We start from the raw sequence: 71806 nt of genomic DNA, 5'->3' as shown, positions 1-71806 counted from the left end.
ATCTCAAGTTCAATTTGATTTCTGTCATGCTGTCATTGGTTTAACACTGACCAGTCCTTTGGGGGAGAGCAATGAAGTTAGTAATACATCTCAGAAAAGGGCAGTGTCAGACCCAGCCAATCGCTAAATATAATGTGCCGCCAGCGATTCATGGGATCTGGAAACCAGGCTCACCTTCGACCCTTGGCCTTTTTGAAATGGCTAACCTTTGCAGAGTGACCCGTTTAAATCCCCACACCTGCTGGGAAATGTGTCTAGGGTACGTGAGTCGGGAAAACATTAGTTCCCACCGTCATGATGCCCTTCAGAAAGCAACTGCTTTAGTGTAAGAACCTGTACAATTAGCTCCATATGTAATATTTCAGTGGCTATATGCTTAGATATTCAATGAAGGGGTCAGATAATCTTTTACTTTGGACTTTATTTTAAGAAAGCATAGATGGATGAATGAAGCTGGTGTAAGCATGGTATCAAGGAATATGGTCGGTGTGCCAGATTAAACTTGCCTCTTGGTCAAAACAACTGCTGTAAAGCCACATGACCCCAGGGGTAGAGGGGGGAGACGGTGTTGGGGCTGGAGGTGGGGGGCTTGATTATGATGATTGGCACCTGTGAAAGAGGTCTTGGGCAAGTGCAGGGACCATATCAAAGAGGATCAGCCGGGGCACAGTGTGACCTGACTTTTATTAGGTGCCAAAATGAAATGGCCGCTCTATAGCCCTTCAAGAAATCATTTAACGAGTCACAGCTGAGAGGAATACACGCTTGCATGCACACACTCGTAAAGTCGCACACACACACACACACACACACATGTTGTACAGTAAAGACCAAAGGTTGCGGGTATACATTAACCATGGGTTGAAAGTGGGGAGCATGTTGACAAATCAGTTGTTGGGAACATGTAAGCATGGAGAAGTTGTGTCGTTGTGATTCACAGTAGGTGTAAGGTGTACAAATGTGGAAAGTGACAGTGAAATAAAATGTCAAAGCCACTATTTAATACAAAGGCTGTGAGATTGACAGTGACCTTTTGTGGTTTCGCAATTTTTTTATATTTAAGTATACGCACAAGTTGTGTTTTCTGTTTCAGGATTGCTTGAACTCTGAATACTGAAGATATTCAAAACATATACATTTGTAAATCTTTTAGGCTTTGGATTCCATAAAAACAGCCAAATGTACGATGCAGGGATGGGAGGGTTACTTTACAAATGTAATCAGTTACAATTACTAGTAAAGAAATTATTACTTTATATAAGTATCACAATATAAAAGTAATGTAACCTGAGTACTCTGTTACCTTTGGATAGAAAATAAGATGTTTTTTACTCAATAATAAAGTTACTTTTTTTTTGCATACTGATTACGTAATCCCGTTACATTTAATATGTTACTCCCCAAGCCTGGTAAAACGTTATTGTAAATCAAATAATTAAACAATATTTGACAAAATCATCCCAATCCATGTCGTTAAAAAAATTATTTTACAACAACAAAAAGCCAAATCATTTTCAATCAACAAGGATATGGATAAATAATGGACAGCACCAAAGAGGTTGAGCATATGACCAAATAATGTGGATTTTCTGTGAATTTCCCATCACCTTCGACAGTGAATGCATGCACATATTTGCGGAAGAACAATCAAATGTGCAAAATATGAGGAAGAAAAGGATTTGCCTTCATTTTGGAATGGTTAGGAAGTTTCAAGTTTTATTTGAAAGAGTCAGATATGTTGTGCAACTGATTCTGAGAGGAAAAAAAATGTTTTCACAGTCTGTGGTTGGTAAGTTATTGACCAAAATGTCCCACATTGGGTCAGTGATCTGTTTATAGCTTTCTGCCTGAGTAGTAAAGGGGAACAGTGTGAAGCAGTGGAAGGATAGCAGAAGGAAAAGCATCTAAAAACTATAGTTTTAGTGCTGCGAGCTTGAACACTTCACCATGTATATTTTTAAACTCAAAAGCATAAAAATACTTTTAGTTGCAGCACTTGTATTGCCAAAAGGAAGTTTGGCATCCTTCTACATCAACTTCTTTGGTGCATCTCAGTTGTCTGTCCTCTAAACCTGCAGTCTGTTCAGAAAGTAAAATCAGTTGTCAGAGAACAGTTAAGAAAGGGTCAGATCTTTTAGAAAATAAGCAATAGGGATGCAACATTTTAAGGATCAGCCATAATTAGATAATATTTTCCAAATAAGCAAAGCTTAATGGAAGCATTGGAACAACTTCCCATGTTCACTTCCTCTCTTTGAATAGAACTGGACCATCTTCCTCTTGTCCATGCCAACATGTTTCTTTGGATTTTGCCTATTCTCAGTGTGGTAACTGTGAGACTGGATTTGTGTTCAAATGGCCTTCAGTTTGTTCATAACAAATATTTCCTGTCACTGAGCAGCACCCCGCGCTCCCAGCGCACCCCCTGCTCATCAGCCATTTCTCTGTTACCATTTCCTCATTTGTTGTGCCTCCACATTGGCCGAGCCGGCCGTCCCCTTGAGGGACTGCTTCACTCATGGCTTCCACTGTTGTGTCTCGGCAGTCCTCTGCCTTTCGCACAAACATATCGATCACTTCCACCTCTCCTCCTTTGTCACCTTTGCCGTCCTGGGCTAAAAATACACTTTCAGAAGCAATGCGTGTCGCTGACGTCCACCTCCAATCCTCTCTCTTTCATCCTTTGACCCCTCTCCTTCAGCTTTATTCCTTTTCATATTTCTGTCTGGAATGTATGTTTCATCAGAATCCGTCTCACAATCTCCTCCACACCGTGTGACCGTAAGGTAATATCGCTGTCCTGTGCATTTGGAGTGGATTCCTTTGTGAAAGCCCTGAAATGTGCCGTCTTCGAATGAATGCTGATTGCTGTGTTATTTGGTTCCTTTAGCTCATAAAAACATGACAACCCCTAGGTGTTTACAGAGCCAGGGACTTTACAAGTGGTCAATAAAAGGAAATTGCTGCTCAAAGGAGCAGTGGGTGTGTGACTCAAGACAACTCTATGGCCTGGTCCAAAGAGAAATAAATAACAAATACACGCCTTCAAGGCCCTTCGTCTTTCTAATGACAGAGAAAGTCCATATTTGGTGTTTCATTGTTTAGTTGAGTCTTGTTCCCAAAAAGTGTGTCTTAACTCTGCCCTCGTTTACCCCTCATTGATGAAATCTCACCTGTGATCCTCTTATCTCTTTGACAAGACTGACAATAACAAGCGCGAAGGTCAGTGCAAAGACACTGCTTTACTCTTGAAATAACAAGTTTGGGTTCCATAAGGCTGAAGTGCTGGCAATAATGTCCAGATCAGTGGACCACACTCATACCCTTGACAATACAAGAAACGTCTATTTGCCGGAGGCTTCCAGAAGGTCACGAAGGCAAGGCCTCAACTGAAGTGTCTCAATCAAGGCAGAGCAGAGGCGGGGTCACCTGATGGCCAATGCCATGTGTTCCTGAGGGTACTTAACCCTGGATGAGTAGCTAATGGAGGGAGTCATCCAGAGCGGATTCACCTAGCCGATTTAAATAGGAATCCACTCACAAATGCACGGAGAAGCGTGGAACTGCTGAGTGCTACGAAGCCAAAGGTGCCATTAAGGGGACAAAATAACACTCAACAATATACACAGATGCTGTTTTGGTGTGCACTCAGCAGATAGTTAAGTATCGTGACATAAAGAAAAGATTTTCTTAAATATTAAGATTATTCATTATTTCAATTAACCCTGCGACCTTTAATGGTCTTTAATTTTATCTTTGCAGGATAAAGCAAACATACTTAATGTGTAGTGCGAAGCATCACATTTTTTGCTAGAATTCGAAGAATAGCAAGACACGGACTATCACACTGACAGAAGTCAAAGTGAAAATCAAGGAAAAACATGCAGTAAAAACTCAACAACATATTAAATCTGATCGCGGCATAACGAAAAAGCGAGCAGTGATAATAATAAGCTCTGATGGGGCACTCTTATGGCCCATCGATTTCCAATAGCCGAGATCATAGAAAGCTGGGGCGGTAATTACACTGTGCAAGCAGAGGTCGTCCTGAGCAAATATCATTATCATCAGATTAGAATGAAAGGCTGGCGAGGGTCGAGCACGCGGGGGTGAAGGAGACCCAGAGGAGAAGCTTCTCTGCACACAAGTGTGACCCTTCATCTGTCTCAATGTCCCCACCCCGCTCCCAACTCCACGGGTCAGCCCTACATCACACTGACACAAACAAGGGGAAGGGGGGGCAGGTCACTGAGGCGCAACCATTCATCAGCGAGAGACAAGGTATATGATGAGAATGATACCTCAGAGTAGCAAACACATAAACAAGGGGACAACACAGACTGAGAGGTGTGCTTGGTGCAGAGCTGATACGGTGCAGATACACCCGGAGCTACGGTGTTGTTGGTTTTTTTCCGTATAATGCCATGCCGAATAATGTCGGTTTTATTTTTGGTTAAATAGTGCCTTTTAATAGTCATGAATGAAGGAAGATCAAAACATATTTCCTCCTCTACTCAAATGAGCATGTCATTCATATCAAGAAACATCAATGTCTATCAAAGAGGCCCTATTATGCTTTTTGGTTATATGTTAAATAGGTTTTTGTGCATGTAAATGGTTTGCAAAGGCTAAAATATCAAAGTTCCCTCCAGACTAACATTCTCTCCCACTCTCTTTTTATTAATGTAAAAAAATAGTACGGAGTTCCTAGAATCCAAATTGGCCTCTCTAAAGGGTTCACAAAGTCTAACCAACAGTCCACAACCCAAGGACAGTCCATTTAAAATATCAAATGAAAACAGAACATGTCATTTGAAAAAAAGTATTAGACATGTGTATAATAAATTATTATAACTGTTGTAAATGAACAGAAATGTTTGATTAACTTATATGACTTTATTAACTAATATGACTGTTCCAGTGCTACTTTAATCGAAATATTTGTTGATTAATAGTCACAGCCCAACATGAGATTATATTACAAAATAGTATTATATTTAAAAATAAGTAATTTTCATATTTATTTTTACTATTAAAAGGGAATAACAGTTTTACCCCACACTCCCTTGACGTTTCCTGTAAATTGTTTACATCAGTTAGGCAATTGTTATGAATAACACAACACGTGCATAGGAAATAAATGCAAAACCTGCAGTGCATAGCAAGTTTTAACTGTAACTGTCAGTATCTGACCCTATTAAAATAAAACTGAATAGAGAAAGAGTCAGTAGAAAATGTTCAAAGACGCATACATTAAAAGCAGAACCCTTCCCTCTTTCCTTTTCTCTCCAAGGTGTCATTTGCGGTTCAAACGAAGTGTGGGGAAGTAGATGAACCATCCACAGATGATTAGGTGGGAGGGAGTCCCAGCAGGCCCGCCTCACCTCACCTCACCCATGTCCCTCACCCTAGGTACTTCTTCACAGCCTTCATGTGAAGGCAGAGATCCCGGGTAGCCAAGTGAGAGGCTGCGAGTGGCACTCTGACGATCCTCTGACGTCTCTATCTGCTGCTCAGTGTGGGAGCTGGCCCGGGCCACCTACATTAACATAAACAAGGCGTGCTGCTGGGGTCTGCCTGTCAGGGGCTGTCACCGCCGAGGACAGAGGAGAGACGCCTCTGCATTAACCTCCAGGCTTATCTCACTCTCTGTGCGTCCCACAAAAAAGTGCGGATTAGTGCACAGTCAGGAATTGCTTTTGGGTCCTTGTCACTCCTGCCAGTTATTGAACTCCCTCTTCTATGCTGAGACTATTATTCTCATCCTTCTCTGCCGCTTTCCCAGAGGGAATCCCTGGGGTTTGAAAATGGCAACAGGCAAGATCTTTGATTGTGGTGACACCTTTGGTGATAAGTTGTGTTTACATGAGGCGGTGAAATGTATTTGTGACAGTCTCGAGTCGTTACATAATGAGTTGCTCATTTAAGGTGTTATTTGTACATTCTTTCCTTGTTTTCAAGCAGATAAACAAATTAGGTACTTCACAACAAGTATAGAAAGAAAGTGCATTAGTTTTACCAACAATTATTTGATTTAATTGTATTTAAAATAACATTTCCAAATAAATTAATCCTTCGAATATGCCTGTTTCTGTTGGAATGTGAAGGGTTACATGAAAGAAGCTCGTCTGGCCGTCTCTGCGATTCACAGAGGGCCCGCAATAGCAACTCAATGAGAGAGTAATGTTAAATGACAGTATGATTCAGAGGGTGTAGGTATAAAAGTCACAGCTCGCCACTGATCAAAGGGGATATTCAAACATATTGGCACCAGATTGGCACAGTGACACGAGACCCAGCACCCAACAATGGGCTCCACCCAAGCCTCCAGGAAGTGCGCCAGACATTGAAGCAAATGTTTGGTAAATTGTAGTACCACCATCTGGTAGTGGCCAAATGGTGGTACTACAACTTACGTGTCAGTCTGTGACATCATTGGGCCCATTGAATTACATTGGGAAAGAGAGGTCTGTAAATCAGCTGTGTTTTTTTTTGCTTATCAACTACCAAGTACGAACACTTTTATAGCCCTTTTAAAAATCATTAGGGCCTGCTGGCAATAAAGTAATATAATGCGCTGAAAGCTAGAGTAATTCGCTCTCCATTCATTTGACTGGGCAAAGATTGGACGTGACGCTGTGGATTGGAGGCGGGGCTTAAGCTAAATGTTCATGCTTTATGGGCTGAGATAGAGGTTCTTTCTCTGCATTCAGTTTGGCTTCATGTGCCATTGGGCAACATTAAAAAAGGACTGAAGGGGGTCCTGCCTCCAACACTGTATCCAGTTCTCTTTATACATCCATGGTCCATCCTGCCCCAACTCGCCATGGCAACTATGCCCACTTCATATAAACTGCTCTGTACTATTATGCATGTAGACTACTGTTCCTTTTACTGAAGAAAGTTTTATTTCTGTTGCAGTTAAAAGTCTGCCAACATGGAATATATCCCAAAAAATAAATGTCAAGTTCACAAAAAACTTAGAACATAACTTGACACAACAGCAGAAGTGATACAAACAAAGTATTCTGAAAGGTAATTTCCTTGACAAATATTCACATCTTGAAAGGACAGGGAAAGGTTAAATAAAACTTTAAAATAAAAATATAAAAAAATAAAAATTATAATTAAGGTGTTCAGCTAAAGCTTCTCAAAATTCTCAGAGAGCGCTTATTCAACAGTCAAATAAAAGGCGTTATGGAACCACATATTATGTGGACTGTACTGCTGAACAAATTTTAAAAAGAAAATGATAACTCAAGGTCTACTTATTAGCTTCTTACACAAATAAAGTGAACCTTGAGAACGGCTTTGTTAAAGCGCTGTTTCCAAGGTCAAGAATGAACTTTTGGACCTGACAGAGGTTTCACACAATATAAAGTCTATCACTGCCATATTTCCAGGAAACCTTTTCACAGAGAGACCCAAGAACATGACGCATAACAGAACAAAAAAGTGATTTATTTGTTCCATGCCGTTTCCTTGAACAACTTTTTTTTTTCTCCATCCCTTCGGGGCCAAAACAACACCACCACCGCCTAAGTATTCCTTCAGCAGATGCTTGACATCCCTGCATTTCCGGGGGAAGGTGCACACTCTCGTGTCACGGACGACGATGTGGCGTGAAAGGCAAAGGTGTTCCAGGAAGCTTCACTGACAGAAAAAGTAAACAGAAGTTCCATTTCTCCACCCTCCTCTTCCTCAGTCTTCATCTGTACGTGGCTCCCGGCCAACAAAAGACGGCAGTGCTGTTCAGCTGCAACATTGTGAGAGCCTAATCCATATCTCCAGACCTCAGGCCTAATCAAACAGGCTGAATGTAGGGAAGGAGTCAATAGCTGCTTAATTACTAACGAGAGTAATGACAATAACAATCACGTTCCTTTCCGGCTGACGCAATTAAGGGAGGCATTAAAGGCATACCGAGGGAGAGCCGCCTCCAAGCAAGGCAGCAATTAGGGCAGGAGCCGAGGAGGCAGCTTGTAGCAAAGGCATGAGAAGAGCTGCAAACATTGTCTCAGCCCTGTCTTTCGTCTTACACCTTATCCTCCTTTCAGGCATCAGTATCATCAGTTGGTGCCATACACTGACAGCGCCGGGCTTCATTATATCTGTCCTGCCCATCGGTGGTGTGAACACCGTGTTGTTCAACCGGCTTCCACCAGCACGTCGCTGGCGGCTGCCATGTTTAATGACCCTCCTCCTCCTCCTCCTGTATCCAGCACTCAGTAACCACAGCGTGAGACGTGGGGAAACACTCAATTTCTGTAATGGCTTGAAATGGAGTAAATATCACTCGCCCTCCTGCATTTGTTACTCATTCAAGCCCCTTTATCACTTGCTGCCTAATTTCCTGGTGCACTGACAAAGGCAGAGGGCGTTTCCATGGAGAGGGAACCCTTGCGGTTTTCATGCTTCTCTCAACTTGGCACTCTGTTCATTTCACAGCAATTATACTGAGTCATTCCACACATTCTGCCACAGAACTCAAGGGAAGGACCTTTCAGCTAATTGCTTTCAAATGGAAATAAAAAATAATCACACGGCTACTTTGTCAAAATGACTCCTGTTATGCAGCATTTGGTATGGGAAATTGATGTGGGATTCCATTTAATGTCCCATTTACAATACCCCCCGCTCTACTTCCAGATGAAAATCTTTCTTTAAATGCATTTAGGATAAGGTCCTGACATCGCATGCACCATGATTCTTCAGTTTCTCAGAAGCCAACATTTGTGTGGACAACTTTTTATTATAGTCGAGGTATTTTTCAATGTCTTTTACCTGCAATGTGTGGGTCTGTTTTTGCTGGAGCAGCGCCTCTGTAGTGTGAAATTCACTAGTCAACACCTATAAATGCTGCTATTTATTATGACATTAATATTTAATGGTGTGTTTCATAGTTATTGACTGAGTCTTTATGTCCTTACAACACACTAGATTTTCTTTTTTGTTTAACTAACTTCTCCAAGCCTGGAAAGTAAAGGAGATAACTCTAGATTTTTCCTTTTGCTAACATACAGTACTCTTTTTAGAAAATGCAGGTACAAAATCAAGACTTGACGTTGCGCTGTGTGTAAAATATAAATTACTAGCCCAGCCACAAAGTGACTGTAAACACATCAATCATGAATGAGCTGCCAACGTTTGTTTAATATTCTTGTAAAACTGTAAAGAAACAAACTCTAAACAATTACTGGAATGCTGCTGCTAAATAACAAACTGCTGTAAGTCTGAAATGCAACCACATCCCTAGCATCCAGGGTTAAACTCTCTTTGTCCAACAACACGGAATCAACTCTTGAAGAAGACATATTTCATGTATGTTCATTTTCAGCTTTATATTTCTATTTTGTTCCTCTACTGTGAAGTGTCTCCATGCTGTAATGTTCAAAAAGCTCTTTATTTTTCTCATAATGCCTGTGTTGCAGCACCTCTTTTCACCCTCTGTCTGAAACCAGAGCCCAGTCTGCTCTGATTGGTTAGCTGGCTGCCTCTGTTGTGATTGGCCCCTTAGCTTGTCACGTAAAATGTGTTAGAGCGCTAGCAATTAGAAGCATGAGTGTTGGTATTATGTCCAATGAATGTCAAAAAACAAAAACAGCTATGTAAACAGCAGTGTTGGGAGCTAAATGCTAATATAGAGTATATATAACATCAGTAGGCTCACAATAACGATGTTAAAATGATTATCTTTAATGTTTAGCATGTTCACAGCCATAGTTTGACATACAAGTTAACATTTGCTAAATAAAAGACAGCTGAAGCGCATAGTAATGTCATTCGTTTTGCAGATCTTTGGTCAGGAACCAAAGGTTTGAGGTTATATTTTAAAAAATCATGGCAATTCATCCAATAGTATTATGGTCGAGATACTTCACTCAAGGCAAAACGAATGTGAGCCTTATAGCGATGCTGAGAAAAGGTCAGTACATTGCTAAAGTCAATAAGATTTGTCAACTGGGAACAAAGAGCATCCGTAAAAAGTCACTTTTCACTAGATAAGTGAGAACACTGAATTGATTGTGGCATTAGATTAAGAGTTAGGGGATCAATGTCATTATGTTTATCTTCTGGGGACATCCTCGTGGGACCATGAATGTCTGTTCAAAATCTAACAGCAGTGCATCAAAAAGTTGTTCAGATGTTTCCGTCCGTACAAAATCGGTGGACTAATCTGCCACGCTCACCAGCAAGCTCAGTCTAGCTGTAACCAAGCTTTTCGACAGCAAAATGATTTGTGTCAATACATGTCGACCATCCTAATATGAGCTGCAGCGGCTTTCCGGTTTAGCGAGCCTCATATTTTGGGGCATATGGTGGGAGGCAGGAAGAGGCAGCTGCTGTTCACCTCCATGAGAGGAAGGCCACTTTGAGAGGATGAGTGGAGAGGGGCCTTTGAGAAGATCTCTGAGTCAGAGCGAGTGGGGAGGCATCAGGATATTATTAGGGAGGTGTGCATGCTGCCCTGCTATTATGACTGAAAAAAAATGCTTCTGCTGCTTGAGGCCCAAGATACACCTGCCCACTGTTTCATCAGGTAGTACAAGTGAGATGTGAGATATAATACTTTTAAACCTATCATTTCTATCCGATTATAGGGCTTTTGACATTTTAGATTGTTGTGGAAGAGACAAAGGCCATCAGGAGGAAACCTGTTCACCGCAGACACCAGAAAGGTTTAGAAAAGTGAAGGAATATAAAACTGAATAATTATTTGACATTCACTGCAGTTAATTCTATTGTATCCTTGTCTTCAGGTATAGTTTAGTAACCTGAAACAGTTACAATATATAACAGGGCCTCCAATAAAAGACACCCAACGGGAGGCCTGCTTTTTTATTCCCTTGAATTCCTCAGCTGATTGAGGCTTTACAGACTCTGTACTATCTCATGTGAAACAGCCACACTGCACTTAATCTCTACTTTAAATGCACTTAAATAAATGATTGAATGTATAGCTCAGGAACCGAAATGTCACTGATGAGCTCCCTTTTGAAGCTTTGTGTAAAACATAAAGGCAGAAACGAAAATGTTAATGAATTGTCTGAGGAGTAGAAGATCAGAGGAGCCAAACAAATTTCATATCACACCTAAAGACCTGGCATTTAATTAAAGTGGCCTGAAAAATGGCTGCCTGGTTGGCTGACAACAGTTTCTCTTGAAGCAAATTAAAGAAATCAATTACTGCCGTGTGAAAGTGTAATGCCAGCACACTGGAGCCCAACAGAGTCACAATGAGACACCAGGCCAAAGGGAGAGGAGCGAGGAGGAGGAGGAGGAGGAGGAGGAGGGCGCCTCCACCACGCCACATCTGACTGGCTCGGCTACAGAGTTTATCACGTCAACCTGTTACAGGCAACAGAGCCTGAAAGGGCCCACGCGCTGGAATGAAGCCGCAAATCAGCCGAGCTGCCTCCACAAGCCGAGCCTCCTCCACTCTGCTCCCAGCTCTTACTCATTCTCTCACCCATATTCTCCCTCTCACACAGTACACACATATGGTACGCATGCTTTGTTACTTTAAGGTTAATATTGGCTATTTATGATTTAATGCATATTGATGCAAATATGTTCCCTTACAGGCTACAAATGTATGTTAATTAAAGCAATACAATACAAATGTGTTGCATTTTCCATGTAATTGTCTGCGTTGCTGGGGGAGGCTGATTTTAGACTACCCATGACCATGATGTGATGCAGTAATGAGTCCTAGAACCTGGAAAAATGCTAGCATTTTACCACTTCTGGTTGACTCTCAAAGTCAATGTTTTTTTGAAAGTGTTTGTGGTTGAAATAAGGACACATGCTCACGAGATTTCTGTGTTTTGTTCTATGACATCAAATATGTCAGTAAATACCCACTCGTGAATGCCTGAAGCTTCTAAGTTTCATAATAATATTGGTTCCTAACAAGTGACTAAATAAACTACTCAACGACATCACAGTGACACAAGTCCGCCTTTAGCTTAGCGGTTGTGATGTGCAGCCGTGCGACTGTGGTGTAGTTCTCATTCGTAACACTCCGTTCGATGTCTCACTATGGGATGCGCCTCATCGCGGAGCAAACAGAAGCATCAATCTCATTACGCCAATCCTGATGTGCTGGTGATCTTGACGTCAGCGTCAGGGAATCTAGCCCCTATAAGTAGCTTGCGCTAAGCCGCATGCATCATTCAAACACCTCTTCTCGCTTCAGAGCACATCTCTATTGGTAGCCGGGCTAGCTCACACAGTCCACAGACGGAACCAAGCTATTCAAGCTAACTTCGGTCGACGGGCGCTCGCCGGCTACTTTTATACTTCTGCAAGAAGACTGTTAATACTAACACACCAGTTAGTGTTGCAATCTACCTCGCCGTTTCTTTCTTCGGAATTAAAGGTAAGGTTTAGATTTTTCAAGCTGGTAACACACCTGTTACTAGCTTGCCTTTCCTCACTACCGACACCACGGCAGCGGGGACGGTTTTTTATTTTTCTCTCTAGCACCAGAGGAGGGGAAGATAAAAAGGGTATTAACAAACCAGTTAATATTCTTTGAGAATAAAATTCTACACTACACTTTTTCGAGCGGGTCCTCTCCACGCCGTCACCACGGCGAACGAGATGGACGCTTCTCTCCCTCACACTAGAGGAGTCAGGGACTCGGAAGCTCGGCTCTGCGTCTGCGGGTTGAAGATATCAGGCACAGACTCACACCAGGTCTGCTCTCGACAACCCCGGCTCGTGCGGGCATTGTGCCCGCTTCACCATCAAGAGCCTCCGCCGACGGCTAGCATGCCAAGCTAGCTTGTCAGGACAGGACCCCCTCATGTCCGCTGTTTCGCCAGCCGGCAATCAAGACATGGGGGCATCCGCTGCGGAGATTGAGCCCCGCGCTGTGTCAGGCTGGGGCTCAATAACAGCGGCAGCTGCTGAACCGGAGCCCCGCGCCGTGTCAGGCTGGGGCCCGGTGGCGGCAACAGCCGCGAGAGCGGAGCCCCGCGCTGTGTCAAGCTGGGGCTCCCAACTGGACCTCACCATGGTCTCGCCCGTGGATGATGTCCTGGAGTTGGACTACATGGAGGACGAAGAGGATGCCTCTGAGTTCCTCCTGTCCGACTCGGATGAGCAAGACAATGATGTCTTCGTGTCATCAGCTCAGATTGCAAAGCCGGGAGCGATGGCTGCTCTCCCGGGTGATAGTGCACCAGCTTCGCCCTGTCTGAGCATGGACCTGCAGGCCGTGTGTCAACGTGCCGCGTCCAGGCTGGACATCCCATGGCCTGAAATGGCCAAGGAGACCTCCAGGTCTCGCTACGAGGGGAAGACTTTGCCCCAAACAGCGAGGACAAAGAGGCAGCTCCTTCCAGTCTTCCTGGAGATGCTGGACGAGGTGTCGGTCTCGTGGAGAGACCGCCCCTTCAGTAATAAGGCCCCAATCCGGGGTGCCTCCTCCCTGGACTGTGACGGTATGGAGAGGCTCGGCCTGCTCCGCATGCCGCCCATGGAACCGCTGGTGGCAGCCCACCTCCAACCGAGGCTGGCTCTGACACCAAGCAGGAACCCCACGCTACCGGTGAAGGCAGAGCGGTTCCAGTCAGCGATGACGGAACGGGCCTATAAAGCCGCAGCGTTGTCCGCCAGGGCACTCAATGTCTCCTCACTGCTGACCGCCTACCAGGCGGAGCTCTGCGAGGACCTATCGAGCAAACCTGCGCCGGCCGTATGGGACGAGATCGCAGCAATCACGGACATTTTTCTCCGTGTGCAGCGCTGTGCAGTCCAGGCCACGGGCAAAGTCATGGGCATAATAGTGGTACAGTAGAGAGCCAGGTGGCTCAACCTGACCAACCTTCCAGACCGGGAAAAGGAGGATGTTCTTGACATGCCTATCGTTCCCGAGGGTATTTTCAGCTCCGCTTTAGTCTCGATGCAGCGGAGATGTGAGTCGAAAAAGAAGGAAGACAAGGCCCTCCACCTCTGTCTCCCCCGAAGGGTCCAGCCGCTACCTGCGACGGTCTCGTGGCAGTCCTTCGCCCAAGTTGCCTCACGTCCTGCCCGGTTCAAGGTACCGAGGCAGCAGAGGCCACAGCCCGCCCCGAGTCCCCAGCTCAGGCAGGAGACGAGGACGAGCTGGCCGAGGAAATCTCCAGTTTCGGCAGCTGCTGTTCAGGCACAGCCGACTCAGATTTTCGGTCACCAGTCGACGAAGAACAAGCCGGCGGCCTGACAGCCTCCTCTCCTCTCCTCGGTGACAGAGCTGGAAGTTCCCTGTTCCCCAGCTCCAGATGTGTTTTCGGGGTGCCACCAGGCCTCCATCTTCCCGCCGCCTCGAGTGATGCCGCAACGCCATCCTCAAGTTCGCACCAGAAGGGAAACAGACTTAATACCAGAGACAGCGAGTTCTGCTATCTGCCTAAGTGACAAAAACACATGTCCAAATTGTTGTTGTTTTCAAATAAACCATATTCACTGTCGCATCCAGGCTTCAAGCCGAGGGCGCAGTCCAAAAAAATGAAAAGAAAGACAATAAAAACAATAAACAGTCTGTCGTCTGTCCCTCTTTTGAGAGCAGCTACGGCCTCTCTCAAAAGGCGGATAATAGACGGGTCTGTGAAGGCACCACCGCCATGCGCATGCGCAGTCACGACTGGGGTTATAGAGCCGCTACCGTCACGCGCATGCGCAGTGCCGGCTGGGGTTGTGAAGGCACCACCGTCACGCGCATGCGCAGTCTCGGTGGGGATTGTCGAAATGGGGTACCATCGTGTTCAGACACTAGAGGGCCCCATAACACAACAAATAGAGACTCAGAGGGTAAGAGACGTGACATCTCCGCTGGCTCTAAGGAGCGAACAGTGGGAGATGCTCACAACGTCTGCTTGGGTTTTCAAGACAGTAACACGGGGCTACAGACTCCAATTCGCTGTCACCCCCCCTCGCTTCTCGGGCATTCTGTATTCACAAGCCCGAGGAGAGTCAGCCCATATTCTGGAGAGACAGATTCTCTCACTTCTAGAAAAGAAGGCTATATCTATAATACCCGCCGAGCAGAGTCAGAGCGGCTTTTATTCCAAGTATTTCCTCGTTCCCAAACAGGGAGGGAACGGAATTCGGCCAATACTAGATTTGAGGGCTCTGAACAAATATCTAAAAAGATACAAATTCAGAATGCTCACTCACACATCTCTGCTGCGTCTCGTGCGACAAAACGACTGGTTTACATCAGTCGACCTGAAGGATGCGTATTTCCACATCCCAGCATATTACCCACACAGGAAATATCTGAGGTTCGCATTTCAGGGGATCTATTACGAATACAGAGTACTTCCCTTCGGTCTGTCTCTCAGTCCAAGAGTGTTTGTACGATGTCCCGTTAAGACAACAGGGTATTCGCCTGGCAACCTACCTCTACGACTGGCTGCTTCTCGCACAGTCGGAACAGGAGGCAATTACGCAGACAAATGTCCTCGTAAAGCACCTGCTCAACCTGGGTTTCATAATAAACACAGAAAAGAGCATGTTGTGCCCAGCACAGACTGTACTCTTCCTGGGTTTACACCTGAACTCGGTGCCCTTTACAACCCGCCTGTCAGCAGAAAGAGTGAAAGCTTTCATAGCTTGCCTCGCTCATTTCCAGCCGCGCAAACATGTTCTTTTCAGATCATGCCTGCGGTTACTGGGGCTCATGGCGTCAGCCATCCTGGTTGTACGACTGGGACGGTTACACATGAGGGAGTTTCAGCGCTGGGTAGCCGCTCTAAAACTAAACCCCGCACGTCATGGCGCGCGGAGAGTGATGGTTACTGTGAAATGCTTAATGGCACTGCGCCACTGGCTGCACCCGACTTTTCTGGTACGGGGCGTGCCTATGGGTGCTGTCCTTTCACGGAAGGTGGTCACCACAGACGCATGTCTGACAGGCTGGGGAGGTATTTACGAAGGTCGTCCGGTGAGGGGTCTCTGGAGCAGAGACCTCCAGCGGTCGCACATAAATTACCTGGAGCTTTTAGCAGTGTTCCTCACCCTAAAATGCTTTCTGCCTTTTCTCAGAGGACACCATGTCCTCGTGAGGACGGACAATACGACCACAATATCGTATATAAACCGACAAGGGGGTTTGCGCTCTCTCCAGTTACACATGCTGGCACGCAAACTGATCTTGTGGAGCTGCGGCCGTCTCCTCTCTCTGAGAGCGACGCACGTACCAGGAGTGATGAACCTCGGGGCAGACCTGCTGTCCAGAGGTGCACCACTATATGCAGACTGGACTCTACATCCAATGGTTGTGAGCCAGCTGTGGGTGCGTTACGGCCGAGCCGCGGTAGATCTGTTCGCATCAAAAGAAAATGCTCACTGTCAGCTTTTCTTTTCAATGTGCGATCAAAACGCACCGTTAGGCGTGGACGCGCTCGCGCACATTTGGCCTCCGGTCCTCCTGTACGCGTTTCCACCCCTGGCGCTGATACCCCCAACTCTGGCCAGAGTGAGGGAACGGCGACACACAATGATCCTGATAGCTCTGCACTGGCCTGCAATGTACTGGTTGGCGGAGATATATCAACTGCTGTGCGGTCAGCCGTGGCAGCTCCCCCTACGCAGAGACATACTGTCTCAGGCGGGGGGGACGATCTTTCACCCACACCCGGAGCGCATGGCCCTATGGGCCTGGCCCGTGAGTGGTATAATCTGAATGCAGTGGGTCTCCCGCAGAAGGTGATAAACACTATTCAGAGTGCGAGAGCTTCCTCCACTAGGTCTCTTTATGACTGTAAGTGGAGGGTGTTTGAGGAGTGGTGCCTACAAAAAGGACAAATCTCTTTTCAATGCCCTTTTGGGGGTGATTTTATCATTTCTACAGGACCTAATTGATAAACAGAAGGCTTTCTCCATGATCAAAGTCTACCTGGCTGCTATTGCTGCATGCCATGTGGATTTGAGGGTAAGACGGCCGGCCAGCATCCTCTGGTCTGCTGTTTTATGAAGGGAGCTCGCAGGCTCCTTCCTGTTTCCAGGTCACTGGTGCCCTTATGGGACTTGACAGTGGTTTTAGATGGGCTCACTCGAGCCCCATTTGAACCCCTGGAAAAGCTGACATGAAGCACCTGTCACTCAAGACAGTGCTATTACTGGCCCTGGCATCCGCCAAGCGAGTCAGTGACATTCATGTGCATCTGTACATGCACTCAGTTCGCCCGAGGGTTAACAAGAGTGTTGCTGAAGCCCAACCCTGCCTTTATACCTAAGGTGGTTGGTTCATGTACCCCCATTGACATTGAGGCATTTCCTCCGCCGCTGTGTCCCTCCGGGGAACAGCAGCCGAATTTGCTATGTCCAGTCCGTGCTTTACGCGCTTATATGGACAGATCAAAAGACTTTCGTCATAATGACCAACTCTTTGTGTCTTGGAATAACCCTCAGAAGGGCAAGCCTGTTACTAAGCAACGGCTCTCTCACTGGATTGTGGAGGCAATTGCTTTGGCTTACACGAGTCAGGGTCTGCAGGCACCTTCGGGTTTGCGTGCTCATTCGACTCGTGGTCTGGCTACATCCTGGGCTTTGTTCAAGGGTGTTTCCATCCAAGACATTTGTGCAGCAGCGAGCTGGTCCTCGCCGCTCACTTTTGTCCGCTTTTACAGATTAGACGTCTCTGCTCCCAGTGTGGCCCATGCAGTGCTGGGCCCCCTGCTGAGTTAGAGCTCTAACTGTTCAATTCTGGTTGGGTTTGGTGATTTTCGAGATAAGCTCGTCTGGCAATACAGGAGCTACAATATCCCATAGTGAGACATCGAACGGAGTGTTACGAATGAGAACTATAGGTTACTTACGTAACCCCAGTTCTCAGAGTAACATGAAGTGAGATGTCTCACCATATGGCCCTCCTTGCTATGGTGAAGCGAGAAGAGGTGCTTATTTTTGAATGATGCATGCGGCGTAGCACAAGCTACTTATAGGGGGTAGATTCCCTGACGCTGACATCAAGATCACCAGCCAATCAGGATTGGCGTAATGAGATTGATGCTTCTGTTTGCTCCGCGATGAGGCGCATCCCATTGTGAGACATCGCACTTCATGTTACTCTGAGAACTGGGGTTACGTAAGTAACCTATAGTTTGTTTATAGCATTAGGTTAGCTTTGTTTTTCCGCCGATTGCATTTATGCTTCAAGAATCACAAAGTGGTACTAATATGTGAAGATTATCCTGCTGAACAACTGTGATAAGTATCATACATTTGTGTTGGCCACAAAGCTAGTTTTCTACAATATACCCAAAAACATTTTTTGTATCGAGGGGAGCTCTACTTGACTATGATTTTCACATGAACATTCACGAGAAAAATCAATATTTTAAATAAATGTTGAGATGGAATTCAACAAGAATGTAAATACTCAACAGGATGAACCCTCGGCTCTTTTGACATTGGAGTGCTATCCTATACAAATATTTGTTGTATTCATCACATATGCCATTTCTGTAAATATTATTGTAAATAGACGTCATTATTTATTTCGTTTTCTAGCTTGTTGTGTGTTATAATTAGGTCATGTTGTATACCTGATAATCGTGCTTTTATCATGGTAAATTGAAGGTCAGGTTTAAGGGGAAAGTACAAATCAACAATTTTCTAAAGGTTAAGTTTAAGACAGATTTGATGGTGTAGCTGTAGCCTTTAGCTGATCATTAACTAGATTTGATATTTTGTCTAGGTTCTGATGTACCACTAAATAACAGCTGTTGACACTGCCTCTGCAATAACAAACAACAAAGAAAGCGTCATGTGACTCTTTTGGCTGCTCAAGAGAGCAAATAGGGAATTAATGAAGAGGAAAGCTGATACACTGTAGGTTAGCAACTGGAAGAGAACATGATTACATGCTAGTGACCTGCTGGAGGAAGAGCTACTTTATTATAGGAATATCTGCTGTCATATTCCTGCTGCTCAATTCTAATACAGTAAGTTGCGTACACTGTGCCGTTCAGGCGGAACTGACTGCCACCCTCTCTAAATGTTAATCTCATTGTTATCAAATCAACGTCAACATGCATAAAAGGAGCGGAAATCACATATAGACTTTATCCAAGGATAGACAGACACTCAAGGTCAGTTTGAGTGTTTAGTTTGATTCAGTGCTGACATGAACACTAAAGAGTTGATGCTACCCCAATAGATTCAATATATATATTTTAAAACATCAGCTCCTTGTATGTCACTTTATTGTGGATGTATGGCCCTGGGTGATGCTGATACACTGCTTAAAATATGTGCATAGTATCTGTGTCGTCACCCATAGGAATCTGAAGAGCCATTGTGAAGCTCAGTGGGGGGGCTGTGGCTGTGGCCATTGTGCCATTGTGTCGAATTCTCCACCACAGATTGATCCAATAACGGGCCAAAACGTAGATCGTCTGTGGACCTGAAGCTGTGACGGCACCAATCTGTCACTCAAGGAGTTCTCACCCTTAATGGTGCACTACTTTGAACTTCAGGTGAGTAATATAACGAATTACATCCTGCAAGGATTGTAGCTATAGAGACCAAAACTCTTTTTCGTACTATGATGTTAACATTTGATTTCTGCTGTAGAGTACGGCATTTAACAATGTGCTCAATGGGGTTTGCCAGGGAACTTGTTGAGCATATCACACTTCCGAGGTTGCTCCATAGTGCTGCACTACAGTCATGTTTCTGCTGCACCAGGAGTCCAGGACCTTTGCTGATATCTGGTCGGTTTCCCTGATAAGACTGCTCCATAAAGGGGCCGGTTGGAGACGAATGGATCAGCATGCATCACAACATGCCAAATATAGACGGGTGGGGATAAGGACTGAGGAATGTTCATTTCCTGACAATAACTTTGAGCCATTTATATTCAATCATCAACATTTGGGATGAAATAGTTTCTATACTTCCCACATTCGATACATATGCAAAAAAAACATTAGCATTGTGGGGAAAACAACTGGCTCAATTTGAAGTTTAAGTCAATGTAATCAAATATGAAACGCAAATTCAGTGTTCAAATATTTAAAAAGATCTATCCTGTACAAGGTTATCAAAAATCGAAAAAAATGAAGATAGCCAAAACTATACATACAGTATATATATATATATATACACAAATATACTATATAAATATATACAAAGATCCAAGTGAAAAACATTTACCTGACTGACAATTAACCGTTTTTCCAAACATATCTAAAGGAAGACGGTTAATAATGAGCCATGCTTTAAGGTTTTTGCAAAAGTCTCCTTGTTTCCAAATATTCTAATATGAGATTGATATTATTTCAAATTCAGCCTTGTTTAGATTCCTCCGTTGCTTGCTACCATAACTAATAAAACAACATTTTTATCCAGCGTGACGACTATGTTTGACATTTTAAAATGATGTGGTATCAATGAAACACTTTTTATCAGAGTGAGAGTATGGTGCACCTCCAGAGGAGTTTTCTTGTTTGAATTTTTACGCTTGAACTTACTTGCATGTAACCTGATAATAAGCCATTCATGCATTCAGAGAGTTTGTTTGCTCACAAATCAAAACACATCGATATTGGCACGCTGGCATGAACCTGATGGTCTACTTCCAGTCACAGCAGGGAGAGAAGCAGCTTGCCATTCAAACTGCCAAGTGAGCAGAATACAGATGCAGTTAAGATTGAATGGATAGCCGTGTCACTTTCATCTGCAAGTCAGATTTAAGAGTAAACATTTTATGGGTATTGTTGAAATTCAAAAAAATGTGTTGTTTGAAGTATACTCATAAATACTGCATCTGAGAATGTTTTGTTTTAATAAAACTCCAAATGTTTAACTGAAATACCGCATTTAGAAGATAAAAAATTGCATCATTTTATACAACTCGAGTGACATTTAGGTCTATTGTATAAAGATTAGAATACATCCTTACATCCAGGCATACAGCCCTAAACACCTACTTACATTTTCTCTGGCTCGAACCCAGCAGCTTTACTCTTCATGTTTATTCAAAGGCACTTTATGTAAAAGTAAATATGCTAACAGCATCCTCAAAAAATATGTATTTGGTGTTCGTGTTGTTATCCAAATCTCATGTGACTAATCTTTAAAGACCTGAAAATATGTTGTCAAATAACTGAAAAATATCTATGCAAACCTGAGTGTAGGTGTACCACTATGGATTAATGTTGGTTTATTTTTGATTACATCCACCTTCATCGGGTATATGAACATGCATTACAACCATGCTAAATATAGTTATAATATACAAGTTGAATTACCAAAGTATCACTCAATAAAGTCAACTAGTCATGTCATTTCCCAAATTGTAAATATATGTGATCAATATTTGTATTAAATAATGGTGCTTGATATACCTGATATTACCATTTTCTAATTATTTGACTTTGGAACATCAGGTGTTTTTGGTATGAATGTTGTTAAAATGTTCTTTCTTGAATAGGGTAATCATTTTTGCATTATTTAGTTTTGCATTTCTTAAAGATTTTTTATTGTGGGATGCTTTAAGATGCTGTCTGTACAGAATAACCCTCAATGTGTGCTTTTTTCACCTATCAACACAATTTAGCCTTTCTCTGATTGGATGATTTAAATTTCATAAATGTACTGTATGTTCGATATATGGAAATGATCTGATGGTTGTTGTTATGTTGTAAAAGATGAAGGTTGACAACCCTAGAAAAACAAAAACTCTAAGAATTCTTCCGGGAAGACAAGTTTACTCAAAAGTTATTTGGCTTGTAGAGACAGATTCAAAGGTTTGTAGTACACGTATTATATATATATGGACACTTATGTCCAAAGTTTCTAAGCAACTTAAGGTATCATGAACATGCAGCATACTGTAAGTCTGCATGAACAGAAACGTTGCTAAAAGATAACAAATAATGTACCTTCAGCTTGGGAAATACCATGTTATTTATTTGTGAATTAGTAATGTTCTCTGGCTCAAACTAATGCTACTGTTTTGGCTTTCTATCTTGGTCAGGTGTACTGCAGTGGTTGTGGATGGGCAGCAGGGAGTGCTAAAGGCAGAGACTTCACCTTTTTCTTCAAGAAAATGTGAGGATCCCGAGGGGAACTCTGTGCTGGGTTGAGAGGGTCAGATCAAGTTTGCTTGCCCCTCAAGTTCAGCCTGTGTGTGTTTGATAAAGTTATCCGTGCAAAGATCTGACACTTGCACGAGTCTTGGCAGTCCAAAACACTCCTCCAAATCTTGCTGACAGAGGAGACGAGCGGATAGAGTTAATATGAGAAAGCTAATGAATATGAATGAGGTAAATGAAAGCTGATGAATGTTATCCCTTATCTCCATAAAGATTGGACAATTCCCTTGAACCTCTGCCAAGGACACACACACAATAAAGAACAAATTTGAAGAGTTAGCTTGTGTAGCAATTTGATGGACGTTGATAAGGTTACATCACAAATGTGGTGATATATATAATGTCTGTAAGAGAACAGCGAGTATTATCCGAAAGGAGAAACACTGAGGAGGCTGCAGTTCATAATTTAATAGGTTGTCCACTGTCAAAAATCAATGTAGATTTTAACAATATCCTGGGGCGGTAAAGTTAGTAGAGTTATTAAAATGAATATGACTATTAGGGTCTTCTATTCCAGAGAGACCACTACTCTGATGAAGAGATATATACTCTCATTTTCCTCTTCATTTTCCTGGTGTCAGATCAATCATGCACCATCCCAAGTCAAGGTGAAACGCATCAAAGTGTCGTTTCCCCATTGTCAATGATTCAGAGGAAACTCCGACACACAGACAGGCGGGCAGACAAACAGAAAGACAGCATCAACAAGCGAGTTAGGGGGAAACAAACAGCCATGATACCCGGAGAGATTAATCTGCTTTACTGCCAGTCCTCAAGAGCAAAACAGGAGGTGGGGGGGAATTCACTGTGAACAAAACTCTTAGTCATAACAATTAATCATTAACACCATCAGGCCCAATGTAGGGTAAAAAGGTCCTATGATAAAGTCTGTCCAATCTACGAGATAAGATACGTTAGTGAAACTTTGTTCACAAACGGTTGGCTCCAGAGCTCTCAGGTGAGATGACAAAGAGGTGGATCTTTTTGTAGGTGAGAGTGTCAGCTGCGGGATATAGTCAGTGTAGATATTGGAAGTGTTTGCCATGCTGTGGATTGCAAGTCTCTGCCTCCTCTTGGCGCCGTCCATTCTTGGAGCCCCGACAAACAAACAGAGACAGAAGGTGTTGCTGATCTCCTTCGATGGATTCCGGTGGGATTACGACCGCGATGTGGACACCCCACACCTTGACAAAATGGCCAAGGACGGAGTCAAAGCCCTGTATGTCACACCTCCTTACCTCACTATCACCAGTCCAGCACACTTCAGCCTCTTGACAGGTAAAGTGTTTCATTTTCTACCACAGTGCTTCCTGTTGGCAGGGGATCTGCATATCATGGCGGAATAGGAAACTGCTCTGAATTTACTTTGCTAGGATTGAAAAAAAGCCACGGGAAAAGGGAATTAGTTGTAATTGAATGTCCCAGGGTCCAACAGCTTTTATAGCTGAGTAAGATAATTATACTTGGATGACTGAGGGAAGAATTCCCTCCTTCTTTTCTTATTTTGACTCTCAAATCATCAGAGCCAGCTAAAAGAAATGTAACTTCCTTGAAATTAAATTCCTCTAATCTCCGAAGTTGGTCATAAGACCTTGTCCAAAAGCTTCATGCCACTCAGCCCGTTAAGTTGATAGAATTTCTAATGTGAATGTGTCACGCTGTGAATAATGAGTGCAAGCAGACTGACAGTGATTCTCTTTTGTAGGCCGCTACATTGAGAATCACGGGGTAATCCACAACATGTGGTTCAACACAACCAGCACTGAGAAGAAGCCTTACTATCAGACTCAGTTTGTGAACGAGTGGTGGGACAATGGCACTCTGCCTATCTGGATCACAGCGCAGCGACAGGTCTGTGCAGAACAATTCCCATCTTATCTCTCTGAGACATTGTTTTGCAGTTTGCAGCACTAGAAACCATTTCTCTTGACAAAACACCTATACAAGCCTGCTGAAAAAAATCAGTTTCTGTAAAATTGAATTAAAAGTTAAGAGGTAGGTTAAAGAAGTTAATATAAATCCAGAACCAACTGATTTGGTTTCTATGTATGTTAACCCACAGTATACAGATCAACCCTTGGCATGCTTTCAAACATGTCAAGTACAGTACATGTGTTATATTTATATGTGGGCGGTAATGTGTATTTTTCCTACCCTCCCAGGGCCTTAAATCTGGCTCTCTACACTTTCCTGGAACAGCATCCAGTTACCAGGGAGAGGTTGCTATGGTGCAGGAAGTGGAGCCAATATTTTACAACTACAAGAATGAGACTGCTTGGCGAGAAAACGCAGACAAGGTGATGGACTGGTTCAGCAACCAAGATCTGGACTTCATATCCCTTTACTTTGGGGAGCCAGACGGCATCGGTCACAGGTACGGCCCCGACTCCCCGGAGCGACAGGAGATGGTGAAGCAAGTGGACCGGACGGTGGGCTACATTCGACATTCGGCCGAACAACACGGGCTGAACGACAGACTGAACATCATCATCACAGCAGACCACGGCATGAGCGCGGTGTACCGAAATGGTCTAGTCGAAGAGATCACGCTGTCCAAAATCCCGGGGTTCTCGTTCAGCGACATTGCCTTTCACCTGGTGGACTTTGGGCCTTCTGGGATGCTGTTGCCTAAGCCGGGCAAGCTACAGAAGGTCTATGACGCTTTGAAGGGGTCACATCCACACCTCCATGTGTTCAAGAAGGAGGAGATGCCAGAGCGCCTCCACTTCGCCAAAAATGATCGAATCCTCCCCATCATTTTATGGTCCGACCCTGGATATGTAATCAACGGGGTAGGTTGAAATATAGGAGTAAAGTCTCCTTTGTTAAATCTTTCTTGGTCATAAATTGGTTGTTTGACGCCTGGAAATATAAACTGTTTACACAATCAGTTAGAAATGATCAATCGTTATCAAACAAATGCTTTCTCTGACATCACTGAATTGGGTTTAGCCAAAAAAGCAACATGTTGGAAAGTTAAAACCATAGAAAGATGTGCAGCAGGAGTTTTCTGCCCGCTGCAAATACTATTGATTTACCCTTTAAAGTGAACAGTCACCTCAGGTTGCCATTTGTGCCCACCACCGTGCCAAGCTACAGAGTGCAGTTTCAAAGCCTGCAGCAACATTTGGAAACAGTACTACAACTGAGATTATGAATATGACTAACTGATTATAGGCAAGGCAAGGCAAGTTTATTTATATAGCACCTTTCAACACAAGGCAATTCAAGGTGCTTTACAAAAATGAAAGACATTCAGACAAAGGCATTTAAAAACAGTCATTAAAAAGAAAAGATAATAAAAGAAACATTAAAAGAAAAAATACATTAATAAAAAGTACATGAATAAAAAGTACATGAATAAAAAGTTACAGTGCAGTTTAAGATATGAATAGTTCACAACGAAGTTCCATTTTACTGATGCCTTTCTTTAAGGTTTCTCCGAACATGAGCTGTGTGCGCTTGTATGGCACATACGTCCCGAGCAGCATACACAGAGAAAACCAGCCAGGACAGAGTCCCCAAACACTGATTCCCTGGGGTTACTAGCCCCAAATGTTCATTAACCAAAAACGAAACACAACCGCTCAGTTTCATTTAAAAGCAGCAGCAAAAAGAAAAGTCTTCAGCCTGGATTTAAAAGTAGTAAGAGTTGCAGCGGACCTGCAGGTTTCTGGGAGTTTGTTCCAGTTACTTGTTACTTGTTAGATGCTTTTATCCAAAGCGACTTACATACTCAATACTGTGAACAATCCCCACAGGAGCAATTTGTTTCTTGCCCAGGGACACAACGACATACTGACTGCAGTGGGGTTTGAACCTGTGGCCAACTGATCCCAGACCAAGGCTCTATCCACTGCGCCAAAGCTGGGGAACAATAGTCTTGCAAGGGGGGGGGGAGAAAGGAGAATAAGGGGGAAGAAGGGGGAAGAAGAAAAAAGAGGGAGAAAGAGAGGAAAAAGAGAAAAAGAAGAAAAAAACGATTGTCTTGCTCCCTGTTCCCCTTCTGTAGCATGTACAAGTCTTTATATACAGAAGTACTTTAATAAAGACCAACAACGTATGCGTTTGTTGACTAATAACACTTGTGTTATGCAGTTAACTATTAACACATTTCTATTAAATATTATATATTTCTAATAAATATTAAGTAAAACGTATCTACTTCTTTCAAGTTTATTACATACAATTATTATTATTTTCTTTATCAGGGATAGTTTTGAAGTACCCAATATGGACCTGCTCATGGTTTGTGTGCTGTGGATAAATAATTAAGTGTAACCATTACATTTAATATGAACTAAGAAGGTATTGGTGTTATGATGTATTTCTTTTAACAAACAAAGAGAAAACCTATAGACATTCTAAACATAGCACTCCACTCAATTATTGGACAGTCACATACTTGATAGAACCAAACCTTTATTTTAAAGTAGTTCAACTTAATAAAATGTAAAACAACCAAGTAAGAAAGGTGAAGTATAACAAAATAACACTCTAAATGAGTTTTAACATAAAATAAACATGATCATAAACATAATAAAATATATATATATCATGTATATATAAATAAATATCAAACTATACACCGAACTTTATACATAAATAAGTGTCCAGTGTCCATGCCTCTGGTGGGGGGGATATACATTTTGTTATGTCCTCCAACCATTGCTCCTTTGGCACAATGTAGTTCACTACTCCCTGTACTGGCAGTGTCCAGTGTCCGCTGTCCCAAACCTCCCACACCTTCACACGTGTTGGGCAGTACTTTGCGGGTCAGTGTTTGGCTGTATGGAGCAGGAGCAGGACTAGGAGCAGGAAAAGCAGAGAGAGGCTGCCATTCAGAGCCTGTGGAGCAGCGACCAGGACAGAAAACTGTGAGCTCACTGGTGTATATATCATGGAGCCCAAAGGTGGAGCAGGGAAGAGCTGCAACACCACATGAGGACCTGAGGGTGGATCAGGGAAGAGCTGCATCTCCACCTGAGGACCTGAGGGTGGAGCAGGGAAGAGCTGCATCTCCACCTGTGGACCTGAGGGTGGAGCAGGGAACAGCTGCATCTCCACCTGAGGACCTGAGGGTGGAGCAGGAAACAGCTGCAACACCACCTGTGGACCTGAGGGTGGAGCAGGGAACAGCTGCATCTCCACCTGAGGACCTGAGGGTGGAGCAGGAAACAGCTGCAACACCACCTGAGGACCTGAGGGTGGAGCAGGGAAGAGCTGCATCTCCACCTGAGGACCTGAGGGTGGAGCAGGGAACAGCTGCATCTCCACCTGAGGACCTGAGGGTGGAGCAGGGAACAGCTGCATCTCCACCTGAGGACCTGAGGGTGGAGCAGGGAACAGCTGCAACACCACCTGAGGACCTGAGGGTGGAGCAGGGAACAGCTGCAACACCACCTGAGGACCTGAGGGTGGAGCAGGGAATAGCTGCAACACCACCTGAGGACCTGAGGGTGGAGCAGGGAAGAGCTGCATCTCCACCTGAGGACCTGAGGGTGGAGCAGGGAATAGCTGCAACACCACCTGAGGACCTGAGGGTGGAGCAGGGAAGAGCTGCATCTCCACCTGTGGACCAGAGGGTGGAGCAGGGAAGAGCTGCATCTCCAACTGAGGGCCAGAGGGTGGAGCAGGGAAGAGCTGCATCTCCAACTGAGGGCCAGAGGGTGGAGCAGGGAAGAGCTGCAACTCCACCTTGCTTTGATGCTTTGTGATCTGGAATGTGACAACAGCGAAGTTGAGGCATTTGTTAGAAATTATCTATAGCAGTTCATGTTTCCAGATTTATAACCGAACACATTTATAATAAAAACTAGTTTTTAATGTTATTGTTTATAAGAGAGTTTAACAAACATGGAAATCAAATACACAGTCACGTTATATTTGACCTTTTTGGTTGAGTCCATCTTTAAGATGGAACCAAATGTGGAGGTGATGCTGGCCTTGATATGGTCCATGTGGGAGAGGATATCCCTGCCGTACATGGACAGCACCCAAAGACTGCTTGGGAGGAGGCTGGGCTCTGGGGGCTCCTGGCAGACCACAGGGAGGAGGCTGGGGGCTCCTGGCAGACCACAGGGAGGAGGCTGGGTTCTGGGGGTAACTACTGGGGGTGTGATATATGCATGAGGCATTTCTTAATCTGAAACTATCATCATTATGTTTTAGTCTGGAGTGAGTCACTCAGTGTAAATCCTTTGATTGATAATATTTGCACCAGTAAATTGTAAATGTTCAGTAATATACTTATCATATGTGAATAATAAGTAATATCTACATATGTTTCTATACTGTACCTTCTGACCGAGGTCACGTCACTTCTGTTTCCTTGGAGCGGGTTTATCCCTCCTGAAGGCCAAAGCCCGTCCATTCCGCATCTCCCATTTCTTTATGGCTTATAGGTTTAGTGATCATCTAAACTTTAAGTAAAATAACAATGCAAGTGTTAGAGAGAACTACACTGCAAAGCGAACAACACTGACACCATGTTAACCATTATTTATACAGGTTATCTACACATATTTTTGTAATTTTTGTAATTGTAAAGCGCTTTGAGCACCTGTAAAAGCGCTCTAATAAAAAATGTAATGCATTATTATTTATTATTATTATTATATAATCATGTATAAACACACATCATGTCCATAAACGGTGAAGTTATCCTTTTATCCATAAATGATTGATGTATGTATATTGAATTACAATTAATGTAATGTTATATACAGTATATAGCTATCTTGAATATATATTCAACAATATACTATATCCTTCCTGGAGCATATAACACACTTTATCATATCATACTGAGCAACGATCCCTTATCTCACATAAAGATATTTATATCATATAATATATGATATACTTTAGGTGTCTTTATGAACAAATAGACTGATAAACATAAACTCATGAAACGCCACCAGTAACCAATAGGCATCTTATCCAAATCTGTAAAGTAACTAAAGGTAAGCTATTAAACACATAGTAGTGGAGTAAAAGTGCACCATTTACCTCTGAATTGTAGTGGAGTAGAAGTACACAGTAGAAAAATATGGAAACACTCAAGTGAAGTACAAGTATCTCAAAATTCTACTAAGTACAGTACTTGAGTAAATGTTGTTAGTTACTTCCCACCTCTGTGTATACAGTATATATGCTGTATGACTTCTGTACCACTGCTCACAGAAGTGTAGTTACTAATTACAACATGGCCATTCATACAAGAGTCATTTAACAACTTATTTAAATTATTGTTGTCAATCGGATGTATAACACATGGCTGTTGACATTGATTAATATAATAACGTGTATTTAACCTAGACACGATAGCATTAGCAATGCTGGCTTGCTAACTTTATGCAGACTGAAGTTGCCGACTGTATACAGGAATGTAAAAGTTGACGTCAAAACGACGGTTGTAAAAATAGGTTTTATGACTGTAAACGGGAAAATAGAAACAAGTAGTGTTGTTACTTACTCTGAATATCACTGATACGCCTCGCCACTGTCAACCAAAGCGTGAGGGGGGCGGGTTCGGGGAGAAGCCGTGCAGTGAGTGGCTCTGTCCATTGTGATGCCGTGACGTGATTGGCTCCGTCCATTGTGAACTCGCGTCGTTATTGGTTTAAGTCCAATCTCACAATGGACAGCGAGTATCATGATTGGGTGATAGATTGGAGTTTAACAGACGGTCCTGCGCCAACTAGCGCCACACGCCTCCTTAATAATAATAACTGAACGCTGCTTTACCATGTTTAGTTCTGACTCAGGGAACAGAAAGCTGAACAGTCCCTGAAGACCTGAGAGATTTGGATGGTTCACAATTTAGCAGTAGATCAGAAATGTATTTTGGGCGTAAACCATTCAGTGCTTTATAAACCAGCAGCAGTATTTTTGAAATCTATTCTTTGACACACAGGAAGCCATTGTGAAGATTTCAGAACAGGAGTGATGTGATCCACTTTCTTAGTGTCAGTGAGGATTCAAGCAGCGGCGTTCTGAATCAGCTGCAGCTTTCTAATAGATTTTTTAGTGAGACCTGTAAAGACACCATTACAGTAGTCTAGTCCAGGGGTTCCCAAACTTTGCAATGCCAAGGACCCCCATATAGCATTATCCTCTGGCGGGGACCCCCCTGTTGCAATTTTTTTTTAAATGATATTTACAAGTGCCTCCCGATGGAACATGCAGTGTGTTGCCACTACATTTGGGGCCTTCTGCCTGATCGAAACTTTCACTCTGCTTTCTTTGCCTGCCATAGCCCCACTGCCCCATCTGAACACACGCCCACAAAACGAGACCAGTCAAGTCCGTTTGAGATGATGTACTCATCTAAAACTTGGAAAATGTCTCTTCATGTGGTCCTACCTTCCAGTGCTTTGCAAAATAATATTTCCTCAACAAAGTTGTCTTCTGAAATAAATCTGAAGTATGCAAGCAATTCTGTGACATTTGCTACATCCGTGCTCTCATCCAGCTGCAGAGCGAAACATTCACTAGCTCTCACTTGCTCCAAAAGCTGAGCAGATTTTCACTCTCAGTAGCGGCAGCTCGATTCTGATTGGCTTGAAGGGCGGTCGTGTGATTCAAAAACAACAAATATGAAAAGATTGGCATCAAAGGACACAGATTGATAGATATGCAGTTATTAATAACATCTAAAAAAATGTGGAAAAAAATTAAACTTAAAAAAAAAAAAAAATCCTGTTTCCCTCAAACTTTGAGTGACCCCCCTGGCGGCCCCCCGAGGGGTCAGAGCCCCAACTTTGAAAAACACTGGTCTAGTCTACTGAAGATAAAAGCATGGACAGGTTTTTCCAAATCCTGCTGTGACATTAGTCTTTTAATCCTAGATATGTTCTTTAGTTGATAGTAGGTTGATTTAGTAACTGTTTTAATGTGACTGTTGAAACTCAGGTCAGAGTCCATGACTACACCTAGATTTCTGGCTGTATCTGTCGTTTTGAACATTGCAGACTGAAGCTCAGCGCTAACTTTTATACGTTCTTCCTTGGCTCCAAAAACCGCTGCCTCAGTTGTGTCTTTGTTTAATTGGAGAAAGTTCTGACAGATCCAGTCACTGATTTGTTCAATGCACTTACTCAGTGTTTTAACTGGAGGATAGTCTCCTGGTGAAATGGTTATGTAAATGTGTGTGTCATCCGCATAACTATGGTAACTTATTTTGTTGTTTTTCATTATCTGAGCCAGCGGTAGCATGTAGACGTTAAATAGAAGAGGCCCCAAGATGGAGCCTTGAGGAACCCCACATGTCATATTTGTCAACTCAGATGTGTATTTACCTATAGAAACAAAGTTGTTTCTGTCCTTTACTGTTGATGAAAGTCCCACCTGGTTTTGTAGTTGGTCTAGTAATATAATGTGGTCAACAGTGTCAAACGCAGCACTGAGATCTAATAATTCTAACAGGGAGGCGTGTGGCGCAGTGGATAGAGCCTTGGTACTGCAGTCAGCTTGTCGTTGTGTCCCTGGGCAAGACACTTCACCCCAAATTGCTCCTGTGGGGATTGTCCACAGTATTGAGTATGTAAGTCGCTTTGGATAAAAGCGTCTAACAAGTAACATGTAATGTAACACTGAAGTTCTGCCACTATCTGTGTTTAAGTGGATGTCATTGAAGACCTTTACAAGAGCAGTCTCAGTGCTGTGGTTTGGACGAAATCCTGACCTGGAACACATCCAAACAGTTATTTAAACTGTTGAAAAAAAACTTTTTCTGTGATTTTAGGCAGGTTTGATATGGGCTTGTAATTGTTCATTACTGAAGCGTCTAGATTATGCTTTTTTTAAGAGCGTAAAAATCATAGGGAAACCAAATATCACACACTGATACATAGCCAGATAAACAATATTTACATGCCCCCCAATTTAACCTAGATGTATCCTCAAGCTTTGACTACCGAAATAGTTAAATTACCAGTTGCATTTTGCTTTTGTAGTGAATCTGGACTCTTTTTAACCACAAAACCAGCAGTTAAATTGTAATCTTATTATATTACAATTTCAATCAAGTGGATTTGCACGTCCTCCGGATAATCCAGGCCTGGCTAATGACATGCAGTGCTCTAAAATGCTTCCTAAAGCTATTCAGGTCTCAAAATTCTAAATTAGCGTTTTCATTCATTCACTCCACTGGGCAGTAACTTTGCATCTGAATGTGTCAGTCAGTCAGTAAAGAGAACCCTTGAATCTTAAAAATCAATAACTGATATCATAAAAATGTCTTTAAATGCTGAATGAGTAGAAAATAATCAGTCGTGTGAATCCACAGATAAAACATAGATGGATAAAGTCTAGAGGTTATGACTGGTTAGGGTTATGATTGTATGACCTGACTCTTTCTTCTCCCTATTTATGGCCACTTAGTTTGATCTGAGAGAAGGATAAGCTTGTTGAAGCTGTTACATAACTATCACATTGTGTTGGTGCTAAATACAACATACAACTATAAAGTCATTTGCCTTATGATTGTTTTATGAAAGTTTACATTTTAGAGATGATCATTCAGCAAATCTCTTTAGTTTATCGAAGTCACAAATAAAAAACAGTCATTCATCCTCCAGAATGGAAATGACTCTTTCTCAAGGACAATGCCTCCCTCTGCTGACTAAATAAGAGCAAGCCATTATGTGTCAACTCTTCTGCCATTAATAAAATAAAAGTTCAAATCAAATTGAATCTAACAAACTGGGTCATGCATGCTATGTGATCCATCCCTCTGTGTCCTTGCAGTATTTTCCGGTTCAGTTCCACAAGGGTGAGCACGGCTTTGACAACCAAGACATGGACATGAAGCCCTTCTTCAGGGCAGTGGGTCCAGAATTTCACAAGAACCTGGAGGTGGGGCCCTTCGAGACGGTGGACATCTACGCCTTGATGTGTCACATCCTGGGCATCAAGCCGGAGGTCAATGACGGCCACCTGAATGCCACCAAGCACATGCTGGTTAGCAACACTACTACTCAGGGTGAGTTTACATCAGACTAATGAGTCTCTCCCTGTGGCCGCAAAAGTGTGTCGCTCCAACACCTGCTCCTTCATTACTAGGCCATTCATCCATCATTTCCGACTTCACGTTATGTCCAAATTAGAGCCACTGTAGGTTAAAAGTAGAAAGTAGATCGAGGATTTCTTACGGTAACTTTGGAAAGATTTTTAAAAAGGAGGTCTAAACTAAGGACAACAAGTGTCTGGTTTCAAATATAATATAATGCTGGTGATTTTCTATATGTTTTACTTGCCACAACAAATGCTATGAAATGCCCAGAAATCAATTTGTGGGTTGAGCTCTCAATATTATCTACATTTCACAAATATGGTGAGCGAGTATGTGATTTTCTAAAACAGTGGTTTTCTGTATTTTTTAGTAAACGTTACTCAAGCTAAAATAATGTGCATTTGTTGGAGACTATTTTTAGGAGATTAAGTGCTGTAGTATTTTGTAAGTAATACTATGGTCCCATACACTTAGAAAAACAATTCAATGTGATCTCTGTCATTTCAATTTCATCTGTTTCCAGGTGAAGACGTGGATGTCCTGAACAATATCTTCAATGGACTGGCAGCAGTAGCTGGATTTCTTGTTGTAGTTTTTATCATGGTGACATCCCATAAATTACTCAAGGATAAACGCAAGAATAAAAGGTAATGGTTGACAATGTTTAACTATTTTATTTATCATCCTTGTTTTTTCTCTGAATGGCTAAACAATATGGGTAAAACAATATTGTGTTTTGTTATTAGATATTAATAGTAATGTCACAATATCGCAATTGTAATCAAAATCAATTTATAATATTTTAAATAATTCCTCTGTAATGATTGCATCAGGCCAAAAATCCTTAATATTTATCATATAAAAAAAATGTATTTTCATTTTGGTTTTGTTTATAAAATTGTCATCGATAACATAACTCCTTATAATAACAACAATGATATTTATCTATCAGATTGTATTTATTTTTCTGTGTTTCAGGTCAGTAAGTTCAGATCAACTTCCGGCAAAATAAATTATATACCAGACTTCACTTTGAACGCCACAATAACAAATAAAAAACGAAACAAAAACATGCTGCTACAGTCTGTCATTGAGAAAGCTGCTTGCTGGAAATCTCTTTCTGGGCAATTATTGTATTATCACATGTGAAGAAATGCACTCTGCACAAGGAACACAAGAGCAGAGTTTTGCATACCATTTTGTTAATATAATGTTTGTTCGAAAATGGAGAATAGTTAACAAAATTAGTTGAATGTAATTGTATTAAATTCATAAAATAATTATCTGCTAATTATTTGTTTATTGTCATTCTGTTTAATTGTTCGATGCACGGACTGTAATCAAATGTGCTCTTCTACGTATGGTTATGAAGTGTCTTACAATTGTGTAATACCGTTAGTTGCCTTGAATAAGAGCATTCCTTGCTGCTTAAACAAAGGCCGCCAATACAACAATTTCTGTTAAATGCTAATAATGTAGAAGATATTTAAAAACTTTAAAACGACAAACAAGTAAAAAAAAAGAGGCAGCATTAAAAGATAAGTGCATTTCCGTTTAAAACTTAATTCGAAAACAATGTTTTATACGATCGAAGCAATTATGATCACGTCTACTTTCACTTACATTCAGTGAATAAGTGTTTCGATCAGAGAACGGTGGCTGCCGGGGGACACATTTAAGCAAACACGTTCTAAGTTGCCCGCCTCTCTTCGAGTAACATGTGTCAAGCTATGCGCGGAAACAGATCACTTCCTGTTACAACTTTCAAAATAATATGATGTATGGCATCTTTGGTGGGAGTTGTACTGTTTTTTTGTCTGCTTATCATTTGTATCAACATACTTTCCAGTGTTCACATTACAAAATTCACATCAGTTTAAATAACTTACTTGTCTAAACAATGGACATTGTTGAAGTTACCTGAGCTATTTAAAAAAATACCACTCATAATATTTTAAGCATCAGATACATTTACAATCATTATTTCAAATCAGAATTAGAAATCAGAAACTAAGTAATTTAACATATAAAGAATGTGCCTTGGTATTTTGAAACGGTCACAATAAACAAAGTCAGACTAAAGAGAACCTGTTTATAAATTAAAACAGAAAATTAGTTTCGGACCAGATACATTCTTATTTCCACACAACCAATGTTCTACCTATTGCCCTCATTCATCTGGTGAATGGATAACTTATAACAGTGCTTTTTAGCACTCAAATAAATGTAACACCTTAAGGTTGCATGAAATTGATTGTGTTCTTGGACTTTAATTGATTATCCTTTTTTAAAGCCTTTGCTTCTTATTGTGTTTTTAAGCTATACAATTATGTTTATTACTATATGTGTTTATATTTTGAATATGCTGATATGTGATACTGTTAATATAGCATTGTGTTGCACAGTATGTGTAGATAGACAGACATAAACGTCATTGATACCAAATGTGTAACTGATTTTGATACAGCAGTAGCAGTTATATTAAGTCCATGATTGGCATTCATTGTACTGGAGTAGAGAAACAGACAATATAAAGTACTACATTTGTAGTAATATCAACAGTAGAACGTTAAAAACTGTACATTTTTGTAAGTATACATGATATTTTTGGTGGCTTTATGCTATTTAATGAGTTTGATAAGGGGGAAAACACTTTCTTCACAGTAAGAGCTTTATTTTGAAGGCAATACTAAGCACATCCGGTCATGTCCGAGCGTCATTCGGTTCAGCTCCACGCGCCTCTTGTATCATAAAGGATTGTTACTCGGGGCGAAGGCAGACATGGAGGAGCTGAGCGCCGTGGGAGAGCAGGTCTTTGATGCGGAATGCATTTTAAACAAGCGGCTGAAAAAGGTCAGAGCTGTGAAACAAAACAAAACTTTTAGTCGCGGTTATTCTTCTTCTGGCTGTTTACAAAACGTTCTTCCGCTCTTGGTTTTTCTTCCAGGGAAAGTTGGAGTATCTGGTGAAGTGGAGGGGATGGTCATCCAAGTAAGTACAAGTGGACCTGTGCTCAGCCCGAAACAATGAAAACAACAACAACGTGTCGCTTGTTGCTTCCAGTTCAATTGATCGCTTAACCGTTATTTATTATAAGCGAATTACGGAGTAATGATGACAACAACCATGCGATTTCCTCGCATTCGGTTTCCGAGGGCGGTTTTGGACAAATACAGCTCATAAATTCTGCCTTTACATTGGCTTTCTTTTGTTCATAACACCTCCAATTTGGGAAGTTAGCGGACAACTATAGTAAATACGTTTACGGCTAAATCATTATTCCGGTTTTACACACTTCGGATTTAATCACATAATTGTAATAATTTTATATTTTTTCCATGACTTTAAACAAGTTATTTGTGTGTGACTCGAAAACCAATCACTCTACTTTGCAATTACTATTTGATATATAATTTATAACCATGTTATAGGTTTTTTGTTACATAAAACCACATGTTACTGTTATTTCTGGTAAGTTTTTATAATTCATTTATGTTGCTGCTTGTAACGCTCCACTCTGCCTTCATTTCTTGTCACTTGCCCTTTCTGTTCACTGCACATTGTTGCTGTAATCCACCATCAATGCACACTGTTGCCTGCCAGCTCCATAGCTTTCTGTTAGAACCACATCCTTTGTGTGTGTGTGTGTGTGTGTGTGTGTGTGTGTGTGTGTGTGGAATGGGTGGGGGTTGATTATTTCAGTGGTGACTGCTGATCAGAATACGCTATTCAACAACAAGTGATGAGGAGAAAGGTCATTACAAATGCATGTAGTTCAGATCAGCTCAAGAAAAAACCCCATGATCTGGTTTTTAGTGTGTTTCTGTAGCTAAGGGAGTATTTGTTCACACATTTTTGTACAAAAAAGGGTGCTGATTATTATATCTACAACGAAACGAGAGTACAGTTTAAGAAAAAGTAACCCTCGATTAATTCAGTGCATATCACAATGTGCAGGTGCCACCATGACAAACTGAAACAGGAAGTTATTTCTGCTATGTGAAGTCATAACACTTCTTTCACCAAAAAGGGATCTTTCTTCCTGGTGTGTTTATGTTTTTCTTCAAAGAAGAGCAATCTGGTTTTCATCACTCAGAGTAAAAAGAACTCAAAACTGAATCTGATTTAGTAGCTGTGGGAGGCAAGTCCGCCTGTCACTGAAATAGCCAAACTTTCCCAGAAATTCCCCACATATTTCTGTTACAGTCCAATATTTCTCTTAGAATTGGCAAAAGGATGGAAAAGCTAGTTACATTTTTACTTTTGAAGAGGAATTCAGGACTGAACCTCTTTTCGAACTTTCAGAGGAGCTAGCCAGGCGCGGTTTAAAATGGATGTGACTGTCAGATTGCCTATTTTTTTTAAAAAGAGAAACGTTTTGGTTTTAGTCAACCTTTTCTGTCGATTACTCGTGTTTTGTAACATGTTTCCTAGAAACTCAAGGGCACATTTCTGGTAAATACAAAATGAACTGCAATTATTTTTGCATAAATCAACTAAAGAAGAATGTGTTAGTTGAGCACAGCCTTCGGTAAACAGTCAGTTTACTGAAGCATAATAGATTTGTATTGTTGCTCTGTCTTGAGCTAACTTGAATGGTCTATTTCAGCCTATACTAAAATAGCTTTTCTCTGGTACCATACTGGCTGCCTAAAGTCATCTCTTAGAGAGTACTGTTTTCTGAATGAACAAGGTCTTTATCTAAATGCGGGTTCCCTGCTGAGATTGACGGTCATTTGAATATAGCTGGATCATATAGCTTGATCACCATGGTTCTGTATCTTGACTAACACTGATCTGTAACACTCTTGTCAATTTATTACAGACACAACAGCTGGGAACCCCAGGAAAACATCCTTGACCCAAGACTGTTGGCAGCATTCAACAAGAAGTGAGTGTCCTTATCGAGTAATTAAAACACCAATGAGTGGTCTGTCTTTAAATATTAAAGTCAGCTCTGTAACGCTCAAACGCGCATTAAAGCAACACCAAAGTCATTTGATGGCTGTACTGCTCACTGTACTGTAATCTTGAGACTTCAAGTTGTTGTTGTTTCACAGTACATGACTGACTGTCAACACTCTTTCACACACTACGAGATATTTTGCCAGGAGGAATCCCTGATGATACAGAAGACCCCTCTCCCCCAGGTTTCCCATGAGCCTGTGTCTTGTGCTATCATTCACTGTACCTCTCTGACAGGTCTACATATTCACACAATCACTTAATGCTAGTTAATGTTGTCGTTGACACGTTCATTTTTTGTAAAATAGCCCGTTTGCACATGTCTTTACCAGCTATTTATAGCCTCTAGGTGCACATCGTCAGTCCGTGTTGCAACACATGGCAGCACATACACATAAAAGTGACCCCTGCTCCAGTTTTCCCCTCCCCCAAAACTGTCGAATACATAATCATGGCTTGAGAATCCTTGTGACACTTCAAATAAATTATTATGAATTGCTGTTTTTCGTTTTGCTCACCCACTCCATGTTTTAATCTAAGTTGAATCACAAAACCAGAAAGATTTGGAGAAACGGTATTAGTAAGTGAATAATGTTGTTGTTATTTACCCCACGGTCAAGCATTTGCTTATTTTTTGTTGTTGTTTTTTGGTTTTCTAGAGAGCAAGAAAAGGAACTTCTTATACTTAAGAAAGGGAAGAGGCCCAGGGGACGACCACGGAAAATTCTAGTAAGGACAAATCAGAGCAGAAGATTATGAATAATTTGTCGGATTAGTATATAGCAGCTAACGTTTGTTTTTTCGTTTAGGAAAATGTGCCTGAAGCAACAAAGTCAAGCAGCTCTTCATCAGGCTCATCATCCTCGTCTTCTGATTCCTCATCCTCGTGCTCGTCCTCTTCATGCTCTTCAGAGGACGATGACGACGATAGCAATGTCACACCAGCAACCCCAAATGTGAGAACACGAGACCTTCACCCTGTCCCTCAGAAGAAGGCTCAGATCCTTGTCGCAAAACAGGAGCCCCCAAAGAAACGAAGCAGGAAGCCTCCGTCCCCTGAAGTGAAGGAATTTCAGCAGAACAAGGGCCCTCGCAAAGTTCTGAAGGCTTCCAAAGATGCAGATCTTCCAGGAGCAATCAAGAAGCCTGTTCACCCAGCAAGCTTCACCTTCATGGGTTTTCATCGGGGCTTGCCAAGGGATACAGTAGGCAGTCAGAACAAGAGCTCTGTGAATCAGGGCGGGGCTGTAAAAAGCTCTGTGGGATCAGGGAGGTCAGTCCAAACCGCCTCCCTCTCCCTGAACAAATCCAGCCAGAGCAGGAATGTCACTGAGGGTAAACTGTCCATCTCCAGCGTGAGCTGCAGGACAAGTCTGGATTTGAAAGCAGCTGCTAGTAAATCAAAAGGGGTGGCAGCATTGAATTTGAATACATCCAAACACCTCATTCAAGGAACCACTCAGCATACACTAAGCTCCCCCAATGGACAAAAGAAAGCCCAGGCCCCTGCGTCAACACTGCAGCGGTTACCAAATTCTAAAGCTGTGGCTGCCTTACCTTCTAAAAATGCCTTGTCCAATCGCGGTTCTGGTCCTCAGCCACTCAATCTTCAGAATAAACTTGTGAAAAGCAACGCTGTTCCTGGAAATGGTACTGCTCCAGTATCAGGCCTGAGAAATGCAACACTACCAGCACGGAAAATTACTGCCTTGCAGGATTATAATCCTCCAAAAAGCCCTGCTAACCCTGGAAGACTTCAGGCCAGAAAGAGCCAGTCTGGGGTAGACATGGTCAAGGAGGCGACTGAGATCCAGACCCCCAGAGGCCAGGGCAGGCTGGTGAAGGGCAGTGTGCAGAAATCCTCCACGGAGGTCCAGATTCAGCAAGACAGATTGGCCCCCAAAGACGGCAAAAAGGCCAAAATTAATGAGATGAGCACGGGTGAAGAGGAGAGCGGCTCGGACACGGACCAGGATTCTTCTTACGTTGGACAGGATGGCTCGGTAACGGTCCAGAACCAGGACTGGAAGCCCACCCGCAGTCTGATAGAACACGTGTTTGTAACAGATGTCACTGCTAATCTAGTTACCGTCACAGTCAAGGAGTCGCCAACCAGTGTGGGCTTCTTCAGCAACTACTAACGGTATTCCAGACACTTCAAACCAGATGGGCTTTGAAAGCAAACAGAGGTTTTGGGGTTCAGAAGGAATTTAAATAAACCTTTTGCGAATTCCTGAAGAATGCATCAGGGACCAGGAGTTCATTTGCGCTTTATCTTCTTTTAGTAAAAGACCAGTTTTTTAGGTTTAGAAAAAAAGAGAGATCCGAATGTGAGTTAACTATTGTTATTATTTATTTGTCTAAAAATTGTTCAAGAAAAGACAGAGAGGACAGGAAAAGGTCCAAAGAGGTTGCAAAGAGTGACATTATGGTCTCGCTTGACAATAGTGTTTTTTGGTTTCATTCATTCCAAAATTGGGCTACTACTTTGGTTTTGGATAGAAAATAATGTTAATGTCTTAAGTGTCAATATGGAACTCCGAAACACAGTGTAGGTTTTTGAATCTATGTGAAATATAAGCATTCATACATTTATCCATGGTAATAACTACTGTGTGTTAAGAAGAATGTCTAAATGAAGAAATAAAGAAAGCATATCCTCTTGTATGCTTAGCACACATTTAGTTCATAATGTGTCAATGGTGTAAACCCATATAAATAAGTAGCTAATGTAAAACCAGTTTCTAATTCTTAGTATAGTATAGTTTATTTGTATAACATTTCATAAGTTAGCTACCTCTTTATTTTTGACGTTTTGCTGCATATGTATATTCATTTCTCATGGGATAGGAAGTCCTTCCCCTGCAGGGTATACCATCATCGTGTCCATATAATTGGTTTATATAGTTTAAATGTGTCAGACACGTATGCTGTGTTTAACTTGGTTTATTAGCAGCAGCCAGTTCAAGCGGCAGAAAACTGCTTCCTTTCTGTTTTGTGAAAAACTCCATCAGAACAGCCTCTGAGCGCCTTTTATTCCTCAGTGCAGCCAGTTTATCAGCACAGTTTTCCAAACGAGCTGAACCATGTGGGGAGTCAGATACATTATCTGTGTGTGTGTCCCCCCCCCGGTGTCTCAGATAAGACTGTGAGGTTTGCTCTTCTGTCTCTGCATCAGTACTGTCCTTCATTCACCGGCAACTCTAATCTTCTCAGACTTGTAATGAATATGGACACAGCCCAGAGAATAAGTGCTTGTGTCGACATGGCAGGCTGATCATGGACAGTACACCTGACAATGCCTTTCGCTCACTCTGTCAGGGCTTCCCATGAGGCTTTGAAAACCACTGTGGGAAAAGAGGGGTGTGGACAATAAACCGTTCAGCTTTGTTTGTCGCTGACCACAAAACACCAGGTGTCATAGTGTCTGATGCCACTGGTGTTTTGAACATGTCGAGGACTGAAACACAACATTGGGTTGTCTTTCTTTTTCCTCGCAGCTGCAGATGTCTCATTTCACCCGCCTGCATGGGTTCAGGAGCTGCAGGCCCGGCCTCCCAGAAAAAAAAAAAAAAAAAAGATCTCTATCTGATGTAACGGAAAAGAAACCACAACAATGTGCGCTACTTTCTGCTCCCCAGAGAGGAGTTCAGCAACAAAGCACTTCGACTGAACTCTTCTGTGTAATCCTGCTCTGCAGACTGTGCCTTTTTTTCTCTCTCCAAGACTAAACACAAAGGCATTACCCCAAAGATAGCTAACATTTCAGGTTGTTCAGTAAAAGGAGTATCCCTAGAGAACAGAGAGCGGACGGTTTTCATGTCCGTATAGTTTTGAAACAGAAAAAAGGAAGATATATCTAAAATATATAGAACAGACACATTTGATGCCTTATTGAAACATGAAGATATTAAAGTAGATTCTATTCAGGACCAGTTGAAAAAAAAAAAAATGTCTTCAAATGTTCTCCGTTATATATTTCTTTCAATGTCAAAGAATTTCATCAGACAGTAGGTTAAGTTTAGTTATTTATTACTTCCATGTAATAGGCTATGGGGTAATGCACGGTGTTTATATGAAATGTTTTTTTATTCTTGCTTTTCTTAAATAATGAAAAGAACACATTCTGCATAATGTTTCCAGTTGTTGTCTTTTTATTTTATGTTTATTTTAGATCTACTAACCATCTCAATGGGACGTTGTTCTCCTTACAATGTATTTATTTCAAATCAAGAGCCTTTCAGGGTAGGACGGTGTCATCAATCCTTGTATTGTGTCACTTGTCAAATGTTACTAATAAAACGGTTCAGCTTAATGTCTGATATATGTGTTTTGATAATGCAAACATATTCTTAAATCATTCTTCGTAAACGTGAGTATTTGCTGTTTTTTTTTTTGCATTATATGACTGTTAACAAACTGGACTCATGATATTGGTAGTTTCTAACATTTTACAGACTTAATCGGTTAATAAACTAATAATTTAATTAGGTGGTGTTCAACCTAAATTACGCAAAATACAATACAAAATAATAAGTTATGTTTGAAGTATTGACACAGCTAGGCTAACACTTACGGCCCCTACACACGGCGGGGTGCGTTGCCGCTTCAACGCTTCTGCCCATTCACTTTGAATGGGGTGACGTCACGATTCGCCAAACTGCATCGTGGGAGCAAAGTGTAGCTTCTCTCGCGGTGCTCGCTGCAAAAGTAGAGCATTGTTCTACTTTTGCCGCCTCGGCGGAGGCGTCAACCAATCGAATCATATGCCAGTGCAAGCTCTAGCCAATCAAACCGCGTGCGGGCGGGAGATTCATGTGATTGGTTGTTGGTCGAGTTTCAGAACCCCCGCCGGCAAGCGACAACGCACACCGCCGTGTGTAGGAGCCGTTAAGGCCCGTCCACACGGCGGCGTGCGTTGCCGCTTCAGCGCTTCTGCCCATTCACTTTGAATGGGGTGACGTCAAGCTTCGCCGAACTGCATTGTGGGAGCAAAGCGTAGCGTTGCTCGCTGCAAAAGTAGAGCAATGTTCTACTTTTGAAGCTTCGACGGAGGAGTAAGCCAATCGAATCATATGCCAGTACAAGCTCTAGTCAATCAAACTGCGTGCTTGTGTGTCTGGGGCGGGAGATTTATGTGATTGGTTGAGGATCGAGTTTCAGACCCCCCGCTGGCAAGCGACAACGCACGCCGCCGTCTGTAGGGGCCGTTACGGCCCGTCCACACGGCGGCATGCATTGAAGCTTCAACGCTTCCGCCCATTCACTTTGAATGGGGTGACGTCACGCTTCACCGAACTGCATTGTGGTCGCTTCGCGTTGCTCGCTTCAAAAGTTGAGCAATGTTCAACTTTTGAAGCTTCGACGGAAGCGTCAACCAATCAAATCATATGCCAGTACAATATCTAGCCAATCAAACCGCGTGCTTTTGTGTCCGGGGCGGGAGATTCATGTGATTGGTTGTTGGGAGTTTCAGACACGACCACTGGCCAGCTTCAACGTACGCCACCGTGTGGACGCTGTGTTAAGCTTGTTACAGTTTGAGGTGCCCTTGATACTCAAAAACAAAAAAATTAGTATGCTAAGTATAATAATGACTATTAATTTCTAATTGAAAATGAAGGAAAGAAATCAAATATATTATGTGTATTTAAAAAGGTCCCAAATGTATTAATATACACACACCATATTTTATATCTCAGTTGTATATTTGTTGACCATATTATTAGAAAAAGTTGTTACATTCTTAATATTTAGAGGTATTTCACATTTACTCCAATAAGAAATTCCACAAATCAACTGCTTAGACATATTTGTTATTTGCATTTCAATCTTTGCTTGTTAACATGCAAATCTTGTAAAGAGTTTGATATTGTCAGTTATAGCAGGCCTACTTCCAGCATTTTAAGCAATAGACTGAGATGAGTCAGAATATGTTTGTCTTTTCAGAAGATGCCATGGACTTTTTGTATGACTTAATTATTCTGTTGGATTTGATCTTTCATCCCCTCTGAAGCAGTGTGGTTTTTAATTTCCAATGCTACTAAATGAGTCAAATCCATTAGTGCAGAAACAAGATAACAGTCAATAAGACTTTCTTTCTCTTCCCTCCACTGCAACACATGGACAAATGAACTGCAACCGCCACTAGATGGTGCTGCTGTACTGAACGGCAAAGACACCAAAGAGCACTTCAGTTTCCTAATTAACCATAATTATATAATCTGTTGGTTTAAACACTCGAGATGAAATCAATTATGCCATTATGTTTCATTATCTCATTATATACAGCAAAAAAACAGTCCATTTTCTGATTTCTTGTATCCAGCTCCCAATACAGTTCCACAATAGTATTCTCTCTTCAGTATAATAATAGTGCAGCAGAATACACTAGTATTTCCTATTCAGAGAAAGACGTTTTCTTTACTCAACAATGGTTTTGAATGACTAGCATTTTTTATTGCAAGAGCTTTACTGACACAAGTGGCTGATTATTCGTTAAGCTAAAATACAGAAAAAGAATGGAGAATCTACAAGACTATAACCCAAATTAACTTTGACCTGTACAAATAAAAGGCCAAAATGTTTAGGTTCTGGCTTTAGTGAATAAGCAGCTTTTCTATACTTTGTATAATTCCATTTACAGAGTTTGTCCCTTCACACAAAATATGATAATTGAAAATGAAACGATCGGCCTTGGAATTTACAAAACGGTATTTCATATACCCAATAGTTAATCGACTAATGCATCGTGTTTTACTAGCTGATTTTGCATATGTAACAACTGAATCTGGAAAATAACTTAAACTGTCAGACAAATGCATTGGGATAGCAAGTACAATATTTCCCAATATGGAAATGTAGTGTGGTGTAAAGCAGCATGAAATGGAGATACTCAACTTAAAGGAATTCTTTAGCCACCCAATGATCATTTTGTATATCAATTACTCAACTTGTGTTAACGTTAAACTTTCTTTTTTCATAATCAAAGCAACAGGGAAAAGTCTTGATGAATTGAAGTAAATGGGGGAACGCCTTTAACAGAAGGAAAACTATATCCTACTATACCCCTGTATTATACAAGTCTCATTTATCAAATCCGGTTTTCCCTAAAACCGTACCTTTTAAAACACTTACGCACCAAGTAAAGGAGATATGGGTAATGCAGCAAGAGTTGTGTGAGAGTTTGTAAACGCATGTTTTGATATATACTATTGCTGTTATTATACTTGGCCACCATCACTTCAATCCATCAAGACTTTTCTCGTTTTTTTGATTCCCCATCACCATTGAGGTATGCTAGAAAAACTGTGTTTTTTCCAAAAATTCAAGGTAAAATCTCAGTTTATAATCTCTCAGTAACAGCAGAGTATATATTTGTTTTTGACAGGACATAATTGTTTTCTTTACTGCAACCCTGACTCCAACCCCTAACCCTTTAAGTGCAAATATATCAAAATTGTATTGTACTTGAGTAGATATAATTAATAACATGACATTCCTCACTGGTTCTCAGCAGTGATGGTAGTGGTGTAAGAAGCTCATTTTACAGCATTGTTATTGTTCTGTTGAAGAGACTAAATTAACAAGAACGTCTGCAGCACCTTTCAACACGCAGACACCCCTCTCCCTCTTTCACCACCCCTGTATTTACACACGCTTAAAAACACTGTCACACAGGCTGACTAACTGACAAAAGTTATCATTACACAAAGCGCTCGATTCCATAATTTATAGAGATCCCCGTCCCAGTCATGTGGAATTCTCCCAAAATAAATTCAAGTAAACACTTACGCGACAAAGAGGCACTCACAGTGGCCTGGTATGCATAAACAGTATGAACATTGTGACAGTGTAATCCCCCCCCCCAACCACACACACACACACACACACACACACACACACACACACACACACACACACACACACACACACACACACACACACACACACACACACACACACACACACACACACACACACACACACACACACACACACACACACACACACACACACACACACACACACACACACACACACACACACACACACACACACACACACACACACACACACACACCAGCCCAGCACTGACTTCAGCCTGGGGTTGGAAATGAGCCTAAACCCCCTCCTCACCCCCAGCGCCGATGCACCAACCCCGATCCCCGGCACCCCCCCCACACCCACACCTGACTCCTGGCAAAATAAGCCAGACTCCAATCCATCTTCAATCGCAATAACACACACCCCAAACCATGTTGTTTTGAAGAGCATTCAGCAAGTTCATCTCTGGGGATGTTTTTGTTTTCTCCCCTTGACGTCTTATTGTTTTAGCAACACAAGATGTCGTAAATCAATCAGCTCTTTGCTTAACTCCGGCCTTTGTTTAAACGCCAAAAATAAGCTTTTTCCATGAGGCAGTGTTGAAAGTAAGCAATTGATATGAAGGGTGAAACCAGAGGGGTGATTAGGGACGTTGGGAACTTATTTTTTCACCTACCTTTTCATTTGCAGAAAAGATTTGCAGGATAAGAATAATACTAGAAAATATAGAAAATGGTCAGAAAATGTATTCTATTCAGAAAAGTACACAGTAGGGCTTCTAATAACAGTTATATTGTGTCCTTTATTGCTTTTTGAGGCTCCATAACAACACCAAACACACTTTTTTATTTTCCACTGCTATTATTCTCCAGGCTCCAGGCTGGATGTTGACTATTATGGGTATTTAAAGACGAAAACTGATATTGATATTTAATTTTCTCTGTTTGTGTTTGTGTTTGGCCTCCTCTCTACCTTGAGGATTGTAACCAAACGGGGCTGGTGGAGTTTAAAAAACGCCTGGGATGGTTGCTATTCGATTTCAAAGGGAATGTTTAGAAACCTGATCCGACCCTCCAGCGAGCATACCTTCTACACCCACGTCTCCCTCGCCCCTCATTCTAAATCACTCCACTAGAGCAGTGTAAACAAACTTCAGTTTGCTCTCTGATATTGAGAGGTTAAGACAAGCGGCAATCCTCCACTATGACAACACGGCTTCAGACAGACGATGTCATCTGTCTTACCTCACTCTCCATCCATCACTTCGCCGGAGTCGACATGTCTGACAGTCCCACTCTCGCTTTTCTCGCTGGCACAGGCCTCTCCACATCTGTCACATTTTCCTCCAAGCTTACTTTTATTACACCAGATGAACCGCCTCCTTCCCTCTGAATTCACGGACACCTGAAGGGCAAGCAGGCAGAGAGAAAACCTATTGATTAGTCATGGTATCTGATGTCATCCTGGCTCCATAAACACTTTTTCAACTGCTACCCAGCTACCTGTAAAACGTGAGAGAGCAATGTTGGAGCCACCTCTAAATAGACACATACCATTTCAAAGTATTAACATAAAAAATGTAATTATAATGTAACTGAATGACTGCATGAGTAAGGAATGACAATATAAGGACATTTATGAATTGGGTGGTTCTGCAAATAAAGTTTTCATGTAACAAATGGTATAGTTAACATTTTACAATTCAATATATTGAGTGATATTAATGTTTGATCCTACAAAAGCAGAAAAGAATCAACAAATGAGAATTAAATAATTAATAATAATAATTTTGAACTGAAGCAAAAAGGTTGGTGATTGATATTATCAATGGTGTCTGCTTTAGTCAGGTTCATGAAGAGGCTATTAAAAGGGTGAGCTATTTAAAAGTGAATACAAGTTTAAGTTAAGTCTTCTTCGAATAATGAGCAGGACAACCCTAGATACTTTGGAGAAATTATACATTTTACATATTAAAAGAACACAACTTGAAATGACAGTTTTATTTCCTCCACTCATGGTCAGTCAAATTTGGGATAACCACAATTGACTTGTTGCTTTTTAGGGAAGTAAGAATGAAGCATAATATAAATAAATAAAAGCGTGTAAGGGAAAGAACTGACCAGGAAAATATGAATTGATGAATATAATAACACTATCTTTTTTAAAGTAAAATATATCAATAACCGTAGCCTAGTCGGAGAAGCCCATACATTTTACAAAATGTGAGTCTTGGTCGGGTGGTAAGATATTATTGGACATCAATAACTACTGTCTATCTAACATACTGTTAGAAAAAGTAGCAGCAGGGCCTATTGTTTTGTAAATGGCAACAAGCTGTTGCAAAACATTAAAACAGATGTGTATCCGGATGACATCATAGTGTTTAAAGATAACACATTTGAGGACCTAAAACTGAGCCTTGAGGCACACCGTAGACATTTTCAGTTAAATATTAAATACCCATTTTTCATTGAATGTATTTAGTAGATCTTTGGAGTGACATGTATCATTTAATATCAAACAGTACCACTAAGTAGACTTTTTAGCACCCAAATAATGTTTTCCTGTTGATAGGAAAAAAAGCATGATTTTAAAGTGCGATATAGATAAGAAAGGAGAATATATCGAAACCAGTGGTTTATCACTGTGAATGAACCTTCTATAGTCATCGACTCAATGTTAATATGAAATATTGATTAATTCAGAACTCAGTTACATCAACTACATGACATGACTTTTGTGTTCTTCATTGTATGAACCATGCATTTTCATTACACACTCTATTGGCATGACTCTTAATGTTGGTTAGTACAACACTGAAATATTGACCAATAATAAATGGACTGCCATGATGATTTATGACCTAATTCATGAAAACAAAACCAATACCCATCAGCCTCTGCTGTAGTTTGTGACACGCTCAACTGGTCTGGCTCTTCCGACGTCTTACTTAATTATGTATTGCCTGATAACACTACAAAATAGTAGAAAGAACAAGAGAAAGTAAAATATAACCGAAGGGAGTACCACAAAGAGTCTGAGGAGTTTTTGTATTATTTTTTTTGGACAAGAAGACCCATTTCTCTTCCAGCAAGCAGTTTCTTTTAACCCCCACAGGGCATGAACAAGGAGGAATCTCCCTCTGCTGTGAAACTAAGGTAACAAAGTCAAACTGTATCTAGCAGACAGAAGGTGCCAGCGGGAAGTTTGCCCCTCTGATCTTTGCATAATCTGCTCTGGGGAAGACACAGCTTCTCTCCTTACCACCTTCAAAGGCTCCTCTCCTTAACTCTCAGCCTCACATCCTAATCCGATTGAGGAGGAGAGAAAATATTGACCATTTCACAGGACAAAGCAGTGTAAATATTTAAAACCACTGCTATGATACACTTGTGGAAATGGGGCACAAATACTGACTATTTAGCCAAATATTTTAGAAACAACTTAACTATTTATTTCAATGTAAATTACTTAAGTTACAGGTTCATTTAATGTCTAGTTGTTCCTTTTGAACATAGAAAACAAGGTAAAAAATGATATTTACACAGGACTTCAAGCTTTGACATTCCTGAATACGCCATTCATTTCCACCAAAACTGGGGTCCTTTGGTCAAAACACATACAACTCCATAAAGCCAGTGGCACCATGAGAGGCACGCTGATAAATCAGCAGCAGGGCCACAAACAAGGCCCGGTGCCGGCGGACCTGTGTGCAACAGGACAACTCTATCCGTGAATTTCACAGGTCATTACTCTGGCTCCAGCCATCGCAGCCTCCAGTGGCTCTGGAGACGGCCAGCTTTTTTCTCAGAGACAACAGCTTACTGGGCTTTGTGCGAGCTAAACAAGCGTGTCTGTCTCACAGCAGTAGATTAATGTCTAGATAGAGGGTTTGCTCCTCAGGGAGACCTGTAGAGGAGCCATCCTTCAACCTTTGGAGGCCATTACACAATAACAAAATAACAAAATCTGAGTGAGGGGCTCATTGAATGAACCCTGTCCTCCGAGGCTACAGAGAGAGCCGGCAAGGAGAAAAAGGTATTGGAATTAAGTTGAATTTCCTCAAAACGTATAAACAGTTCTGCAGGATCAAACAGAGCTGAAAGACGATGAATAAAAATAATAAGAAACTGGAAAATTATAAAAACAGAACAGCTAATGCTGCAACTAAAGATTATTTAATGATCGATCAGTCTGTCAAATATGTTCTCGACTATTCATTAAACAGTTTTGTCATTTGCCCTCTTTTAAATGGAAATTCCTTATTCGACAAGCATTCCAAAACTCGCTGAAACTAGAGAATGGTTGGCTTTTTTTTGGTAAAAATGTACAGGATCATCAAAAGAATGGTGCCAATTAATTCTTAGCCCATAGACTAATGGATTAATCATTGCAGCTCTTCAGCAGCCTCCTCTCCTTGCTTTGTGGGACATCACGCAGCTTTAAGAGCGTTTTCATTGAGTTTCATCTGTGAGAGGGTTTGTGTGGTAAACACACAAACCCTCGACACTTCACATGAATGACAGTAAACAACACAGGATCTGTGGCTGGGGCCCCCCCACCCTCCACCCCTGAGGAGAAAGGGCTCACACAAACACGGCATCTGACTGGCTCTTAATTTGTTTAAAGCAGCCCATTCAAACAGGGTCATCAACAGAGAGAAATTCTTGTTTCCAAGGCTGTCGCCATGGCTTGGCCGTGTTGTTTGGGAGGGGAGATCAGGACGCCGCTGACGACTCAGCTGACTTCCAGCACACACAGCTTCACAGAGGCGCCAGGTTGTAATTAACACTTTGCAGATTACGTTTACAGGACCAACATGGTCTGCCTGAGTTTTATTACCGCCTGGGTTGTACTTCAGCCCTCCGGGGATACAAAACGCTCTCTGTTTGACGTTGGCCTGTCCTGTGTGAGAACGTTTGACAGGTTTAGATCGCGGTGAGAGTCTTCTGGCTGTTCACTGTTTCTCACAGATAATGAGATATCTCTGCTTGATTCTGCCAGTTTTCCAGCTATGACTGCACGAAGACACAAGCCGTTGTCTGACAATATTAATCTATTTCTGTCTCCCTATCTGCAGCTTTCATTTATTTATTTGAGCTCACGCTGTTGGTCTAATAGTCTTATTAGGGGAGCAGTGAAACTAATCAATTTCTTGGCAGCAGGCGGCAGACAGCTGGGCAGTGAGGAGTCACAACAAAGTGGCTGATATAATTGCGGTGTAATCATTTTCATGCAGCTCCTCGGCTTCTTCTGAGACCGCAAGCGGTGCTTCAGGTTAACATGCTATGGTAATAAAGCAGCCATTGAAGGGCCCATGACCTCAGAATGTGAGAGCCATTCAGCTTTCATCAGTTCATGCCATTTAGTGCAGAAGGAATTGTCTTTAAACACACAGGCATGCAGTGTATTTATAAAAAAGAAATGGTAACACTTTAGTTTGAGGTACAACTATTAACCAATCACTTGTTGATCATAAGCATGCATATAATTTTGCCTTTCTGTTAATAATTATAAAGCACTTGATAATGCCAGCATAAAGACTGCATTCTACCATTAACTTGATATGTACTGTATCTTGATATCAAATGTTACCAAACAAATATATAAATGTAACATGATTGAAAACAACTTCTGTCTGAGATACAAACAACTTTTTTAGGATCCACTGTTTTGAGGGCATGATATACCATGATTCATTTTGGTTGGATCTAACTATATCAGATTAAAGCTTAGCTAATGTCCTGTGCTAATACTAGCCCTAGTTAACATGCTGAACAATAGTTTTTTTCCATCATGGCAGTTTGCATGCTGCATCTATCATCACCGATACTGGCAGTAACATTTTAAGTGCAGCTATGGAAAGCATCTGCACACATCTGTACCACTAGATGGCACATATCCACTGAAATACTTCAAGGAGGCAGCAGCTGTCATTTGTATTCCTTCAATGAAAATACAAATCTGATGGCTTCCTGTTGTGTCAGAAAAAAATATAGGACTTTGCTCCGGGTAAGAGGAAGTAAGTTAATTAAACCCAAAATAAGAGATGCTTCAAATACAGACTCCACATGCAGCAAATAAAGCCCCGTAAACGACTAACTGTGGCAACTACGACGGAGAGAGTTCATTATAGATCGGAACACAGAGAGGTGTCAGTCTCCACGGAAAAAGCCTGGCTTTCCCATTTATCTCCAGAAACCACATTTGTGTCTTAAACACTTCACACTGAATCAAACTGAAGTGGAAATCCACTCTCCAGACTAGCAGCACTTCTTTCCACTCCATGGCTGCCTGGGTGATAAATCTATACTCTTCCAAACTCTGTCGCCTGCTTCCCTTGTTCCTCTCTTTTATAAGCATACTTCTCCTCCCTCTGATCAGGCACCAGTTTGTTGCTTTGCTCCCAAAAAAGGCTGAAGGTTCAGATCTGCATTGCAATTGAGGCGGGCCAAAATAGAGGTACCTAACATTTGTAAATGAGTCTAATTGAAAAGCAAAATGTTTTACAATTGACTTGATACGTTTTGGTACGGATCCGGTTCCGGTTCACACAAATCAACCAATATAAATTAAGTGTGAAGTTTTACAGGTTTACTGTTAGCTAGGTCATTTGACAGTTCTGGTGATCATACCATTTCATCAAAATCGACGAGGGAAAATCCAATTTCGTGGACAGACAGAAGTTTACGCAGCAATTCAATGTCTCTGTTTGTGTATGTTTTTTGGTTTCACAAATTGCTATCAAAGAAATAACAATTCATATAATTAGACTGCAAATCCACCGCATGTTATGAATAATGACGAACAGGTAGAGACAGGAAGAGAAGGAGGCGTCTAATTACTTAGGGTTATTACTGTGTGCTGTCTCACACTTTTTAATGAGCTTCATTGATGCAAGCACAGCAGTTTTTGATCTATTAGAAAAAATGTTATTAACCACTACTTAGGGAGTGTGTTGCTGTCGTGAAGTAGCGTTGGGTCATGTGAGTTACAATTGGTTTCCCCCGTTTAAGATTACTTCAGTGTTCAACATTGTGGAGGTTTTTACCGAAAGCGATCCACAACCACAATGCTGACGCATGCTCAATGTCCATTGGATATAACCTTGATTCAAATGAAAGATTTCTCTGAGTCTCTAAATATTTTTGGGAAACTTTTTGGATCATCACATAACTCAACAAAACATATAACATACGTTTTTATATATTTTTGTTCAGAGATGTTACATATTATACTTGTTTCCAGGGAGAATGTGCAAACATGTTAACTTGGTTACAAAATGAATTACATGACCTAATACAGACCATTATAAAATCGGATTCTGAACTGATTTCTTTATGATAACCATGTTGTTGGCACGAGTCACAGCATATTGGAAAATGCAGTAAGAATGCGGAGCTGGAGACGGTAGAGGATTAGCTGGTTTTAGCATAGAGACTGGAAACATGGTGAAACAGTTAGCCAGGTTCTTTTCAAATTAAATAACACATCTTGCCAACAACTAAAGCTCACTAAAAACGTGTTGTAGCTTGTTGGTTTAACTCCAAAACAGAAACCTAAACATTTGTGGTTTTAGGAGGAATTACGTGCTTGAACTATTTTGTGACAATTGATAACAATTAAAATGCCATGTACTGCAAGCATATAACCCTGCAGGTCAAAGGTGATATACTGTTTTAGGCAGTTTTCCTTTTCAACAAGTATGATGAAGATAAGTATATTTGCGAGAGACAAACACGCTGACATATCACTGCTGAGATCTGGGATTATGCATTAGGTGTTTCCATGAACCCTACAGCATTTATGTGACATGTTTGTGCAGCACCTTGACAGAAGGCAATTATATCAGCAACGCACAGGCGTGTTAATGAGGGTGCTGTATCATCAGGATGGAGACATGAAGTTGTTTTAGTCTCCGTTGCTGGTGCTGGATGGCTTTGCTCCTGATAACCTTTACGTTACACTAACTTTAGGTAACCCTGCATTTGAGTAAGGCTGCCAAAAGTGTAATTTCAGCTAAACTCTGGCTTATTTTCACGTTCTCTTTTAATGGAAGTTTCTGCTCAACTTAAGATCATTCTCATTTGACTTTCCTCTTTCCCTCCTCAAGTGTTTTGTTACAGCATTGCCTCTTACCCTTCCAGCCAAAAAGCACTGAGTTTGGCCTGGTGTCCTTCATTGGCCAACAGCAGTCTTTCAGCATCATGAAGTGTGCCAGAAACCTTAGCTCTGTCAAGAAAGCTGATCACTTAGGCATAATGTGATATACACGCTAGCAAGAGACCCAACCAGGCACTGCTTCTACTCTGTGCTAAAGTTTAGGAAAGGAAAAACTTTACTAAATGCTTCAGACCTTCATAAACCATTCATCTTGATGCAGAGTTCACATGTAGTCGTGCTTCTCAATCTCCTGCATAATAATTATACAACTCTTTCTTTCTGTTGAAATTAGGACTGTGTCAATGTCAACATCCAGAAAAAGGGGGGGGGGGGGGTATTACCATGCTTATTATACGATATTACCAGGCTTTTATGTTGCTTTTCAGGTTTCTTTCTCCCTGATATCTTTGTTTGTTTTTGTGTTGGTTATATAGTGAGCATATATATATATATATATATCTGTCAGCCAAAATAATGCCAAGTTAATACAAGTTGTTGTTGCATTAATATCACATGATACAAGATTATGGAAAACATCTTTTAACCCTCAGTGACTAAATGATTCTGACCATTAATATCATATCAGCTAGTAAACGATCAAAAAGGGGGTGTTCCTGGAAACAATTTGCAGGAATCCTTAGGAACATCTGAGAAACAGAGATGATCTCTTCTGATCAAACCACAACGATATGATAAGAGAGTATAAATAAATATCCTTTAGGAGGCGTGTGCAGTTGGGCAAGATGACAGGATGATGACAGCACTTGGGAAAGGGTGAACCTGAATTTGCTCGAGGTGCCAGTGGGGGGGTGCTTCGGAGAAACAGGGAGACACAGGAGAGGAATGATGGACGGCTCACACGCCAGCCATTGTGAGAAAATGATAGCAAGGTGCCGCCAACTGAGGCAGTGTGGCGGCCAGCCAAAGCCCCGGGAGAACAAAGAGTCAGGATCCCCTGCCCGCAGAGCCCCAAACCTTCATATTTACATGTGACGCTCAAGAGTTAATTGCAGTGAATTCCTGCACTGGGTGCAAAGTGGGGGCCGTTGTTGCTTTATTTTACATAACAAACACACTGTTTCTACTCATTCCTCTCTGTTTCCAAGGAACATGAACCAAAGATGCAACCGGGGATTAAGATTTTACAAATCAGCTTAAGAGACAAAACTCTTCATCCAAAATTAATAAACTAGTAAATGCTGCTTGTGTTTTTATGTGGTTTAGGGATTGGAGAAGTAAAAGCTGTTTTTGAAGATTTATCGCAAAGACAATCATGGTGAGTCCACGGTGAGCACAAATAGAGGCAGTAGGTTAATACTTGCTAATATTCAGATTATTTTGTCTGTGTTATCACGGTGCTTTCTTCTTATTAACTGCATTGGTGGCTCCCTGAGGAAAACATGAAAGCTCAACACATTCCTCCGGTTACCCCGTGTGTTTGGGAAAAGATTTGTATTTGATATAGCTTCTCGGCAAAATGTTCATGTGTGCGCTTTCTGCTGCTGGAGAGCTCAGAGGCCCCTTTAACAAACCAGACAGTAGTTGGTGGACAAAAGCCAAAATGTGTCAGGGTTGCTACAGTTCCTGATCTTTGGTAAACGAACAGTGCCCTCTCGACTCTGTAGACTTGGCGGGGCTGGCCCGTGCACATCAAAGTAGGGTCTGACCTTGCATACCAGATGAGGTTTGGATTAACGAGCTCTGGACATCAAACAGCAGGATCCCTCCCCACAAGTCATCAAACCCCACTCCATGAAATTTACAGCAGACCAAAAATGCTGGAAATATCAACATCAACCTTGCCACGCATCGTAGTTTGAAGATCGTGACCAGGACGGGGAGCAGCAGCAGCAGAGAGGATATTTCGAAAGCCCTCCAATTATCTGATGTGTGGGAGAGCACAATGAACTGGGCCGCATGCCAAACAGCATCCTTTACCAAACAAATAAAACTTCTGACAGGACGTGTCTGCCGTTCAGAGGACTGCACACCAACAAACTGCTCAGGCGGGGCGGTGATAAATGCTTCTCATAATCAGTGCTCACTGATTTATGTAACTTCATTTAACAAATTACAGTCATACTTGTATGTCTTGTGTGTTCACTCTGGAGCTGTTTTAAACAATATGTTAAAAGGATTACTAGAATCACTTGTATTTTTACAAAGCCACAGTGATTCATATATTAAAAAGGGACTAATTTGGGATTTTAGCTACTTTAATTACTTTGCATATCAATTACATGCACAAAAGCATAACACACAACAGGAAAGAGAAAACCACAAAAAGCATAATAGGGCCCCTTTAAGTTTCAGTTTACAGTTATTTAGGCTGCTGTATTGGCAACTCATTGTGGAAGATTTTGTATTTTCTCACCACAAGGCAAAGTGCAGTGCCTTGCTTTGAAGACCTTGAAGCCTTTCATACAGCCGATCTATCTCATTGGTTGGCTATGAAAGGTCAGCAGCAATCAATTTGACATCATTTGAAACACTGTGCTATTTGGAAAGTTCAAGCAGAGCTTCCCCCTAGTAGGATGGCTCCGCGCTCTCCATACGAAAACAACGGCAAAGCCAGCACTGAGCGTCTTTACCGCTAACCATGCAAAGGCAGCCTCAAACATGCTAGCGAATGGCTTGCTCAGTCAGCGGAAAAGGATTGCAAAAAAAACTAATTCCAACAATCATAAAACGGCATACTAAAAACAATAGCTTCAGGTAATGGTCAAAAAGGAATTTGAAGAGAAAAAAAGATACTTGTCAGCATGTGCTTGGTCACAGATCTGACAAAAAATATCAGTTAAACCGAAACGACCATTGAAATTGTGCTTGTTGCTACTAGCAACAGAAGACCTAACTGAAACCAACTGCCAGTGGCACACACAAAATGTTCATATATAGGAAATTCATATATAGGACGTTCATATAGGAAGTATAGGAAAACTAACATAAAGGTCTTTCTATTTGATCATAAACTAAATTATTGGAGGAAAAAATTAGGCGTCAGGTTTATATCTGAGGTGTGTGAACCACATAACAGCTGTTCCCTGTTCCACAACACCTGTCTTCATTCAGGGATGCTTCCCTGAGGCCTCTGCTGCAGCCACAGCTGGACAGCAGCTACTTTATATTTGATCATATTGACAGATGTACGCAGACAAATCACTCAGGTCATTAAAGCAGGGTTTGTCTTCACTGACATATAATAATGAAATGCAAGTTACCATCACTCAGAAAGGTTTATGACAGATCTTAGTTCTCTAAATGAAAACCGAATAAAAAAGGTTTCATTACCAGGAGTCACGAGGGTGGCACATTCTCCTTTTTGTGCAGGCTTGGTCAGTATCTCTATTCATTTATCTCAAAAATATAAAGGCAGGAATACAAACTTTTCAAATGTGTGCTTCATTTGAGGCAAGAATATTTTGGAAACGATCCACAGTTTAATGAACCAAAGTAACCATGCATATAGAAGACTATTAAATTACGATATAAAACATTTTAAAAAGTAGGATAAATAAGTTTAAAGCCGGTATTATGGGCTGTATTTACCACTTAAAGCTGTGGATATATATAATATTTGTCAGTAATCCCAAATGAAGTTCTTGAAACAAATACATTTTGAAAATGAAGTTCTTGTGTTGAATGTAGAATTTTGTCATGTCTTTTTAAGTTCAAATGATTTCTCTTGTGTGAAATGTGTTTCTCTCTCCGGTCAGATCTCTCTCTGGGCTGCCAGCGTTGTGAAGATCAAAAGGTATGTTTTTAGCTTTCATCATGTTATTATAGAGTTATGGTACAGTGGTGACCTGATCGTTACAGTACATCCTTTCATGTGCTCAGCTTTTAACGGCATTATTTGAAATTTGTCATTTTCGAGGAATAAACAACCCCTTAGCTCTGACTTTTACAAACTTAGCTGGCGTGCTTTTTGCATTCGTGATGAAGGTGCCACAGAGGCTACCTTTGGACTATTAACGAGCCAGACTGAGTTATTTTAAAACTAATTGTATCATCTGTAATGAAAAATGAACAACTCATGTTTGATATTGTTGGCATAGCTCACAAGGAGAAGTTTGCTTTGATCAGGAAAATATCTGAGCCCTGTAGGAGAATTTAATCAGCAACAAGGTTTTGGCTTCAGAATATCTCCAAAGAAAAAAAGAAAGTTGATTAGGCTGCAGAGGGAGGGAGTAGAGGAGCAATAAAATGAGCCTATTCCCAGAGAGATCATTAAGTAAATGGATTACTGGCGGCTAAAAGCATTACATCGCTGTGCATCTGAGCTACGGGGATGTGCGGACAGCCGAGCCTCGCCGAGCGCCACGCTGAGCGGGCGACGCTGAGAGCTAAGAGCGGCTCAGGAGTGACGAAGGGCATTAGCAGCCCTGCATCCTGCAGTCTGCAGCTGGTATTAGCAGGCACCAAGCGCTCTGTCAACACGTATTACTACGCACACAAATCATCTGACCGGCGTCAGCACTTTGCCTGCGCTTACAGCAGGATACCTGAGGGAGAGATGGATAGAAATGACTATTTGGTTGTAAAAAAAAAGAAGAAAAATGTACAGTGAGATGACAGGGACATGGAAATACACTCAGCAGGACACTAAAGACAAAACAGGTTGAAATATAATAGATAGCAAGAAAACATGTCTAATGTCAAAAGATTTTTCTGTAGCTTTCTTCACTTTGTGTACCTTTTTGTTATAGGGTTGTTGTCAAAATATATTAGTGAATAAATTCAGAGCATTATAGAGCATCCTTTTTGGGGCGCCAGTTGCTCAGTCTGTAGGGACTTGGCTTGGGAACTGAAAGGTCGCTGGTTCAAATCCTGATCAGAGCAACATTTTGGAGTGTGGACTAGTAGCTCCACATCGGTGGTGTCCTTGAGCAAGGCACTAAATCCCCAACTGCTCCCTGGTGCCGGACAACCTGGCAGCCTCTTCGCTCTGGCACCTCTCTATAAGAATGCATGTGTTTGTGCATATCTGTAATCAGACCTAATCTCCATAGGTCCTATGCATGTGTGTATTTGTAATCTGATAATACAATAACAGAGTGGAAAACTTAATTTCCATCTTATCCTTTCAGTTGCTCAACTTTTAACAGTTCTATTTTAAATGCGTCATTTTCATGGAATAAACATCCCAATCGTTTGACCAGTATCAGCACTAATGGCGAGAAGGATAAAATATTTGAAGAGGAATAACTTTAGTTTAGAAAGGCTGCATCTTTACCATGTGTTTGGAAAAATAATAAATATTGAAATATTATCAGTGAGGTGACAGGGGAATGGTAATAGATTAGGAAGAAGACCAACATAACAGACAGAATAAGGTTGAAATATAATAGAAAGTGGTGGGAAAGTTTATATGATGTGTGTATTTAGGGGCAGCTGTTAACAGCCTAGCCTTTAATCCCTTAACGCCCTCCTGACTATGACAAATAAACCTGAAATAGGTGGATATCCACACAGCTTGTCAACTGCAAAGCCTGACCATCATGAGCCTTGTGCAGCAGGACAAACAGAAAAGACAAAAGGATCACTGTCAAACAATGCGGATCCAACACAGACACTCTTACATGAAAGGCTATTTATTATTGTTAGTTTAAGCTGTATAGTGGAGATCATCGCCCTTACGCCGCTATCCGGTGACAAGTACAGGGGATTTGTCTGCCGCATGTGTACGTGCAGAGGGCTCTGAGGCTAAGGAGCATCATTACGGGGCTAAACACAAGTGAAACAAAACACAGGCTTTCTGGTGCCCCACAGTCTACCCCACTGAGCAGTGGCAGAACAGAGGGAGGGGGGGCTGTGTTTAGGCAGTGTGAGGGAGAAGCTGCTACGCAACAATCAGAAGCTTAACGCAACTTATTTATTGAAAACTATTCTTTTTACTTCTCATATTCTACATGACCAACCAGTGGCTCCATCTTTATAAACTCATGGTTCAAACACACAGGGCTTTAGATTATGGGAACATTTGCAATATTTCCTTTTGTTGTGGCTGTGAAGCTGTTAATTATGTTTTTTTTTCTAAATGTAAAAAGAAGTAGAGTTCGAGAGTGCAAGAGATTAACTGGCATCATCAGATCCAGTAGTCAGTAGTAGTTATGGTGGTAGTAAAATGAGAGGGAAGGTGCACGCCTGCCAAATATGAAGCAATCCTAGATTACACAGTGGTGGAAGAAATATTTAGATCTCTGACTTCAGCAAAAGTAGCAGAGACACACTGTTAAAGTACACAATAACTATTATTAATGGTTTATACGCAACGCAAAACGTTGTACCTTCTTTATTTCAGAAAATACTGCACTTCCTACTATCTAACAGCTATAGTTACTGAATTGTACTTCTTCTATTTGAACCCTAATAACACATGCTACTTAATAAAACATGATGCACTGCAGGATCTAAAGCAGTATATAAAGTAGCTAAGCTCCACCTCTATCATATTTTATGAGCATACTTTGAATCTGTTTCATGGAGTTTTTGCTTTTTTGTCACAATTTTATTTTACTTTTTTGCTGCTAATTTCTCATTGTTTTAATGTGTTTCTCAATGTCACTTTCATTTACCATCGATCCATCCTTTAATCAATTACCGTTGAATTTCTCAAGGTGCATTTAACTGCAGTTTTCCTACAGGAAAGACCCCGGGGTGTTAATCTGTATTTGAATAGCGCTGTAGACCGTTTCTCCATGATTGATTTATATGAAAGAAAATAACCTGTAATGGTGGAAGATATTCAGTAAAACACTCCTTGCTGGAGTATCAGCTGGGCTCCTGCTGGCTGCAAATAGAGAGGGGGGGCTGTGCAGATGAAAGAATGAGAGCTGTTAGCAGCTGCTGATTCCTTCAATCACTGAATCCCTGCCCCTGCCTTTATCAGCATGTAATGGCTCTGATGTATGACTGACGCTTTTATAGTGATTAGATAGTGTTGGTTAACCAGGAGAGAACTAGTGACCACATGTTGTGAATAAATCAAACATTGCAATAACATATTGCATTATAAATCCAATATACAAGAAACCTTTTTTCTATTACTGGTGGTGCCACATACATTCATTGAAACAAAGTACACCGTGGGTCAGAATATAAGTGCAAGATTGTAAAAGTCGTTAATGCGTAAAATGGTGTTAGTGTGAGAACTTTACATTGTGCACAATGTGGCAGGTGACTTAAAGGTGTCCACTCATTCAGGATGGTTGGAATTGACAGAAAGAAGAGACAGAATAAAATAGTTTTAAAGTCATTTCAGTGTCGTTTTATTGTACGAATATAAAGAATAAATAACACATTTCCTTAATTTACAGGATAAAACAAGTCACCGATACCCGGCTGTATCAATAATCCACGTTAAACTCTGAGGTCGATCTGCTTCATCCAAATATGGAAAAACAGCACGTGGCTCTATGCGCCATATCTCCATAAATACAAAATATATAACCATTATTCTCCACAAATAAAGTAGGCTCTGGTTACAAATAATACTGACTTTGTACAGGGAGCTATATATAACTGCATGGCACCGCATATACAGAAAATACATTCCTACACTCGGTAGTGCACGTGAAAAAGGAATCACAAAAATATTGAGCTTATAATTTATAATTCAGAGTCTTTGTGTATTAACTGGAACAGGAGCATTTGCAGTCTGTGATGATCGGGTACTGCACCGGTATCCAGGCGCATTTCAGCCCCCCTTTCCTCTGCACGCATCTCCATCTCAGTATCGTCAGGTGGGTCGAGTTCGCGGGTTTACACACCATGCCCTCCGGAACCGAACACGACCTTTTACTGAGGCAGCTGCCCACCCGCACGAACCGCGGCCAGAACCTGTTCCCCAGGTCGGTCCACGTGTACAGGACCGGGCAGAAGGAGTACGCCCACAGCCACTGCTGCAGCCGCCGCTTCAGTTTCTTACTGGGCTTGTGCTTCTTCCCAAACTGCACATCGAAATCCAGCGCTCTGATTTCTTTCGGCAGTACTCCACCGGCCTTTTGGAAATCATAGTCATCGAGCTCATCGTTCCCGGTGTATTTGTCGTCCACGGGCGGCAAAACGGACAAATAGCGGCTGTCAAAGTCCCCCAGCACGCTCTTCAGCTCGGTCTCGTTAAGGTCCCGCTCCCTGGGATCGAACACCGGGTCCGGGTCCTCTTTTAATTCCACTAGCGGCAGACTGTCACTCGGGATGGGACGCAGAAGTAAGTAGTGCTGACAAGTCCCCCTGTCAATCAGCAGTCCGAGGGACAGCACCAGAAGATACATGGCTACACACTGCTGAGTCTGATCCATGGCAGAAACCTCCAGTGGTGGGATCAACGCGCACTGGGAGAAGCTAATGGGACACTTTCTTGTGCGCAATTACGCGTGAGCCGTATCCAAAATTGCGCCTCGAGTGTCCCTTAAAAAACACAGTTTCCCATGATGAAAGTCCGTTTCAGAAATGTTCATCCAAAATTATTTTTTATGACAAAGTGTGTGACAGAATTCTCGCCTCATGATCCGTGCGCGCGGCATGATGCTCCACTTGTCTCCTCTACAGAAACGCACTGAGTGCACCTCCGTTATATCCTCCTCACGGAGCGTGACGTAACTCGCGTGCCCCCTCTTTGAATGTGGGTTTGTTGTCTAGGAGGAGATCCCCAATACCTCCTTCTTCCACCGCACTGAGGGGGGTGGTGGTGAATGGGGGGCGGGGGTATGCAGGGAGAGGAGACGCCCCCTGTCGGTTTTCCAGACATCCTTAAATCAGTCTCACAGTGGGAATGATTGTTGAAGTCTCTCATCTGGAGAATCCTTCTGCTGGAGCTGCAGAGCACCCAAAGGTCTCAGCGCAGAGTCTGAAGCCTCCCAGAACATTCTGAACTTTTTTTGACGTAACCAGGAACATTAATTTATAAAGTTCTTAGGTACAACTTTGAGGAATTGTAAATCCCATTTCATGTTACTTTATATATTAAAATGCTACACTGCATTTAGTTCATACTTTTACTTTAATAAAAGGATCAAAATATTTCTCTGACCACTTCAAAATCTGTTGTTCAATGGTTCTGCTTCAGCACAGAATTAATGACGCAATGATATCAAGTTTTTCTGGTTTAACTGAGAACCTTTCAGGTGTATTTAAACTCAAATTGTACCTGACGAACACAGACCTAATCAAAAGCATGGGTCAACCAAACCACTTGATGCCTATCTGATATAAATGTGTCTTTCAATGCAGGTTGCAATAAAGTGTAAAAGAATATGTAAACTATTAGTACCATATTAATTTGGACATTATGGTGACCTATGTTCCTATGGTCAAACATCACTTTATAATAAATACACTTCCAGTATATTACACTTACTTTAGAAGAGCTCAAAAATGACCATGCCTGTTCAGACATTTATTGTTAAATAAGTTAGAAATGTATCCTCAATAAGTTAATTCATCCAGAGGTCTTATAATTATTTAAGCATTAAATAAGATTTCAGTCTTTGGGATGAATGCCATGCAGCCAAATGTTGTTCAAAACTACAAAATCTTATAAAAAGTAGAGATTTCAAAGTCTATAAAGATACAAAATGAGGCAGATAGAATATTGTGTACATAGATTTTCCAGGATGTAAAAAAATGAGTCTTGGTATTGAGCGTGTCCTATACGTTCTACAAAGAGCTGAAACATCCTGATAAATAATCTATGTGTTATAGTGGCAAAAACTACATTATAATTCTGTAAAGATTATATAACTTTGTTAAAGCCTCAGAAGTTAGGAGGGATCATAAAGAAAATTGTCAAATGTTTCCAAAAGTAGAGGGCTCCACGATGTTCACATTTTTTAAAGAAGGCCCAAGACAATCAAACACGGCACACTATGCAGAATACTTGCAATTAACCGCCTTAATATGAGACAAAATGGCCTGTTGACTCCACTTTGTGCAGGGTATTTACTGCTTATGTCCAGCTCATGAGGGACAATATTTCTGTAACGGTGCCACAGCGAGCCTCTCAATAAAGCGGGCCAAATTAGCGCCCAAATAAACAACGCTCACTAAGCAGCAGCCATGGAAAGTCACAATTTGCGAACCTGTCTAAACTCACGCTCAGAGAATCATTCTTTGAAAAATAATTTAATGGAAGAACTTAGCCAGCAGCTACATCAGCCATAAACTATCCACTTTAGATAAATGCATCTCTGTTTCATTTTGAATGAGCTAATTCACACAAGCATTTGAGCGACTCATTTAGTTTAAGGTAAATGATGGCGAAAAGTCTGGAAAATGTCACCCTTATATTTTTCATCTGACCAGCACGTATCATAAACTATCGCTCCCCTAAAAAAACGCTTGACAGATCAATCCAGTGCATTCAAGTTGTGGGATGGTGCAGAGTAAACGCGCAGATTAAACATAATGTCAGCCTCGTAAAGAGCATTCAGAACGCAAGATATCGCAGAGTTTAAAACCAAAACACCCATAAAGATGTAAGCCAGGTAGTCGAAATGACTCTCAGGGTTTTCAAAATAAAACCGGCCTGTTAAATAATATTACACGGGTGGAATATTTCATTTTCTAATGTGGCTGCAAGTCCAAATATGGTTCTCATTAAGTGTCATCAGGATTGCCAGGCTCATTTAACGCTGAGTTGTTTTTGTTTCTTCTAATCCCTTCCTACTGTTTTACCACAGGAACATTTTGATAGTGAAATATCCCTTACTTAAAAAGACAGGCTACTTGAGACAGACGCCTGCTTAATTGAGGTGTTTTTCTTTATTCCTGAGTCAAACAAACACAGTTCCCTTTGGCTAATAAAGCGGTTGATGTAATGAACTTTTTTTTGTAGCGGTGTCTGGTTCTTGAGAAGACCTTTAAACCTTGCACTTAAGGATATGCGCTCAAAATGAATTTCCTTGTTTGAGCCGTGCGCAGGTCATTGTAGCCCTCCCCGCTGATTTCTCATTTAGTGAGAGAAAGCAGACTTCTCTCTTGGCAGGCGACTTCAGCGCTGGTACCAAGAGAAGGCACGCTCAGGTAGAAACACAGAGAAACAGAAAGGATTGTAATCGCTTTCCTCCATGCAAGAGCACACAACAAAGGCCTGAGATGTTTAGAAAGACTGCTTTAGTCATTTAACGAAAAATAAATCATCCAAGGCTTGATTTCCCACCTCTATGCGGAAGGTTATCAATGACAGAAAGCAGTTACAGTGTCATTCAGAAAACACAAAGCACCTTTCAGGCGCTTTATCTCCCTCAGCACGCTGTTTCACACCTCGTGCTAATTGAGGCCACATTGCCAAGCTGAATACACACAGACATGGAGTGGGTGCTATTCTGTTTGCTCTGGCACTTGGGAGGTGTGCAATTTGCTAGTTTGTTTAGCACTATTTTCCATTCCTCTGCAATCCAAGAGCACACAATCACAATAATCACTCCTGCTGGGAGCTTAATTAAAATTAATTGCTACTTCTGACCACTGACCAAGAGACGAATGGCAAATTTGCATTCTTGGAAGTCATACTATTTTACTCATAAGGACTATTTTACCTTCCTATTCTCAATGCCATTAAATCAATGTTCTAATAGCGACTACAATCGACTAAAATACACTGCAAAGTTTGGATTTTATTCACATTTAGAAAAAAAAAGTAAGTAGTGCATTATAACGATTAAAGCCAGATAATAGATTACTCTAATGGACATTTTATGTGAAGTCTCTATTATCTACCCCTAACTATTTGGGGCTTAACAAGCTCTATAATTAGCACATTTAGCTCCTTTTTTCCCAGAGGTATACAGAGTTGATGCTCCGGTGTGTGTTCCATCCACTCCTCTATAAACATTTTCACAGACACAACCTCTGCATCCAAAAAAAGTCATTAAACCAAAAGTCAGAACAAAGTACTCAGTGATTACTCTGCAGACTTAGTCTGTATTGAGGCATTCAAGTGACAGACGACTTTATCAGTATAACACACGTGAAAAAAAAAAACAACAACAAGCAAACGTGACAGTGCTCATCCTCTTTGTCTGTTGGGGAAGCTGAATACAATTCCAAACTGTCACCATATTAAACTCAAGTCCTGGAGAGATAACACAGTTGATAAGATTTAAGTTTCCAGTAGTTTGGCTTAAGTGTAAAGCGCTTAATTGGGTCAACTGGGGGCAAATGTATATTTTGACAACTTATTCCTAAACTATGATTTAGGGTCGATCCCAGCCCATGCAGTCAACATGTTGATGTATCCTTGGGCAAGATATCTAACCCCTAGTCCTCTCAATGGAATAGCCAAGTAAGTCTTAAAAACTGGAAAAGCGCTATAAAAATGCAAGCCATCCACTTCTTTTAAAACAGGCCCAGTTTTTTGTGTGTGTAAATGTTCTGCAAAGGCTCAAATCCCAAATGAGCGGCTAGCACTCCAGCCAGTGTACATTCCCGACAAATCTCCAAGAGGTTGACCAATCACAACAGAGCTGGCCAGCTAACCAATCAGAGCTGACTGGGCTCTGGTTTCAGACAGAGGGTGAAAAGAGGTGCTGCAGCACAGGCAGTATGAGAAAAATAAAGAGCTTTTTGATCATTAAAAAAAAAACGTTATGGTGTAAATATAACCTATATACCTTGGATCAAATATAAAAGTCAGCCGAATTAGTATTGATACTACAAGGAGACGTATTGTGTGAAGAGAAATGTAAGATTTTGTTAAATTGCTGATATATTTATGATTCACGTCGCGTATTCAGTTTCGGTGGCAGTTCTTCCAGTTTGTCCAGAAGTCATCTAATCAAGGCTCTATAAATAAAGAACTACGGCAGATATGTAATATTTAATGCAGCCGAACCGTGTATTACAATGCCGTTATGTGATGACTTTCAAAGAGAAAAAAGCAAGCACACTCGGAATAAAGTATCATTTTAATTTTTTTTAAATGTTTTCGGATTTCACATCGCATAAAACACCACATGCATTGCGGCTAAAACATTCAACCACCGAGCTGAGGATCTTACGTCTGTTTCCGGTATTGTTTATGACAGATGTGATTTGTTATACACACATTCCTTCACATTTAAATTTAAATTTACATTAAAGTATTTCGTGAGGCCTTCCAAAATGTTTTTATAACTAGGGTTCTAGTTGAAGAGTTTGTAAATTAACATGAACCCAAGCTGTTGCCTGGCAACGCAATCGCACAGCGTCACGTCCGTTAATTCCACAACCACACACATGGATTAACATTGATTTAATACATTAATGTAGCCTTTGTTTCTGCTAAAAGAGGTGTCGACCAGCTGGGGCAACAAGAAAATCGGCAAAATCGAGTGTGACTCAGAGTTCCCGTTAGAATATTTTTCCGCCGGTCAACATGTCCGTTAAAGTTTAAATCTTCCGGACAAAATGAGAAAAGTGCCGGTCAAAGGTCCTCTTTGTTATTTATTGTGCTTTAAAACAAATTGATATGATTCGATATTAAACAAACTAACTATAGTAGATTAACTACATTATTCAAAAGTGAACAATAACACGGGAATAATACACGGAGCGCTCTCTCTCTCTCCTGACAGCCCGCCAGTATCATGCAGCTCGCGGATCAGTAATGAGTGACCCGACAGTAAAACTAAACATATCTGTCACTATTTACGGTAGTTTGAGAGGTAATTAAAATAGCTACGTGTGATATTCTAACCTGAAGTGTCTGTTTTGTTCCGCTCACCGCTGCATGTGATTAAGCAGAGCTGCGTGTCGACTCGTCAGCGGCAGCTGATCTTTCTCTCCCGTCAGATTAGACTTCACTCACGTTTATGTCCATATCGATCAGATCTAGCTAGTTCTAGCTAATGATAGGACTACCTGCTTATTAAAAGACACCTAAACAATAAGTGTCGCTATGCAACCGGGTGAGGCCGCAAAGTATAGCGCAGCATTATGCATTTGTTTACATGCCCACCGGAACCCTGAGGCATTACCAACAGATCAACGCACAATCAACCCATACAGGACATCTCTTTCTCCACATTAAGTTTTAGACATTAGAATTGACTATTCTTGTCTGTCACATACTCTTCTTGTTTGTCACATAAGTGGCGCAAGTTGCGAAACTGATGTGGTATTGCACTAAACGGAAATTATTTTGAACGGACACTTTGACCGGAGAGATTTAGATTTGCCGGTCTTCAGCATATTTTACCGGTCGTAGTCCGTAATTACTGGTTTATACGCAACGCAAAACGTTGTACCTTCTTTATTTCAGAAAATACTGCACTTCCTACTATCTAACAGCTATAGTTACTGAATTGTACTTCTTCTATTTGAACCCTAATAACACATGCTACTTAATAAAACATGATGCACTGCAGGATCTAAAGCAGTATATAAAGTAGCTAAGCTCCACCTCTATCATATTTTATGAGCATACTTTGAATCTGTTTCATGGAGTTTTTGCTTTTTTGTCACAATTTTATTTTACTTTTTTGCTGCTAATTTCTCATTGTTTTAATGTGTTTCTCAATGTCACTTTCATTTACCATCGATCCATCCTTTAATCAATTACCGTTGAATTTCTCAAGGTGCATTTAACTGCAGTTTTCCTACAGGAAAGACCCCGGGGTGTTAATCTGTATTTGAATAGCGCTGTAGACCGTTTCTCCATGATTGATTTATATGAAAGAAAATAACCTGTAATGGTGGAAGATATTCAGTAAAACACTCCTTGCTGGAGTATCAGCTGGGCTCCTGCTGGCTGCAAATAGAGAGGGGGGGCTGTGCAGATGAAAGAATGAGAGCTGTTAGCAGCTGCTGATTCCTTCAATCACTGAATCCCTGCCCCTGCCTTTATCAGCATGTAATGGCTCTGATGTATGACTGACGCTTTTATAGTGATTAGATAGTGTTGGTTAACCAGGAGAGAACTAGTGACCACATGTTGTGAATAAATCAAACATTGCAATAACATATTGCATTATAAATCCAATATACAAGAAACCTTTTTTCTATTACTGGTGGTGCCACATACATTCATTGAAACAAAGTACACCGTGGGTCAGAATATAAGTGCAAGATTGTAAAAGTCGTTAATGCGTAAAATGGTGTTAGTGTGAGAACTTTACATTGTGCACAATGTGGCAGGTGACTTAAAGGTGTCCACTCATTCAGGATGGTTGGAATTGACAGAAAGAAGAGACAGAATAAAATAGTTTTAAAGTCATTTCAGTGTCGTTTTATTGTACGAATATAAAGAATAAATAACACATTTCCTTAATTTACAGGATAAAACAAGTCACCGATACCCGGCTGTATCAATAATCCACGTTAAACTCTGAGGTCGATCTGCTTCATCCAAATATGGAAAAACAGCACGTGGCTCTATGCGCCATATCTCCATAAATACAAAATATATAACCATTATTCTCCACAAATAAAGTAGGCTCTGGTTACAAATAATACTGACTTTGTACAGGGAGCTATATATAACTGCATGGCACCGCATATACAGAAAATACATTCCTACACTCGGTAGTGCACGTGAAAAAGGAATCACAAAAATATTGAGCTTATAATTTATAATTCAGAGTCTTTGTGTATTAACTGGAACAGGAGCATTTGCAGTCTGTGATGATCGGGTACTGCACCGGTATCCAGGCGCATTTCAGCCCCCCTTTCCTCTGCACGCATCTCCATCTCAGTATCGTCAGGTGGGTCGAGTTCGCGGGTTTACACACCATGCCCTCCGGAACCGAACACGACCTTTTACTGAGGCAGCTGCCCACCCGCACGAACCGCGGCCAGAACCTGTTCCCCAGGTCGGTCCACGTGTACAGGACCGGGCAGAAGGAGTACGCCCACAGCCACTGCTGCAGCCGCCGCTTCAGTTTCTTACTGGGCTTGTGCTTCTTCCCAAACTGCACATCGAAATCCAGCGCTCTGATTTCTTTCGGCAGTACTCCACCGGCCTTTTGGAAATCATAGTCATCGAGCTCATCGTTCCCGGTGTATTTGTCGTCCACGGGCGGCAAAACGGACAAATAGCGGCTGTCAAAGTCCCCCAGCACGCTCTTCAGCTCGGTCTCGTTAAGGTCCCGCTCCCTGGGATCGAACACCGGGTCCGGGTCCTCTTTTAATTCCACTAGCGGCAGACTGTCACTCGGGATGGGACGCAGAAGTAAGTAGTGCTGACAAGTCCCCCTGTCAATCAGCAGTCCGAGGGACAGCACCAGAAGATACATGGCTACACACTGCTGAGTCTGATCCATGGCAGAAACCTCCAGTGGTGGGATCAACGCGCACTGGGAGAAGCTAATGGGACACTTTCTTGTGCGCAATTACGCGTGAGCCGTATCCAAAATTGCGCCTCGAGTGTCCCTTAAAAAACACAGTTTCCCATGATGAAAGTCCGTTTCAGAAATGTTCATCCAAAATTATTTTTTATGACAAAGTGTGTGACAGAATTCTCGCCTCATGATCCGTGCGCGCGGCATGATGCTCCACTTGTCTCCTCTACAGAAACGCACTGAGTGCACCTCCGTTATATCCTCCTCACGGAGCGTGACGTAACTCGCGTGCCCCCTCTTTGAATGTGGGTTTGTTGTCTAGGAGGAGATCCCCAATACCTCCTTCTTCCACCGCACTGAGGGGGGTGGTGGTGAATGGGGGGCGGGGGTATGCAGGGAGAGGAGACGCCCCCTGTCGGTTTTCCAGACATCCTTAAATCAGTCTCACAGTGGGAATGATTGTTGAAGTCTCTCATCTGGAGAATCCTTCTGCTGGAGCTGCAGAGCACCCAAAGGTCTCAGCGCAGAGTCTGAAGCCTCCCAGAACATTCTGAACTTTTTTTGACGTAACCAGGAACATTAATTTATAAAGTTCTTAGGTACAACTTTGAGGAATTGTAAATCCCATTTCATGTTACTTTATATATTAAAATGCTACACTGCATTTAGTTCATACTTTTACTTTAATAAAAGGATCAAAATATTTCTCTGACCACTTCAAAATCTGTTGTTCAATGGTTCTGCTTCAGCACAGAATTAATGACGCAATGATATCAAGTTTTTCTGGTTTAACTGAGAACCTTTCAGGTGTATTTAAACTCAAATTGTACCTGACGAACACAGACCTAATCAAAAGCATGGGTCAACCAAACCACTTGATGCCTATCTGATATAAATGTGTCTTTCAATGCAGGTTGCAATAAAGTGTAAAAGAATATGTAAACTATTAGTACCATATTAATTTGGACATTATGGTGACCTATGTTCCTATGGTCAAACATCACTTTATAATAAATACACTTCCAGTATATTACACTTACTTTAGAAGAGCTCAAAAATGACCATGCCTGTTCAGACATTTATTGTTAAATAAGTTAGAAATGTATCCTCAATAAGTTAATTCATCCAGAGGTCTTATAATTATTTAAGCATTAAATAAGATTTCAGTCTTTGGGATGAATGCCATGCAGCCAAATGTTGTTCAAAACTACAAAATCTTATAAAAAGTAGAGATTTCAAAGTCTATAAAGATACAAAATGAGGCAGATAGAATATTGTGTACATAGATTTTCCAGGATGTAAAAAAATGAGTCTTGGTATTGAGCGTGTCCTATACGTTCTACAAAGAGCTGAAACATCCTGATAAATAATCTATGTGTTATAGTGGCAAAAACTACATTATAATTCTGTAAAGATTATATAACTTTGTTAAAGCCTCAGAAGTTAGGAGGGATCATAAAGAAAATTGTCAAATGTTTCCA

The 71806-nt window shown here is 41.4% G+C and overlaps 5 protein-coding genes across 14 annotated transcripts; 2 read left to right on the top strand and 3 right to left on the bottom strand.

Annotated features, from left to right (window-relative positions):
- The first annotated feature begins 22995 nt into the window (after positions 1 to 22995).
- On the top strand, positions 22996 to 34402 carry LOC307014078 (ectonucleotide pyrophosphatase/phosphodiesterase family member 7-like). The gene is made up of 6 exons (XM_079641776.1): positions 22996 to 23372; positions 23800 to 23945; positions 24257 to 24886; positions 32847 to 33081; positions 33635 to 33758; positions 34090 to 34402. The coding sequence occupies exons 1-6, from the start codon at positions 23138 to 23140 to the stop codon at positions 34121 to 34123; spliced, it is 1404 nt and encodes a 467-aa protein (XP_079497902.1). The 5' UTR covers positions 22996 to 23137; the 3' UTR covers positions 34124 to 34402.
- On the bottom strand, positions 26730 to 32832 carry LOC307014079 (uncharacterized protein). 9 transcript variants are annotated; one of them, XM_079641781.1, is made up of 4 exons: positions 29572 to 32832; positions 28394 to 28516; positions 27986 to 28203; positions 26730 to 27812 (listed from the first exon to the last, which is right to left on the bottom strand). In XM_079641781.1, the coding sequence occupies exons 3-4, from the start codon at positions 28079 to 28081 to the stop codon at positions 26871 to 26873; spliced, it is 1038 nt and encodes a 345-aa protein (XP_079497907.1). In that variant the 5' UTR covers positions 28082 to 28203; positions 28394 to 28516; positions 29572 to 32832; the 3' UTR covers positions 26730 to 26870. The 9 variants fall into 9 exon arrangements, with proteins under 9 accessions (XP_079497907.1, XP_079497909.1, XP_079497911.1 ...); XM_079641783.1 differs by having other exon boundaries at positions 27986 to 28200; XM_079641785.1 differs by having other exon boundaries at positions 27986 to 28161.
- Positions 34403 to 35469: 1067 nt separating the features above from the next.
- cbx2 (chromobox homolog 2 (Drosophila Pc class)) lies at positions 35470 to 42391 on the top strand. Of its 2 annotated transcripts, none has more exons than XM_079641774.1 (5): positions 35470 to 35964; positions 36059 to 36102; positions 37937 to 38004; positions 38729 to 38805; positions 38886 to 42391. In XM_079641774.1, the coding sequence occupies exons 1-5, from the start codon at positions 35893 to 35895 to the stop codon at positions 40215 to 40217; spliced, it is 1593 nt and encodes a 530-aa protein (XP_079497900.1). In that variant the 5' UTR covers positions 35470 to 35892; the 3' UTR covers positions 40218 to 42391. The 2 variants fall into 2 exon arrangements, with proteins under 2 accessions (XP_079497900.1, XP_079497901.1); XM_079641775.1 differs by having other exon boundaries at positions 35478 to 35964; positions 37937 to 38002; positions 38736 to 38805.
- Positions 42392 to 61340: 18949 nt separating this feature from the next.
- LOC307015301 (noggin-like) lies at positions 61341 to 62703 on the bottom strand. Its single transcript, XM_079643816.1, has one exon. The coding sequence runs from the start codon at positions 62367 to 62369 to the stop codon at positions 61701 to 61703; it is 669 nt and encodes a 222-aa protein (XP_079499942.1). The 5' UTR covers positions 62370 to 62703; the 3' UTR covers positions 61341 to 61700.
- Positions 62704 to 69278: 6575 nt separating this feature from the next.
- LOC307017282 (noggin-like) lies at positions 69279 to 70641 on the bottom strand. The gene has a single exon (XM_079646832.1). The coding sequence runs from the start codon at positions 70305 to 70307 to the stop codon at positions 69639 to 69641; it is 669 nt and encodes a 222-aa protein (XP_079502958.1). The 5' UTR covers positions 70308 to 70641; the 3' UTR covers positions 69279 to 69638.
- Positions 70642 to 71806: the final 1165 nt, after the last annotated feature.

The sequence above is a fragment of the Notothenia rossii genome, assembly GCF_949606895.1.
Source record: "Notothenia rossii genome assembly, chromosome: 8".
NCBI lineage: Eukaryota > Metazoa > Chordata > Actinopteri > Perciformes > Nototheniidae > Notothenia > Notothenia rossii.
The sequence above is the reverse complement of the archived record's forward strand: the minus strand, read 5'-3'. Positions and strand labels throughout refer to the sequence as shown.

Excerpts from the sequence above, each read along its gene's own strand:
- LOC307014078 (XM_079641776.1), top strand. The coding sequence starts at position 23,138 with ATGCTGTGGATTGCAAGTCTCTGCCTCCTCTTGGCGCCGTCCATTCTT. Across the intron at positions 23,373-23,799 it reads ACACTTCAGCCTCTTGACAG|GCCGCTACATTGAGAATCAC; the intron begins GTAAAGTGTTTC and ends TCTCTTTTGTAG. Across the intron at positions 24,887-32,846 it reads CTGGATATGTAATCAACGGG|TATTTTCCGGTTCAGTTCCA; the intron begins GTAGGTTGAAAT and ends GTGTCCTTGCAG.
- LOC307014079 (XM_079641777.1), bottom strand. The coding sequence starts at position 28,231 with ATGCCTCATGCATATATCACACCCCCAGTAGTTACCCCCAGAACCCAG. Across the intron at positions 27,813-27,985 it reads AGATGGACTCAACCAAAAAG|ATCACAAAGCATCAAAGCAA; the intron begins GTCAAATATAAC and ends GTCACATTCCAG.
- cbx2 (XM_079641774.1), top strand. The coding sequence starts at position 35,893 with ATGGAGGAGCTGAGCGCCGTGGGAGAGCAGGTCTTTGATGCGGAATGC. Across the intron at positions 36,103-37,936 it reads TGGAGGGGATGGTCATCCAA|ACACAACAGCTGGGAACCCC; the intron begins GTAAGTACAAGT and ends AATTTATTACAG. Across the intron at positions 38,005-38,728 it reads GGCAGCATTCAACAAGAAGT|TTTCTAGAGAGCAAGAAAAG; the intron begins GAGTGTCCTTAT and ends TTGTTTTTTGGT.
- LOC307015301 (XM_079643816.1), bottom strand. The coding sequence starts at position 62,369 with ATGGATCAGACTCAGCAGTGTGTAGCCATGTATCTTCTGGTGCTGTCC.
- LOC307017282 (XM_079646832.1), bottom strand. The coding sequence starts at position 70,307 with ATGGATCAGACTCAGCAGTGTGTAGCCATGTATCTTCTGGTGCTGTCC.